At 43.6% G+C, this 68,642-nt stretch overlaps 2 protein-coding genes and 1 pseudogene across 3 annotated transcripts; 1 reads left to right on the top strand and 2 right to left on the bottom strand.

The window, feature by feature from the left end:
• Positions 1–8,549: 8,549 nt before the first annotated feature.
• Positions 8,550–27,464, bottom strand: chrna11 (cholinergic receptor, nicotinic, alpha 11; the record flags this gene model as incomplete). The annotated part of the gene is made up of 10 exons (XM_084165195.1): positions 8,550–9,281; positions 13,787–13,896; positions 14,239–14,325; positions 16,084–16,278; positions 16,418–16,585; positions 23,912–23,991; positions 24,109–24,218; positions 24,745–24,789; positions 25,001–25,140; positions 27,305–27,464. The coding sequence occupies 10 exons, from the start codon at positions 27,462–27,464 to the stop codon at positions 8,550–8,552; spliced, it is 1,827 nt and encodes a 608-aa protein (XP_084021321.1).
• Positions 27,465–33,644: 6,180 nt separating this feature from the next.
• Positions 33,645–45,185, top strand: LOC311132854 (small conductance calcium-activated potassium channel protein 2-like; annotated as a pseudogene). The gene is made up of 9 exons: positions 33,645–34,493; positions 34,969–35,064; positions 35,433–35,714; positions 36,523–36,644; positions 43,211–43,352; positions 44,003–44,113; positions 44,343–44,470; positions 44,727–44,796; positions 44,959–45,185. The product of its transcript is annotated as a small conductance calcium-activated potassium channel protein 2-like (transcript).
• An 882-nt stretch (positions 45,186–46,067) lies between these two features.
• On the bottom strand, positions 46,068–48,287 carry rps27.1 (ribosomal protein S27 isoform 1). The gene is made up of 4 exons (XM_084165495.1): positions 48,252–48,287; positions 47,392–47,500; positions 47,015–47,125; positions 46,068–46,335 (listed from the first exon to the last, which is right to left on the bottom strand). The coding sequence occupies exons 1-4, from the start codon at positions 48,255–48,257 to the stop codon at positions 46,307–46,309; spliced, it is 255 nt and encodes an 84-aa protein (XP_084021621.1). The 5' UTR covers positions 48,258–48,287; the 3' UTR covers positions 46,068–46,306.
• Between the last annotated feature and the right edge of the window lie 20,355 nt (positions 48,288–68,642).

The raw sequence follows: 68,642 nt of genomic DNA, 5'->3' as shown, positions 1-68,642 counted from the left end.
CCACTCCAGGGCCACGGTCAGTAGCCAAACGGTGTTGAACATTGTGGATAGAAATGTCATAAATAGAGCCGTTATGACTCCTTATTCTACATTTCAGGGAGGGGTGTTTGTTCTACATACTGTGTTTATATCTGAACGTTCCAAAATGTTTTGCCCTGCTGAAAACACCCCAGCATTAAAGGATATCACATGCTTCTTTCCACTTGAGCTAGGCGTTCTAAACGACTAATCTAACATGGAGATGTAAGTGCTGTTTTCTGAGTGTTAGCCTTCTTTGTGTAGGTAAAACATGGATTTCTGTACTTTACGTTTCAGATGAGCAGGGCTTTTGTTCTATGGCAGGTACAGTAGGCAACATTAAAACCTAGATGTGTTCAGCATAACTTGTAAATGATTGCAAAAAATGTCCTTTGGATAAAAATGCACTCTTTCTCTCGATTTGAAAACTTAAAATTATTTCAGCAAATGATTAAAGATGTGGGAAATCATAGTGTAGTGTGCTAGTGCCACTGTTGGTCATTTATTTTGTGTGGGGTATTTGGGGAAGCAAGAGCTAACTTAAATATACATCGAGTCAAGTTATGGAAGTTATGCAGTGCTGCATTTACTCATCAAACTAAAGGCATGAATAAACAACTGATACTGAAACACAAAATGGAAAGTTTTATATCTTGAAATATATGAAGGTTTAATAACCAATTTAAAAAGGAAAAAAAATAACAGGTTTGGAAATGTCATGTAGAGTAAAACATTGTAACATTATTTTAAATAAAATTATATATTGAAGAAAAATGTTTTGAAAATGTTTTGTTTACTGTACTTTTATTCCTGTTCATCCCTAGGGTAAAGACCATCATTGATTGTGGTCACACACACGCACACGCACTTGCATGCTGAATGGTAAATTGGCAATTAGCTCAATTTGTTGTTGGAACGACTCATTACCTCCTACTGTCATTTTGATAAAGTACTCAGGTGGTGCTTATCAATGCATGGATCGTTATTCACCACAGGGACATCACTGATGTCTGGGTTCTGCTCCTGTGAAGTCTTCATTACCCTCCTGGGCAGGGATGGACTGGCCAAAGGTCAATTCTGGAAAATGCCAGATGGGCTGGTCCATCTTTAGCCCAGTAGACCTATCTAAATATATGTATTTTTTGTGGGTCGGTGTGGGGGCCTCAAAGGGATAAAATGGGCCGATATGTTAGAAATGCCCAGGCCGATTTCTGGTCCCAGTCTATCCCTGCTGCTGGGGTGATCAGTAACTTTTCTGACTGTTGATCGCTCTTTCAAAAAGTCAGATTTATCAAACCTGTCAGAATAGTGCCCAAAAACACCTGTAGTAGGGAACACTGACAAAGATTCAAGTTTCGATGGGCACTCCCTGCAAAGGTCTTTATTATAATGTAATTGTGCTGTCAGTCAGTCATACATTACCATGCTTCTGTGATGGCACTATGACTTAAGGCAGCTTGTTAGGCATAGCACAGGTGAAATGGAGTCTTATCTGAGAAAAAAAACTGTTACACAAATTATCCAGAATTGCTCATGTGATCCTTGATCGCTCACTCCCCCTTAGCCTTAACAAATGGCTTATTTGGATTTCTCATTATGGTAGAGGAATTTGGTTTGTTCAGGTAGATTATATAGGGCTCAGGGGCCAATCGAAGATTAGAGCAGTCAGCAGTGCAGCTCTGATCGAGAGGCTGCAGCTGTATGTCAAACCTGGCACCCCAGTGGTAATGGTCCCCAATGAAGTCCCCGCTGAGTCTCAAATGGCACCCTATTCCCTACAAAGGCTGTGTTTACACAGGCAGGCCAATTCTGATCTTTTGACAATAATTGGACAAAAGATCAGAATTGGGTTGCCTGTCTAAACATTTACATTTACATTTTAGTAATTTAGCTGACGCTCTTATCCAGAGCGACTTACAGTTAGTGAGTGCATACATTTTCATACCGGCCCCCTGTGGGAATCGAACCCACAACCCTGGCGTTGCAAGCGCCATGCTCTACCAACTGAGCCAAACACAGCCATTTTGCACTACTTTTGACCAGAGCCCAAATGGGCCCTTGTAAAAAGTAGTGTACTATATAGGGAATTACGTAGTTAACATTTACCTAACAGTACATTTTAGGTTGTCAGTGATAAATAGTGCTGAGCGATTAGTGCTTTTTGAGGTCGTTATAATCAATTTTTTTTTTTTTATATTTACAGATTACGGTTTCAATTTGTATTTATTTTATTAAATGCACTATGCATCATGTGGGTTGAATGCTGTAACACAGAATACAACTATTAATACAGGTCCCATGATGGTAGTGACTTTTAATTAAATATTTTAGTTGTGTATATTATCATCTAATTTCTATAGACCTGCTGCCTATATCTGACAAAATTACTATTTTAGTAGTTCTTCAAAGTAAATAATGCATACTTTTATGACTGCTGAATACCAACAATCAATCACTTAGATAATGTATTTTCAGCTAGAGATACCTCACGAAGCAACTGCTCACTATCCCTCTGGATCTGGATGGCGCATTCTTCTCCCTTTTATGTAGTAGACGCAAAAGAAACAAGTTGGCGCGCAATGGATTATGGTCAGTGTAGTTAATTACCACGTTTTCTGCGCTAAACTATATAGAATATTGGCCTGTTGGAAACTACAACTCCCTACAACATCGCACAGTTTGGGCTTGATCTGATTTATCTCTAGAGAAGTCTGAGCTACAATTTAATTCAACCCACATGCACTTTGAACTCTGACCAACCTAGCTGTTCCAGGTGACTCTCCAAGTCAATTTCTAACTAAAAATTGATGTTCCGGACTTACTCAATAAAGACACAGTATAAAAGTAAACTGACCCATGTTTCAGTCTGCCTCAGAAACTGTCCAACCTTGATTTACGGCCAGACTAGAGTCCCCTCATTGGCCCACTAAACACCCACGACCAGCTGGCCACTTAACCTTGTGACCGCAGAGGTTTGGGACAGCTTAATGACGGTCAGCACGGTGAGTGAATGTGGCTTGGCAGGCTTAGTCTAAATCCTGAATGGCACCCTGTTCCCTATATGATGCACCACTTTTGACCAGAGCCATATGGGCCTAAATAGGGTGTAGGGTACCATTTGGGACGCATCTTTAATCAAGGCTGGCGATGCGTCCCCAGGTGGGACCGGGCAGGTACGGGCATCAATCACGGTCCGGAGCAGGTCTCCCCCTCTCTGCCTCTCGCTCTTTCTCTTCTCTCTCTCTCTCTGCTTCACGTCAGCTCTATCGACCAGCGCTCCCGGCTGGCCGGTAATTAAAAGGCATTGATCGGCCGCACATCAGGAATATGAGAGCAAACGGTAGGGGTGGGGGGTTCTGAGAGGGCGTATTGTTTTATAAGGATGTTGACCTACAAGCCTTGTGGTTTCAGTGTGTGTAATGGATGTTTGTGTGCTATGTAAATGGTGTGTGTGCAGTATTAACAGATGTGTGTGTGTGTGACTGGTCTTTTATGTAAGTATGTCTGCTGCAGGCATGTGTTTGAGGTCTCAATTCGAGCTGTAGGTTTTCATTCCGCCTGTGCTCTGCAGTAATGTGCCTTTTAATGCAAAATTGCAGTGCCCATTCACACATACTCAAACAGTCTGAGGGGTAATGTTTCCAGGCGGGTACTCTTCAATTGGCCATCTGGAGAGATGTCTCTCACCGCAGAGAGTGCATTGGCTCCACACTCGCTCATTAACTGAGAGAGAGAGAAAACAACCGATTGATTCGAAGCATACACATGCACGCACGCATTCCTCTGCACACACAAACAACAGCACGGACACACACTCTCCCCTTATCTACTCTCTTCTTTTTCCATCTGAGTGAACCCAGTACATTTGAGATCTCCAAGTGCCAACGCTGCACATTTGCTAACCCCAGGGCCTCGGAAAGAGAGAAAGAGAGAGAGGATTGAAAAAGAGAGAATTACCCAGTCAGACAGCCTGCAATACAAGAACAGCCTCTATAAGTATAGCCCCTCCATCCGTCTGACACACTGATTGAGTAACACTGAAGCTCAAACACTGACCACACACACTGAGAGAGAGGGAGATGTAAGAAAGAAAAGTAGATATATACTGAACAAAAATATAAACGCAACATGTAAAGTGTTGGTCCCATGTTTCATGAGCTGAAATAAAAGATCCCAGAAATGTTCCATATGCAAATGTTGTGCACATATTTGTTTACATCCCTGTTAGTGATCATTTCTCTTTTCCCAAGATAATCCATCTACCTGACAGGTGTGGAATATCAAGAAGCTGATTAAACAGCATGATCATTACACAGGTGCACCTTGTGCTGGGGCCACTCTAAAATGTGCAGTTTTGTCAAACAACATGCCACAGATTCCTCAAGTTTTGAGGGAGCGTGCAATTGGCATCCTGATAGCAGGAATGTCCACCAGAGCTGTTGCCAGATAATTTAATGTTCATTTCTCTACCATAAGCCACCTCCAACGTCATTTAGAGAATTTGGCAGTACGTCCAACCGGTCTCACAACCGCAGACCACGTGTAACCACGCCAGCCAGGACCTCCACATCCCGCTTCTTCACCTGCGGGATCACCTGAGACCAGCCACCCGGATATGTCTGTATTAAAGCCCTTTTGTGGGGAAAAACTCATTCTGATTGGCTGGGCCTGGCTCCCCAGTGGCTGCGCCTCTGCCCAGGCATGTGAAATCCATAGATTAGGGCCTAATGAATTTATTTAAATTGACTGATTTCCTTATATGAACTGTAACTCAGTAAAATCGTAGACATTTTGTTGGATGTTGTGTTTATATTTTTGTTCAGTATAATTTCCTGCAATTCTATGTATTTTTGCCATGGATAATGCTGTTGTTTTGCTCAAACCATAATAAAATGAATACTGCTAAATTAATTGCTTTTGGAATGTTCAATTCTCGCTGACTGTATAGCTTTTATTTTGGTGATTGTTAGTTCTCAAAGATTATATTATAAAAAAATATATAGGTCCATTATCTTTTTACATACTTTATATCTGGTTTTAGTCGTTTAAGTTTACACTATTTGGAATTAGGCGACCAGAAAAAAATACACTTAGGTGGTCCACCCTGTAATATTTTGCATTGTGGTGTATTGCAGTATTTCCCAACCCTGGTCCTCGAGTACCCCCAACAGTACACAGTTTCGTTGTAGCCCTTAACAAACACACCTCATTCAACTCATTGAGGGCTTGATGATTAGTTGACAAGTTGAATCAGGTGTGCTTGTTCTGGGTTACAATAAAACAGTCGTGCTGTTGGGGGTACTCAAGGACCAGGGTTGGGAAACACTGGTGCATTGTGTGACTGAGTTATGCTTTGTCGAGCCGCTATCCCCTGGTCCTCTCTCATAAATCCAGTGAATTACCGAGCATGGCCTCTCTCTCCTCCATTAACCCCCCTCCTCCTTCCCTTCCCTCTCTTCCTGAACGCGTGATCAATTAAAACCCTGGCGCGCGCTGCGTGTCAGCACTTTCTCTGCCCCTCTGTCATTTTTCTCTTATGTACACTACCATTCAAAAGTTTGGGGTCACTTAGAAATGTCCTTGTTTTCGAAAGAAAAGCAATTTTTTTGTCCATTAAAATAACATCAAATTGATCAGAAATACAGTGTAGACATTGTTGATGCTGTAAATGGCTATTGTAGCTGGAAAACGGCTGATTTTTCATGGAATATCTACATAGGCGTACAGAGGCCCATTATCAGCAACCATCAGTCCTGTGTTTCAATGGAACGTTGTGTTTGCTAATCCAGGTTTGTCATTTTAAAAGGCTATTTGATCATTAGAAAACCCTTTTGCAATTATGTTAGCACAGCTGAAAACTGTTGTGCTGATTAAAGAAGTAAAAAAACTGGCCTTCTTGAGACTAGTTGAGTATCTGGAGCATCAGCAATTGTGGGTTCAATTACAGGCTCAAAATGGCCAGAAACAAATAACTTTCTTCTGAAACTCGTCAGTCTATTCTTGTTCTGAGAAATGAAGGCTATCCCATTCGAGAAATTGCCAAGAAACTGAAGATCTCGTACAACGCGGTGTACTACTCCCTTCACAGAACAGTGCAAACTTGCTCTAACCAGAATAAAAAGAGGAGTGGGAGGCCCCGGTGCACAACTGAGCAAGAGGACAAATACATTAGTGTCTAGGTTTAGAAACAGACGCCTCATAGGTCCTCAACTGGCAGCTTCATTAAATAGTACCCGCAAAACACCAGTCTCAACGTCAACAGTGAAGAGGCGACTCCGGGATGCTGACCTTCTAGGCAGAGTTGCAAAGAAAAAGCCATATCTCAGACTGGCCAATAAAAAGAAAAGATTCAGATGGGCAAAAGAACACAGACACTGGACAGAGGAAGATTGGAAAAAAGTGTTATGGACAGACGAATCAAGGTTTGAGGTGTTCGGATCACAAAGAAGAACATTTGTGAGACGCAGACCAAATGAAAAGATGCTGGAGGAGTGCTTGATGCCATCTGTCAAACATGGTGGAGGCAATGTGATGGTCTGGGGGTGCTTTGGTGGTGGTAAAGTGGAAGATTTGTACAGGGTAAAAGGGATCTTGAAGCAGGAAGGCTATCACTCCATTTTGCAACACCATGCCATACCCTGTGGACGGCGCTTAATTGGAGCCAATTTCCTCCTACAACAGGACAATGACCCAAAGCACAGCTCCAAACTATGCAAGAACTATTTAGGGAAGAAGCAGTCAGCTGGTATTCTGTCTATAATGGAGTGGCCAGCACAGTCACCGGATCTCATCCCTATTGAGCTGTTGTGGGAGCAGCTTGACCGTATGGTACGTAAGAAGAAGTGCCCATCAAGCCAATCCAACTTGTGGGAGATGCTTCAGGAAGCATGGGGTGAAATCTCTTCAGATAACCTCAACAAATTGACAACTAGAATGCCAAAGGTCTGGAAGGCTGTAATTGCTGCAAATTGAGGATTCTTTGACAGACACAATTATTATTTCAATAAAAAATCATTATTTCTAACCCTAGACAATGAGAGAGAGAGTCTCTGTGGTCTTTTAAAATCAATTATCCATAAATTCTCAACCATATTGTAGAATATAAAAATGACAATAGTGTTATTCCAATCAAGTCATTTGTGTGTTCATCTTGAGGTTTGAGGCTCACTCTTTCCTTCACGTTCCTCACATACAGTATATTATAGGAAAATCCACTCAAACTATATTTTGGTATTGTTTTCATGAGTCTGTTGACACAATGTTTTGCATGTCAGCAGTCAAGTTTTCAACATATTGGACTTTCAAGAAGCAAAGTGTCACTTGCATCATCATGATGATGTGACTGTTTCTTGAAAATCATATATCTTGAAAACTTGACTGCTGACATGCAAAACATTTTGAGAATGTGTCAACAGTAGACTAATGAAAAAAATAAATAATCCTTTAAGCTTTCACTTTGGAGCCAATGAGATCAGCCTTCTCTATTAGGACCTGCCAAATTCTATTAGGTGACTGTTTGATGGGTCATTATTGGATCAACCCTCCACTGTAACACAATTACTGGCAATTACACTGATGATTACGCACTAATGCAGTTGCCCAATCACAAGCAGTGCTGCACTCTGAAGGAGATAATCTGGAGATTGGTAGACACTGGCAACCCACTGACAGACAGGGCCTGGGGAAGAAAATGGGACTTAATTTAGTGCTTCAACCGATCGAAAAATACCCGATGTTATTTAAGGCCTTTCAATTTGATGCCCATGAGACAGAATGAAAGATGAGATTATTTTCATTCCTCTCATCTGATGTGTTCTTCTGTTTATCTCAGAGATCTAAGTGTTCCCTTTAACACAGCCCAGTTCAGTTTGTTGGACCCGCCCTCCTTCGCTGTCATCAGAGAATACCTCTGTCTGTTCACACACACACTCATTCCTTGTTGTCTCTCCTTGTAAAAGTCAGTCTCTCCCCCTTCCTCCCAGTCCCCCGTTTCAGTAAATGATGCAGTCTTTCTTTGCCTTTTCTGGGACTTGAGGGTGAAGGGTTATCTTCTCTCTGCCGGTAAATCAGACAACCCTATCTATCTGTCTCTTCCTCTGTCTCTCTTTATCTCTCTCCCTCTGTAAGGACTGCAATCTTCTCAATCTCAGGTTGAATTATCCCATACTCCACTTTTCTTCTTGCCCTTCCTGCTCACCTTGACTTCTTATAGGTCTTTGAGAAAGCCTTATAGTTCAATATAATTTACTTCACCCTCTACAGTCCTTGAACCATGCCTTTTTGGATTCTTTTTTAAACTCATCCCTGTTCCATTTCATCAGAGGTCATTGATAGAGAGACTTCAATAGACCATCTTGAGATGTACTATAGGCATCTCCAAAGAACCCCCCTCATCTTGACAGGAGGGTCTGTTGTCCCTGACAATAGCCCTCTTGGACTGAGCCCCAAATAATTCCACATCCTGCTCTTTCTCTCCTACTTCTCTTCTCCCTCTTTCTCTCTCCTCCTCCTCTGCTCCGTCCTCTTCTTCCTCAGAAGAAGTCCTTGGAGGCGGCCTCCACAAAGTTGGGAGCGGACATGAGGATGGCGATGGTGCAGATGATGTTGAACACACTGAAGGCCACCAGGCAAAGCCGGTCGATGACTGCTGCCGCAAACTTCCACTGGTCAGCCACGCTCTCCGTCTCATCCTGCTCACGGAAGCGGTCTGCCATGTAACGCACTTCCTCCAGAATAGCCTGGAGCTGGGGGTCGCCTATACCCCCTGCCGAGTACTGTCCTCCGCCCCCCATTCCGAAGCCCCCGCCACTGGAAACGGTGCTAGGGCAGCCCACGGTGTCCGCATTGGGGGTGGGGGGTGGCGGAGGGCTGCAGAATGGAGGGGGCAGATTGGGAGGGGGGCTGCCTGCTACTCGAGGAGGCCCGGCCGAGATGCTGTAACTCTGGATGTGATCTGGGAGCAGTGGGGGTTCGTCCAGGTTCTGGAAGCCGATGTAGAGCAGGTTTCCATTGTTGTTGGCGCTGGACTGGGCGTGAAGGTGGGGGTGACCCGCGTGCAGGGGGCCAGCCTGGAGAGGGGCCAGGTTCTGGGGGTGGAGCGGGTGGAGTGTGGGGTCTGGAGGGTTAGGGATGCTACCACTTTGGGAGCTTGAGGAGCAGCGCCGTAGGTGGGGGGCACAGGGTGGTCGCTCTGGGTCATCACTCTCCCCTGGGCGCTTCATACGTAGGAACCATGCTACCCACTGCAGTAGGACCACATTAACCTGAAAGGAAGAGAAAGAGAGAAGTGAGAATCAATCAGAGAAGGATGTTATAATATATACTGAGTGTACAAAACATTAAGAACAGCTGCTCTTTCCATGACAGACTGACCAGGTAAAAGCTATGATCCCTTATTGATGTCACTTGTTAAATCCACTTCAATCAGTGTCGATGAAGGGGAGGAGACAGGTTAAAGAAGGATTTAAGCCTTGAGACAATTGAGAAATGTATTATGTATGTGTGCCATTCAGAGGGTGAATGGGCAAGACAAAAGATTTTAAGTGCCTTTGAACGGGGTATGGTAGTAGGTGCCAGGCGTACGGGTTTGTGGCAAGAACTGTAACGGTGCGTTTTTTCCTGCTCAAGGGGGGGGGGGGGGGTTCAACTCAATATTAGGAAGGTGTTCTTAATGTTTTGTACACTCAGTGTAGATACATAGCAAGGGAGGTTAACACATCTAGTGAGGAATAGACCTACAGCTTAAAAGGGAAGTGCACTTGAAAATACACTAGGTGGAAAACCTTTCAGCTGGTAAAAGCTTGACACACAGTGGGTGGTGTGTGCGGATGCTGGTACATTCAACTTGACCTTTTGTATTCAACACGACTTTCATGAGCACAAGAATTAGAAAATTGCCGAAGGCAGGAAACCTTTTGGGGGATATAAAGCTTAATTTAAATTCTAACCACGGAATTAAAGTTAGACACAGGCATTTGTCTCCCCCTTAGGTATCTTTTATCCCTTTTATATATAGACAAAAACCATACCGTATTCTTTATACCGTCTTTTCTTTATATCTGAAAGGGGTAGGGGGTAAAAAACGCGGTACATTAAAATCCGCCAAGAGATAATTTCACTAGTAATTTCTCCTCACATGTAAATCATTTGAAGATGTTATCTTAAAAGATTCTGCCTACGGCTCTGTAAAAACCGAGCCATTCACCAAGTCCCGGCTTTGGGACGACGCTCACTTTGGTGAACCGATCACAAAACTTCAAAGTAATACTTTGACATGTATTCTCTCCATTCGCTTGCTCTTCATCACTTGATAATTTCACTCGTAATTTCTCCTCACATGTAAATCATTTGAAGATGTTTTCTAGCAAGCTATCAATGTGCATAATCTAACAAGCGGAGAGAGGCTAGGAAAAAAAAGAGGAAATGCCGATCTGCGTTCTGAATGAGTTACAGCAGATCATCTGCCCACTGCAAGTTTTGAGGACACAAACACAGACACACTCAAGTCCACTGCTTCTGGTCTGCGCTGCTACCTTGGTTTAACTATCTAAAGTTATCTACATTTTATTAATGATTAAATTGGCTACATTTATTTAAATTGACAATTCTGTGAACTGTCTTGTGCAAGTTTTAAATTGACACAGTACCTGTTAGCGAAGGTGTCAGAGATGACGTGCAGGAGCTTGCAGAGATTTGTAGTCTTGCATGATGTCTACAGTGCATTCGGAAAGTATTCAGACCCCTCGACTTTTTCCACATTTTGTTACGTTACAGCCTTATTCTAAAATGGATTAAATCGTTTTTTCCCCCTCATGAATCTACACACACAATAACCCATAATGACATGTCAAACGCACGTTTTTAGACATTTTAGCAAATGTATTAAACATTTAAATTAAATATCACATTTACATAAGTATTCAGACCCTTTACTCAGTACTTTGTTGAAGCACCTTTGGCAGCGATTACAGCCTCAAGTCTTCTTGGGTATGACGCTACAAGCTTGGCACACCTGTATTTCGGGAGTTTCTCCTATTCTTCTCTGCAGATCCTCTCATGCTCTGTCAGGTTGGATGGGGAGCGTCGCTGCACAGCTATTTTCAGGTCTCTCCAGGCTCTGTCGCAGCCGGCCGCGACCGGGAGACTCATGGGCGGCGCACAATTGGCCCAGCGTCGTCCAGGGTAGGGGAGGGAATGGCCGGCAGGGATGTAGCTCAGTTGATAGAGCATGGTGTTTGCAACGCCAGGGTTGTGGGTTCGTTTCCCAGGGGGGGGCAGTATAAAAAATATATATATGTATTCACTAACTGTAAGTCGCTCTGGATAAGAGCGTCTGCTAAATGACTAAAATGTATGTAAATGTAAATGTTCGATCAGGTTCAAGTCTGGGCTCTGGCTGGGCCACTCAAGGACATTCAGAGACATGTCCCGAAGCCACTCCTGCATTGTCTTGGCTGTGTGCTTAGGGTTGTTGTCCTATTGGAAGGTGAACCATCGCCCCAGTCTGAGGTTCTGAGCGCTCTGGAGCAGGTTTTCATCAAGGATCTCTCTGTACTTTGCTACGTTCATCTTTCCCTCGATCCTGACTAGTCTCTCAGTCCCTGCCGCTGAAAAACATCCCCACAGCATGATGCTGCCACCACCATGCTTCATCGTAGGGATGGTGCCAGGTTTCCTCCAGACATGAAGATTGTCATTCAGGCAAAATAGTTCAATTTTTGTTTCATCAGACCAGAGAATCTTGTTTCTCATGTTCTGAGAGTGCTGTTTTCACTTTGTCATTGTGGGGTATTGATGAGGAAACATTTTTATTTTAATCAATTTTAGAATAAGGCTGTAACGTAACAAAATGTGGAAGAAGTCAAGGGGTCTGAATATTTCCGAATGCACTGTACTAAATGCTAAATAGCATTTTCGAATTTGAGAGTAAATAGAGCAGAATATATTGATAAAAGTCAACTTGTCCGAGAGAGACTTACATGATTATCAAAACGTCACGCCAGGGTAAGCCTACATGAAACACAGCCCTTAATTTAAGTGTTTCTAAAATTCCCTATTGGAAAAATGAATGGTGGAAAAACGATTGGAACTATTTCGCAGTTTGACCATTAGGCTTTATGGGTATTGTGACACCTCCATCGTGGGGCGCTATAGTGTCTGTTGTTGTTGTGTGCAATTATGAACGTTGCCAGTTCGATGCCCTTCTCTGAACCCCAATCATTTACATTGCTAATTGGCCAGCTGACTACCCAAAGTGGGCCATTTATCAGTGGGAAGACCTTGCAGATTGCACCAATCTATAAAGCATCTGCAACCCATCCACTCTCCTTCACCAAAACCCATTCTCTGAGTTGATGATATCAATTAATCTGTAAATGCCATACCGCCAAACAGGGGAAGCTGAGAAATGCATTTGGAAAAGCTTCAAGGTATTGCACAAGGTGAGAGACTAGGGTAAGGCTAGAAACTGAGTAAGTCAAACACAAGCCTACAGACCCAATGTATTGTTGGGTCCAACAGAAAGGTATGGTACAGTTGATGCGAACTTGGACAGACTGTGAAGGAGTGAGGAGATATAGTGATTGTTAGTATAAGCGGTTTAGAAGGACAAATACAGAGGGATGTGAGAGATTGGAGGATGAAAAGATGGAGAAAATTCTAGAAAGAGACGTTGAAACAATAACCTAGGACAGTTGAAGTGAAGGGCAGATAAAGAGGGTAGCAATTAAGGTATCAAAGGTAGCGTGGCAACAAGTATTGCATGAGTCATTTTTGAATTGCAGTGGCATTTGCGTCTCTCGCCTTTGGAACCATAAAAAAAACACTTTAAAATGACAAATAGTTACACATCATACAGTGAGGGAAAAAAGTATTTGATCCCCTGCTGATTTTGTACGTTTGCCCACTGACAAAGAAATGATCAGTCTATAATTTTAATGGTAGGTTGATTTGAACAGTGAGAGACAGAATAACAACAACAAAATCCAGAAAAACGCATGTCAGAAATGTTATAAATTGATTTGCATTTTAATGAGGGAAATAAGTATTCAAAATTAGTATTCAAAATGTTGAACTAAAATGATTAATCATATCACTTTGGTCAATACTTTTTTAAGGGTTAATGACCTTAGATTTGAGCATCTGTGGCCTCCATTTAAGAAAATCTTAAATTACCTCAAATTTGTCATTGGTGTTACGTCATTGTTGTTACTACTCCTACTGGTGGTAAAATGTTATCATAGTAGTACAAATTATTTAAAGTCATTAAGCTACCATATTAGTTGATTTACAATGGGAAGATGTACCCAAATACATTTGAAATAAAATACAAAATCTAGAAATATTATTCCAAAATGCCAAGTGTTTTGCCAGTTGCAGCAAAGAGGAAATGGCTATACCAAAGGAGGGTGGCAAACCAAGAGGGTTGGCTTGTTAGCATTAGCCATAACGGGAAAAACTGTTGCATTGTGATATACCAGGAGACCAGCCACGGAGGGGTTGGTGGGTGAGCGCATAGAGCTGTTTTTCTATGGGAAATGTTAATAGTTAGTAATGACTGGTGGTAGACTAGCGGTTAATAGCGTTGAGCCAGTAACCGAAAGGTCTCTGGTTCGAATCCCCGAGCCGACTAGGTAAAAAAATATGTCTGTGCCCGTGAGCAAGGCACTTAACCCTAATTGCTCCTGTAAGTTGTTCTGGATAAGAGCGTCTGCTAAAATGTCAAATGTAACTGTCTAGCTGGAGTGGACAGTATGAGCTCTGGCCTTACCCATTTGGGCATCTGTCCTCCGTTTGGGTCGTGGTGATGATACTGCAGCACCACCGTTGTAGCTATGACTGACATCCCAACAATGATCATAGTACTGGCAAAGTACTGTCCTGAAAGGTCGGCAAAAAAGCAGGAAAGAGAGAAAACAATTAGAGTAGAGAGAGGAAGCCATTTGTAATAACAATAATGCTTGCTGATCATGACTTGGCATTTTTCTTGGGCTTTAGTGGACTGGATTTGTGTTTTAGTAGCCATCTGTCTAGCTGCAGGGAGCTCACCGTACATAATTTCCAGCAGCGAATCTCTACGATTTATTTAGCCAATTACATTTAAGGACAACCAGATGGTTAGATCACCAGGGCCTGACCAACATTTGAGGCAATTATTTCAAGCACACACAAGCGCATACACACATTCTACACTCTAACACACACATAAGAACACACACACACCTATCAGAGGGATGGAGTCTGAAGTGGCTGGCATGATCTCTGCCACCAGCAACATGAAGACAGTGAGCGAGAGCAGCACAGTGATACCTGAAAAGAGAGAGGAAGATATTGAAAATGTATAAAACAGTGAGTGGATGCTGAGCACGATCTCCATTCTAACTGACTAGGCACTTGGGTTTTGAAATGTGTGTGTTACTCAGTACAACTACATTTATAACACACACAACTCCCCACACATCACACATTTATTAACATCAGTGCCTCAGTTTTGATCCCGGACAAGCCTACAGAAATCCACATTTGTAAAGATAAACTTTCTTATAGGCATCTCGTTTGGCAAATACTTTATGGTCTTTACCAGTCAAGCCAACGGTTATTGATTTCAATTGAATATGATTCGATTTGGTTCGATCTGATGCAAATTGCAAAGTGTGGCAGCGTAATGTACCCAAAGTGAAATTACTTTTGTACATTCCTCTTCTTCAATTGCCCTTAGTAGAGCATTACTTCTAACCCACCCTATATTAGCAATCCATCTACCCCGGCTGTCTCTGCCCCCCCGACCCCCTCCCATCTCCATCTTCATTCATCAGATCTAATCTTCATCTCCTCCCATTACTTCTGTCCCACTTTTTTTTTTTTTACCCAAGTGCTTTCTTGGCATAACTGGTACTGTCCAGAAGCAAGCCGATAAACCAAACATCTGTCAAGTGAGTCAGCCCTGTTCGCTCAATAGATAAAACAAATGTTCCTTCAAGGGTCATGAGGAAATTTGAAATTCACTTTTAAGAATGTCACAGTAAGAAATGGACAGTGGCGTTCATTTAAGCCATATGCTCATCTTGGCTAACCTGGTTGATACCAAACTCCAAGTCCTCCTTACTTAATTGTCTGGGGAGGCTCCTTTGATGTTGTCGGCACAATTAATGCATTTCAAATGGCACCCTGTTCCCCATATATTGCACTACTTTTGACCAGAGCCCTGTGAGCCCTGGTCAAAAGTAGTACACTATAAAGGGAATAAGGTGCCATTTGGGACGCAGATAGTGCCTCTAATGAAGGTTGCTGTGCTTTTACACTGGTTGGTTCCCCTCTACGTCTCTCTCGCTGAAACACCCCACACACAAATAGGCCGCGAGCGCTGCCCCCTTGCTTTACAACTGTTTGTTTTCAAATCCAAACAGCAAGAGTTTTCAACGCCCCTCTGGTAATTTTTTGGGGTGATAACCAATCAGTGCCAAGGCACAAAACTGGGCGCATTTCTACCCTTAACATGAGACTCGATGAGAGTATATAAAAAACAGCCTCTCCACACTACGATGGGTATTGGGTACATAGCTTTTGTTGTACAACATAACCTGGTATCAGCCAGGCTGTATCTTGGCACTTAATTCCTTAAAACCTGTTCATCAAGCATGGTGTCAAGCTGAATTCATGGAAGGCTGTGTGTAAGCTCTCTCCCTAATCAATTCCTGGGCTTAATTACATCAATAGGTTAATTGGCTGTGGTGTGTGTAATACAATGCAGTGTAATGCATCCTCAAATTAGGTTAAAATGTTTTACATCCCCAAATTTCTTCTAGGTCTTCTTTGTTTTCCACCACTTTTTAGTTTTTCTAGAATCAATCTACTCTCCATCCCCTGTCATCTTTTCTTCCCTGTCACCATTATTCCCCTCCCATCCTCTTCTTATTCCTCCCTATACTCTCCTATGCCTTTCCACTTCTCCTCCTCTCCATGCTACTGTCCTCCATCCTCTCATCCTCTCCTCTCTAGGTTCCTTCTAGAAAAAGAAGGTTATTCTATTCTATCACTCTTGGATCATGTTCTCTCCTCTCTGCTCACCCAGAGAGATCTTCTCTCCAGAGTCGGCAGGCAGTAAGAAGATAAGCAGGGTCATGGAGGACAGCAGCACACAGGGGATGAGCAAGTTTAGAGCGTAGTAGAGAGTACGCCGGCGGATGGTCACAACGAACGTCACATCAGGGTAGGGCTCCTTACAGCAGTCATAGAACACCTCGCTACGAGTGCCTGGCACTCCTTGAGAGAGTGAGTGAGAGAGAAAAACAAAAGGAGAGAAGAAAGAGGAAGGAATTTTTATAAAAGTTTTAGTTGAGTTGACAAGGTAGTTGAGCAATTGATAACAGAAATGTAGGAGTGTGATTCCAACCCCACTCACCCACTAGGTCCCACTCCCCGTTGGACATGTACCCGGATATGTCGGCATCATTCATTTGTAGGTCCATCAGCCAGCCATCGTACGTCCATGAGCCAAACTTCATCTCACACTTTTGGATGTCGAAGGGGAACCAACGTACGTCCACGTTACATGTGCTCATGAAAATCCCTGACATACAGGGAAAGAGATTGATAAAAAGGGAGGCAAAGAGTGAAGTACAAGAGATATAGACACCCACCTGTGCACGGGGGGGATTTGAAGAGAGAATGAGACACATTTGACTTGTTGTCCACATACACACTCTAAGAAAATATGTACTTTGCACATACAGTGCATTCGGAAAGTATTCAGACCCCTTCACTTTTTCCACATTTTGTTACGTTACAGCCCTTTTCTGTAATTGATCAAATATTTGTTTTTTTCTCATCAATCTACACACAACACCCCATAATGACAAAGCGAAAACAGGTTTTTAGAAATTTTAGCTAGTTTATTAAAAGTAAAAAACAAATACCTTATTTACATAAGAATTCAGACCCTTTGCTATGAGACTCGAAATTTAGCTCAGGTTAATCCTGTTTCCATTGATCATCCTTGAGATGTTTCTACAACTTGTTTGGAGTCCACCTGTAGTAATTTCAATTGATTGGATATGATTTGGAAAGGCACACACCTGTCTATATAAAGTCCCACGGTTGACAGTGCAGTGTCGAGGCACAGATCTGGGGAAGGGTACGAAAAAATTTCTGCAGCATTGAAGGTCCCCAAGAACACAGTGGCCTCCATCAGGGAGGTGACCAAGAACCCAATGGTCACTCTGATAGAGCTCCAGAGTTCCTCTGTGGAGATGGGAGAACCTTCCAGAAGGACAACCATCTCTGCAGCACTCCACCAATCAGGCCTTTATGGTAGAGTGGCCAGACGGAATCCACTCCTCGGTAAAAAGGCACATGATAGCCCGCTTGGAGTTTGCCAAAAGGCACCTAAAGGACTCTCAAACCATGAGAAACAAGATTTTGGCCTGAATGCCATGTCTGGAAGAAAACTGGCACCATCCCTACGGTGAAGCATGGTGGTGGCAGCATCATGCTTTGGGGATGTTTTTCAGCGGCAGGGACTGGGAGACTAGTCAGGATCGAGGGAAAGATGAACGTAGCAAAGTACAGAGAGATCCTTGATGAAAACCTGCTCCAGAGCACTCAGGACCTCAGACTGGGGTGAAGGTTCACCTTCCAACAGGACAACGACCCTAAGCACACAGCCAAGACAAGTCTCTGAATGTCCTTGAGTGACCCAGCCAGAGCCCGGACTTGAACCCGATCGAAAATCTCTGGCGAGAACTGAAAATAGCTGTGCAGCAACGCTCCCCATCCAATCTGAAAGAGCTTGAGAGGATCTGCATAGAAGAACGGGAGAAACTCGAGACTGTAATCGCTGCCAAAGGTGCTTCAACAAAGTACTGAGTAAAGGGTCTGAATACTTATATAAATGTGATATTTCCGTTTTTTATTTTTAATAAATTTGCAAACATTTCTAAAAACCTGTTTTTGCTTTGTCATTATGGAGTATTGTGTCTAGATTGAGGGGGGGGAAAACAATTTTAATATATTTTAGAATAAGGCAGTAACGTAACAAAATGTGGAAAAAGTCAAGGGGTCTGAATACTTTCCGAATGCACTGTATCTTCTTGTTCTGGCACCTATCTTTAAGCACTCTGGAGGAGGGGTCAGTACACAGAAAAACAGTTCAAGAGTGAATGGCTACATCTCAATTATCTGTCCTTCCTTCCAAAGTGTGCACTTGTTCACTTCACTGATTTGAAAGGAAATGACTGGTGTAAATTCCTTATTTTCTGTCCGCTGCCTCCACCAATCCAATACTTTAAGATTTGTGTGAAGTAGTGAGGAGGAGAATCTCAATTGCACACTCCTCGGGTCCTCTCTCCTCTCCGCCTTCTCAAAACCCATTGGAGGAGAAGGTCAGATGGGAGGGACCTCTGGCTTTCTCATCCAGTGGGTTTTGAAAAGGAGGTGAGGAGAGAGGACGCGAGGAGTATGCAATTGAGATTCTCCCAATGAGTACACTTCAGGAGAAAGGAGATATAGTGCCATATAGAGAGTGACATTGATCTCTACTCTGCAGACAACTGATCAACCTTTTCATTATACAGAAACACACAGACACAGAGATGACACACAAAGTACTACATTATTAGTGCACACAGGGGGAAACACACACACACACACACACACACACAGAGATGACACACAAAGTACTACACGACTTATGCACACAGAGATCGCTGGCAAACTTAAGCAAAGCAATTACTGAAATGAACAAATTAACCCTATTGAGTTTTCCAGTAGAGCACACAACCAAAATGCCATAGTAGTCTTCCAAACAGCACTAAAAAACATTAATTATGAGTCAGAAGACATGCAAATGAGGCCTTAAAAAAACAAAAGGGCTGAAAAGCAATTTGAATGGATTAGCTGATTTTCCACTATGCAACCAGAAGTTAACGATCAAACCAATACTAAATTAAATCCAGTATTGATTATAAAACTTAGTCATCACATAAACATAAAATGTCTAATGCAAGATTTAAAATGGAGTTTCATTCTATCGTTTTTTGGGGAATCACACATAATGGCATCTCCAGAGTAGAGATCAGTGTCACTCTATATGGCACTCTCTGGGTGCGTCCCAATATATCCCCTTTCTCCTGAAATGTACAGTACTCATTGGGAGAATCTCAATTGCATACTTTGCTTGGTTTGGCAACTGTTCAGCATCCGACCGCATCACCGCTTGGTACGGCAACTGCTCAGCATCCAACCGCAAGGCGCTACAGAGGGTAGTGCGTACAGCCCAGTACATCACTGGGGCCAAGCTTCCTGCCATCCAGGACCTCTATACCAGGCGGTGTCAGAGGAAGGCTAAAGAAATGGTCAAAGACTCCAGCCACCCAAGTCATAGACTGTTCTCTCTGCTACCGTACGGAAAGCTGTACCGGAGCACCAAGTCTAGGTCCAAAAGGCCCCTAATAGCTTCTAGCCTCAAGCCATAAGACATCTAAACAGTAAATCAATTGGCTACCCGGACTATTTACATTGACCCCCTTTTTATGCTGTTGCTACTCTCTGTTTATTATCTATGCATATTCACTTTACCCCTACCTACATGTACATAATACCTCAACTACCTCAACTAACCTGTACCCCCGCACATTGATTCGATCTGGTACCCCCTGTATATAGCTTTGTTATTTATTGTGTTATTTTTTTAGCAAATATTTTTTACTTTCAAATAAACTGCATTGTTGGTTAAGGGCTTGTAAGTAAGCATTTCACGGTAAGGTCTACACTTGTTGTATTCGGCGCATGTGACAAATACAATTTGATTTGATTTATAGTCTCCCGCTGAGCCGGAAAGGCATGTGGTCATGAAATTGTAAACAATGAACAGTCCAAAATACAACTTACAACTCTCAAACTCATGCAATTTCCTTACAACTGCACCTCTTTGCTCTGCGGCAAGGGCTTTGTAGTAACTCATTATTTTCTCTAGCTACATTTACCTCCATTTGCAATTCACTGCTCTCCTGCAGCTCTGTAACAGATCCTCTAAGCTAACAATTAGGTTACTCTAAAAGCTGATCCGACAAGCAACATTCCTTGACACAAAATGCCCTCAAACTGCAACTTATCTCAAGATTCTTTACTTCTAAAAATATATCTTAAAACTCTGGAGAATCCCTTGAAAAACAACCTCTGCACAGGAAACAAGATGGATCACTCCAGCCTTCAAAAACCTATTTCCTTCCTTTCCCTTAGTGTTTGTCCCAAACGGCACCCTATTTCCTATATAGTGCACTTTTGGGCTCTGGTCAAAAGTAGTGCACTATGTAGGGCAGGGGTAGCCAACCCTGTTCCTGGAGTACTGCAGGATTTTGTTCCAACTAGGCACCACACCTGACCAAATGAGCTAATTGATCAGTTCAATGGTTGCCTAAATTCAACACACCTGGTCTTCCCAATCGGTTAAATCCAAAACATGAAGTGCCTGCAGGACCAGGGTTGCCTACCCCTGATGTAAGATATAGGGTGCCATTTGGGACACCATCCTAGACACCATCCCACCAAAACACCATGCATCACATCTGAGCTATAAAAACTATTCCCAAACATTACCAACCACCCACACCTATTTCTTCCCTTTTCCTTTAAACACCATCCCACCAAAACACAATGTGTCACATCTGAGCTATACAGTGAGGGAAAAAAGTATTTGATCCCCTGCTGATTTTGTACGTTTGCCCACTGACAAAGAAATGATCAGTCTATAATTTTAATGGTAGGTTTATTTGAACAGTGAGAGACAGAATAACAACAACAAAATCCAGAAAAACGCATGTTATAAATTGATTTGCATTTTAATGAGGGAAATAAGTATTTGACCCCTCTGCAAAACATGACTTAGTACTTGGTGGCAAAACCCTTGTTGGCAATCACAGAGGTCAGACGTTTCTTGTAGTTGGCCACCAGGTTTGCACATATCTCAGGAGGGATTTTGTCCCACTCCTCTTTGCAGATCTTCTCCAAGTCATTAAGGTTTCGAACCTACAGCTCCCTCCACAGATTTTCTATGGGATTAAGGTCTGGAGACTGGCTAGGCCACTCCAGGACCTTAATGTGCTTCTTCTTGAGCCACTCCTTTGTTGCCTTGGCCGTGTGTTTTGGGTCATTTTCATGCTGGAATACCCATCCACGAGGGAAGAAGGTTCTCACCCAAGATTTGACGGTACATGGCCCCATCCATCGTCCCTTTGATGCGGTGAAGTTGTCCTGTCCCCTTAGCAGAAAAACACCCCCAAAGCATAATGTTTCCACCTCCATGTTTGACGGTGGGGATGGTGTTCTTGGGGTCATAGGCAGCATTCCTCCTCCTCCAAACACGGCGAGTTGAGTTGATGCCAAAGTGCTCCATTTTGGTCTCATCTGACCACCACTTTCACCCAGTTCTCCTCTGAATCATTCAGATGTTCATTAGCAAACTTCAGACGGGCATGTATATGTGCTTTCTTGAGCAGGGGGACCTTGCGGGCGCTGCAGGATTTCAGTCCTTCACGGCGTAGTGTGTTACCAATTGTTTTCTTGGTGACTATGGTCCCAGCTGCCTTGAGATCATTGACAAGATCCTCCCGTGTAGTTCTGGGCTGATTCCTCACCGTTCTCATGATCATTGCAACTCCACGAGGTGAGATCTTGCATGGAGCCCCAGGTCGAGGGAGATTGACAGTTATTTTGTGTTTCTTCCATTTGCGAATAATCGTACCAACTGTTGTCACCTTCTCACCAAGCTGCTTGGCGATGGTCTTGTAGCCCATTCCAGCCTTGTGAAAGTCTACAATATTGTCCCTGACATCCTTGGAGAGCTCTTTGGTCTTGGCCATGGTGGAGAGTTTGGAATCTGATTGATTGATTGCTTCTGCGGACAGGTGTCTTTTATACAGGTAACAAGCTGAGAGTAGGAGCATTAAGAGTGTGCTCCTAATCTCAGCTCGTTTCCTGTATAAAAGACACCTGGGAGCCAGAAATCTTTCTGATTGAGAGGGGATCAAATACTTATTTCCCTCATTAAAATGCAAATCAATTTATAACATTTTTGACATGCGTCTTTCTGGATTTTTTTGTTGTTATTCTGTCTCTCACTGTTCAAATAAACCTACCATTAAAATTATAGACTGATAATTTCTTTGTCAGTGGGCAAACGTACAACATCAGCAGGGGATCAAATACTTTTTTCCCTCACTGTATATATATATATATATATATATATATATATATACAGTGGGGGAAAAAAGTATTTAGTCAGCCACCAATTGTGCAAGTTCTCCCACTTAAAAAGATGAGAGAGGCCTGTAATTTTCATCATAGGTACACGTCAACTTTGACAGACAAATTGAGGAAAAAAAATCCAGAAAATCACATTGTAGGATTTTTAATGAATTTATTTGCAAATTATGGTGGAAAATAAGTATTTGGTCACCTACAAACAAGCAAGATTTCTGGCTCTCACAGACCTGTAACTTCTTCTTTAAGAGGCTCCTCTGTCCTCCACTCGTTACCTGTATTAATGGCACCTGTTTGAACTTGTTATCAGTATAAAAGACACCTGTCCACAACCTCAAACAGTCACACTCCAAACTCCACTATGGCCAAGACCAAAGAGCTGTCAAAGGACACCAGAAACAAAATTGTAGACCTGCACCAGGCTGGGAAGACTGAATCTGCAATAGGTAAGCAGCTTGGTTTGAAGAAATCAACTGTGGGAGCAATTATTAGGAAATGGAAGACATACAAGACCACTGATAATCTCCCTCGATCTGGGGCTCCACGCAAGATCTCACCCCGTGGGGTCAAAATGATCACAAGAACGGTGAGCAAAAATCCCAGAACCACACGGGGGGACCTAGTGAATGACCTGCAGAGAGCTGGGACCAAAGTAACAAAGCCTACCATCAGTAACACACTACGCTCAAATCCTGCAGTGCCAGACGTGTCCCCCTGCTTAAGCCAGTACATGTCCAGGCCCGTCTGAAGCTTGCTAGAGTGCATTTGGATGATCCAGAAGAGGATTGGGAGAATGTCATATGGTCAGATGAAACCAAAATATAACTTTTTGGTAAAAACTCAACTCGTTGTGTTTGGAGGACAAAGAATGCTGAGTTGCATCCAAAGAACACCATACCTACTGTGAAGCATGGGGGTGGAAACATCATGCTTTGGGGCTGTTTTTCTGCAAAGGGACCAGGACGACTGATCCGTGTAAAGGAAAGAATGAATGGGGCCATGTATCGTGAGATTTTGAGTGAAAACCTCCTTCCATCAGCAAGGGCATTGAAGATGAAACGTGGCTGGGTCTTTCAGCATGACAATGATCCCAAACACACCACCCGGGCAACAAAGGAGTGGCTTCGTAAGAAGCATTTCAAGGTCCTGGAGTGGCCTAGCCAGTCTCCAGATCTCAACCCCATAGAAAATCTTTGGAGGGAGTTGAAAGTCCGTGTTGCCCAGCGACAGCCCCAAAACATCACTGCTCTAGAGGAGATCTGCATGGAGGAATGGGCCAAAATACCAGCAACAGTGTGTGAAAACCTTGTGAAGACTTACAGAAAACGTTTGACCTGTGTCATTGCCAACAAAGGGTATATAACAAAGTATAGAGAAACTTTTGTTATTGACCAAATACTTATTTTCCACCATAATTTGCATATAAATTCATAAAAAATCCTACAATGTGATTTTCTGGATTTTCTTTTCTCATTTTGTCTGTCATAGTTGACGTGTACCTATGATGAAAATTACAGGCCTCTCTCATCTTTTTAAGTGGGAGAACTTGCACAATTGGTGGCTGACTAAATACTTTTTTTCCCCACTGTATATATATATATATATATATATACAGAGTGAGAAAGAGAAAGGGACTCACCTGGAGGGAGATACTCTGCAAAGCCACTGGAGTTGACCAGCACATTGGTCTTGAAGGCAGAGTCAAAGTCATCGTCTGCACTGAGAAAGGAGAAAGGAAAGGGTGGATCGAACTCTGGACAGTAGTGTTTTAAAAGCAGAAAAGACATGCATGTAAATGTGAGGCATGACAACGTGATATGACTATAGGTGTATTACCTGTTATAGAGGAGGATGTCTGGCGTCCACACCTGGTCAGTTGTGAACCGAAGGTTTTTCACTCCAGGGTATTTAGACTGGTTCCACTGAAGATAATGATCAAACCAGCTCTGGAAGACAGACTCAAACTGGATATATTGGACAAGGCAATTGAATTCAACGTGAACTGAATATACACTGAGTGTACAAAACATTAAGGACACCTTCCTAATATTGAGTTGCACCCCCCCACTTTTTCCCTCAGAACAACCTAAATTCATCAGGGCATGGACTCTACAAGGGCACCTACTACCATACCCCATTCAAAGGTACTTAAATATTTTGTCTTGCTCATTCACCCTCTGAATGGCACACATACACAATCCATTTCTCAATTGTCTCAAGGCTTAAAAATCCATCTTTAACCTGTCTCCTCCCCTTTATCTACGCTGATTGAAGTGGGTTTAACAAGTGACATCAATAAGGGATCATAGCTTTCACCTGGATTCATGTGGTCAGTCTGTCATGGGAAGAGCAAGTGTCCTTAATGTTTTGTACACTCAGTGTATAACTGAGAAGGTCCCCTGAGAGCGATACAATACATTCACTCTCACTTCGACAGCTGTATACTCTTACTTGAAGCTGTGCTGTGCTTACCATCCGAAGCCAGATGTTAGTGGTGAGGACCTGATTCTTCTCATCCTGTAAGATGTGAATCTTTTTAAGTAAATTCTTATTCTGACGACCTACTGTATATTGAGAGACCTGACTCAAAATAATTGTTTTTTTTAGGTGCAGTGGAATATTTACTTTTACAGATCAGGCAGGCGGCACAGGTATAGACGAAGGCACCAACAGATAGGTAGGCAAACAGATAAAATAACGTAAATGGAATCTGAACATTGAACCCTACCACATCCATGATCTGCATCAGACTGATAGTGAAGAAGACGGTGAGGGAGTGTGAATCGTTGCCCACCGGCCTCTCCATACGATTGTAGTCCTTCAATAGGTTCTTCAACAGGGTCCTCTGGTGAGGGCCCTGCACCGACACTGAGAGAAGAACGGAGGAGAGGGAGATGGAAGAAAAGGAGAGCAGGAGATTTCAGAAGAGAGGCGATAGAAACATTAGGTATCAAAAAAACATTTTAAAGTTTGAATGGCATTTCTAGCTTAGCGACCAGAATTTTTCCCATTCAAGTCAATGGCTCCTAAAATGCATTTAAATGTATGCAAATATGGTTGTAGTGTGAAAAGTCTCATTAGTATCAACGTTTTTTTCAAGCAACAGTACCAGGACCAGTCTGCATGCTATAAAGTTGTTTTGGTGTTGGTAGCTTTAACGGTTCAGGAGCAGTGGTGTATCCAAATACTTCCTATTCAAGCCTATGGAGCTTTTATGCATATTTGAAACAGTTATTGTTCAAAAAGTGTAAATTGTATCAAAAGCTGTTGACAAGCACACCATTCCAGACTGGTCAGCAAATTTTAAAGTTTAAACAATGTTTCTAGCTTAAACGGTTTAAGACTAGTTACGGTCCAAACTTCTCCCATGTTAACCTATGGCCATTGAAATGCATTGGAATTTATGCAAATGTTGTTGTAGTGTGAAAAGTATCAGTAGTATCAACAAGTTTCTTTCAAGCACAGTCAGCTTGCACGTTTTAAAGTTGTTTTGGTGTTGGTAGCTTTTATGAGAGCGGAAGGAGAATAATAATAAGTATGAATAGTTTCTAAAGTTGTGCTTTGCTTTCAGCAAGAACACCTAATTAATGAATAATCAAGCAGTTTTGTAAGTGTAAAATCCCTGAAGCACTACAAATTTAAACAAGAATGCAGTGTGAATCATTAAATAAGGCATGGTAAGGATTTGTTTCAAGAAAGTGTTGTGACTCATTTAGAAATGTAGAATTTTACTGACAATTATATCTTGGATGTGTTTCTATTTTGTTACTCAAATTAGGAGGACGAGCTGAAAGTAATGGCGGGAATGGAATTAATGGAATGGTATCAAACACATCAAGCATGGTTTCCATCAGGTTGATACCATTCCATTTACTCCATTCCAGCCATTATTATGAATCGTCCTCCCCTCAGCAGCCTCCTGTGCTTTCAACTACTGTAGGACCACCATCTTGCACTGCCTTAGAACTTTCGTAATGATACATTACTGTTGTGCATGCTTCTAACTAAAGTCTGTGGGTTTTTAATATTTTTGATGTCGACTTAGCATCTTTTGTCAGCTTCTAGATATTGTGTATGGTTTTGGCAGCTGTATTTGCTTTTAGCTTTTAACCTCATAGGCCCATAACTGTAGCTGTTATGTTGCCCGATATGTGTTTAACTGTTGTGTGTCATTTGGTGTACAAACAGACGTTAAGAGCGCTTTCAGTGGTCTGTGTACTTCTAGCTGTTGCTGTTATCCTTTACCACTGTGTGTCAATAGCCCAAGGAGAATCAGGTTTCACTGGGAAATTAACAAGAATCTCTACAAAAGGTTACGGTCTGGAAATTATTCACGATTTTGCATTGAGAGGAAAGTTCACTATCTCTTTACCTAGTCCCATGGCAAGCAGCCTCTGATATACTGTAGTAATACCTTTCCTTTCCCTTAGCAACATATCTCTTCTGCTGCTTACAGCGTATCTACTCTCTCTGCTACAGAAACATGTCCATAACAGCATAACAAGGAAGCAAGATCGAACCAGATCTATAATGGTGTTCAATTGAAATGACACCATTCAATTGATGTGAACACCATTAACAATTGTCTGTTCCCTGCTGGTTCAATCCCATAGATACTGCACTCTCTGTCCACAGAGATTTTGAGGAAATAGAGGGTTATGATTGCAGCATAAAATTCTTCCCTTGTAAAGCATTTATCCCCATCTCTCTCAATTTATAAACTGACTCTCTTTCTTTTTATGTCGTTCCCCACAATAGACAACATGTATTTTACATTGAGCACCACATCACATCAGGCTCTGATTAACAGATGTAGACTACTGTATTAACTATGCACACAGGTAGGCATGTACACACAGACAAACATAAAACAAGAGCACAAACACTGAGAGAACGCAAAAATACACATACACATGCACTTCTCATTCATCCTCTACTCTTTTCCAGTGATCTTTTCCTAGTCTTTCCATCTGGCTTTGTAACTCTAATCTTTCAATGTAGTCAGAGAGAGTAAATAGAGAGGCAGACCTACCCTGGACCAAAGCAGAGAATCCACAGAGAACCAGAACCACAAAGCACCACATTTCTAATGGATAGGGATCAGAGAAGAGTGCAGCTGAGATGGGGATAAGAGGAGAAGAGGCACAGACAGGAAGATTGGATTCAGAGGCTGGAATTTCCCTGATTCGCATCCACAGAGTATCAGAAGAAATGAAGAAGTGAATCAGAGAGAGAAGGACAGAGAGATGGGTGGCAGGCAGTGAGGTACGGAGCCTAAGTTGGTACACGCCGTCGGGAAAAATGCAGTGAATGAGTGGAGGAAAAAAACAACTGATTCTAGACAAGCCAGCCGCCCCCCCCCCTTTTCTCTGTTGCTCTCTCTCTCCTTATCCCCCCTCCCTTACCGTGTCCCTCTGCTTCCCTGGGAGGTGGAGTCTAGAAGGAAAGCGTGAGAGGAAATAAGGGATGTGGAAGAGGGAAAAAAGAGAGGAAGGGGGAGCCTATATCTGCCTCAACTGACCTTTTTGAGAAAAATAGTCCCACCTGATTGATTTGTGTCAACATCTTCATTGACAATATTACAGAATATTTGTATCTATTCCATTAATTTCGTGTGTGTACCAATATGCCTCTTGGGTCCAATCTCCAGATTTGTCTGTGCTGCAGTGTGATATACACAGTCTGCTGGAGCAGAGAGCTGATGGAGAGGAGAACTAGTCTGTGTGTGAGTGAGCGAGGTGATAGATAGGTGAGTGATTTGGCTGGGTTGTGTGTGGTGTGGTGGGGAAGTAGCTCCGTCAATGAGGGGGGAGTTGAATCAGCAGGAGGGATGGATTTGTCTAATTGAGAAAGTGCTGGGCTCTGCATGGGGGCCCAGGAATGTGCATAGTTAGACTCCACTCATCATTCGTCCTCATGAAGTGCTGATGCAGGGAAGAGGAGAGAAACAGAGAGAGAAAGAAAGAGGGAGAAAGGGACGGACTGTATAATAGAATACCCTATTACTTCTGCTGCCCTTCGCTATCCACGGCTTATGGGGGGTTGTCAGGCATCCCGTGTGCCCTAGAGGCACAGATTCACGCATGGGTGCACACAATGAAGAATGGCCCGTAGAATTGGGGGAAGAAAGCATTGGTATCGGTGAAGTAAAGAAAACTGCACCAAGCATGAAACAACATGGATATACAGGTAGCTGCCAAAGTAAAGGAAGCACCAACATAAAGTGTATTAATAGGGCGTTGGGCCATGACGAGCCACCAGAACAGCTTCAATGTGCCTTGACATAGATTCTACAAGTGTCTTGAACCATACGACACCATTCTTCCACAAGAAATTCTATAATATGGTGTTTTGTTGATGGTGGTGGAAAACGCTGTTTCAGGCACCCCTCCAGAATCTCCTGTAAGTGTTCAATTGGATTGAGATCTGGTGACTGAGACACACACACCCTTTAAACCCCCTATGCTCTTTTAAGACCCCTCTTTCAAAGTTACTGAGATCTCTTCTTCTAGCCATGGTCTCCAAAATAATGGGCAACAGGGCATTTTTATACATGACCCTAAGCATGATGGGATGTTTTAATTTAAATTGCTTAATTAACTCAGGAACCACACCTGTGTGGAAGCACCTGCTTTCCTTGTATCCCTCATTTACTCAAGTATTTCCTTTATTTTGGCAGTTACTTGTATGGTGCACAACTGTAATAGGCCATGTGAGAAGATTCCTGTTGAATCTACATACCTCCATAATTTCAATATATACAGAATGAACTAAAGTCTGATTAAAATATGGTGTCAAATACGGTGCCTGTCCTATTGTGCACTATTATTGTGCCAAAATCAAAACCATGACGCCTCATAAAAATATGCTTGTCAGCCACTAGGGTGTGTGTGACATCTGGTGGTTAATACAAGAACTACATTCAGGGTAAAGATAACTATTTCTGACCAACCTGTGATGAGGGGAGGAGGAGGGTAATGATGAGGAGGAGACGATCAAGAGAATGATAAAGAATATGAAAACAATGAGGAGTGGCTTTTGTAAAACAATTGCTCATGAAAAATAACAATTAATAGGGAAGCTGAATAAATAAAATAATTTTCATGATGAAGAACACGTGGATGCTGCTGGTGATGATTTCTCTAGGGAAGAATAGTTAATCCCATTGATTACTGAGTGCTACCTGGCCTCTCACAATGGAACCATGGTTTGGTCCCAAATTGCAACCCAATCCCTATGTAGTGCACTACTTTTGACCAGGGCCCATACGGCTCTGGTCAAAAGTACTGCACAATATAGGGAATAGGGTGCCGTTTGGGACGCACACCATTAGTCATTGTGCTGTGTGTTTTTAAATACTCTCTTGATTGGATTAGGGCGTTATACTCTGCTGACGACTCCCACTTAATAGGGTATTATCAACAACAAGTATATTATCATATACAGTGAGGGAAAAATTTATTTGATCCCCTGCTGGTTTTGTACGTTTGCCCACTGACAAAGAAATGATCAGTCTATCATTTTAATGGTAGGTTTATTTGAACAGTGAGAGACAGAATAACAACAAAAAAATCCAGAAAAACGCATGTCAAAAATGTTATAAATTGATTTGCATTTTAATGAGGGAAATAAGTATTTGACCCCCTCTCAATCAGAAAGATTTCTGGCTCCCAGGTGTCATTTATACAGGAAATGAGCTGAGATTAGGAGCACACGCTTAAAGGGAGTGCTCCTAATCTCAGTTTGTGACCTGTATAAAAGACACCTGTCCACAGAAGCAATCAATCAATCAGATTCCAAACTCTCCACCATGGCCAAGACCAAAGAGCTCTCCAAGGATGTCAGGGACAAGATTGTAGACCTACACAAGGCTGGAATGGGCTACAAGACCATCGCCAAGCAGCTTGGTGAAAAGGTGACAACAGTTGGTGCGATTATTCGCAAATGGAAGAAACACAAAAGAACTGTCAATCTCCCTCGGCCTGGGGCTCCATGCAAGATCTCACCTCGTGGAGTTGCAATGATCATGAGAACGATGAGGAATCAGCCCAGAACTACATGGGAGGATCTTGTCAATGATCTCAAGGCAGCTCGGACCATAGTCACAAAGAAAACAATTGGTAATACACTACGCCGTGAAGGACTGAAATCCTGCGGCACCCGCAAGGTCCCCCTGCTCAAGAAAGCACATATACATGCCCGTCTGAAGTTTGCCAATGAACATCTGAATGATTCAGAAGAGAACTGGGTGAAAGTGTTGTGGTCAGATGAGACCAAAATTGAGCTCTTTGGCATCAACTCAACTCGCCGTGTTTGGAGGAGGAGGAATGCTGCCTATGACCCCAAGAACACCATCCCCACCGTCAAACATAGAGGTGGAAACATTATGCTTTGGGGGTGTTTTTCTGCTAAGGGGACAGGGCAACTTCACCGCATCAAAGGGACGATGGACGGGGCCATGTACCGTCAAATCTTGGGTGAGAACCTCCTTCCCTCAGTCAGGGCATTGAAAATTGGTCGTGGATGGGTATTCCAGCATGACAATGACCCAAAACACACGGCCAAGGCAACAAAGGAGTGGCTCAAGAAGAAGCACATTAAGGTCCTGGAGTGGCCTTGCCAGTCTCCAGACCTTAATCCCATAGAAAATCTGTGGAGGGAGCTGAAGGTTCGAGTTGCCAAACGTCAGCCTCGAAACCTTAATGACTTGGAGAAGATCAGCAAAGAGGAGTGGGACAAAATCCCTCCTGAGATGTGTGCAAACCTGGTGGCCAACTACAAGAAACGTCTGACCTCTGTGATTGCCAACAAGGGTTTTGCCACCAAGTACTAAGTCATGTTTTGCAGAGGGGTCAAATACTTATTTCCCTCATTATAATGCAAATCAATTTATAACATTTTTGACATGCGTTTTTCTGGATTTTGTTGTTGTTATTCTGTCTCTCACTGTTCAAATAAACCTACCATTAAAATTATAGACTGATCATTTCTTTGTCAGTGGGCAAACGTACAAAATCAGCAGGGGATCAAATACTTTTTTCCCTCACTGTATCTGCGGCCTTGACTTCTCACTTTTCAAAGTAGCCTTTTCCTGATGGATTATCTTTTGACGAATGCCTTTCACCTGTCTCATTGCATCCTTCTAGTAGGCTACTATCTAGATTTGAGTGGTCCTTGTTCTAATGGTTCTTATCTTCACTAAGGATGATTCTAATACATGAGGTTGAGTCTGTCTCTTTGGTGTGCCTGTTGGATTCCTGTTCTATATATAGACAGCATAGTGGAGCAATGGGAAGTAAACTGTAGTGTTTTGGGGGTTCAGCTCTTAGTCCCAGATTGCGTGCCCGGCTGTGTACCCTTGAACAAAGTACTTACCCTAATGAATCTATTTTACACCCAGCTGTATAACTGCAATATGGGTTAGATGATTAGACCTCTGTGTACAGCTCTCTCTCTTGCTCTCTCTCTCGTGACAGCATAGTGGAGCGATGGGAAGTGAACTGTAGTGTTTTTGGGGTTCAGCTCTCAGTCCCAGATTGTGTACCTCGGCTGTGTAGCCTTGAACAGAGACTACTTACCTTAACTAATCTATTTTACACCCAGCTGTATAACTGCAATACAGGCTAGATGATTAGACCTCTTTGTATAGCTCTCTCTCTTCTCTCGCTCCCTCTCTCCCTCTCCTCCCTCTCTCTCTCTCTCTCTCTCTCTCTCTCTCTCTCTCTCTCTCTCTCTCTCTCTCTCTCATGACAGCATAGTGGAGCGATGGGAAGTGAACTGTAGTGTTTTTGGGGTTCAGATCATAGTCCCAGATGATGTACCCCGGCTGTGTACCCTTGAACAGAGTACTTACCCTATTTTATCTATTTTACACCTAGCTGTATAACTGCAATACAGGCTAGATGATTAGACCTCTCTGAGTATGTGTTGTATTTTGATTATAGACAATTCCTGTCTTTATCCTCCTCTCTCCACCCCTCCTTGACTTCCTTTGTTAACTGGAGCCCCATCTGTCACATATTAATAGATAGAGTTAAATGATGGTGAATGTCATTGTTATGACTTTAATTCCAAAACCATTTCCCTCTCCACATTGTCAGGCTAAAGGGTGACATATTTCATAAGCCCATAAGTATCAGATCTCTTGACTCTCAAACCAATTTGATTAATCTGTCATAATTCTATAATCTCCTCCCCTGCATTGATACACAGGACCATCACGCACTCTCTTAGATTAAATGGGAAATGATCCAAATTGCCAGCTTGGCGAGCTCCCATTACTATAATAAAAATAAAAATAAAACCCAATAAAATAGTAATCCTTATCACTCAATAAAACAAAATGTCAACTATTCTTACCTTATTCAACACACACACACACACACACACACACACAAACACACAAAAGGAGAAAGAGGAGAAAGAACTATCAAACTTGATTTAAAAATTCTGTCAGATGACAAATACTTTGCCATGCAACCGGGACAACTGAAACTGTGGATCTTACAGTCAGTCATAAGCCCAGCTTAAATAAAGATGTCATGATGGACATAACTTAATACTGGAAAATAATTAAATAAAGGAGTCATAATACAATTGATATCCATGGACATATGGTTCATATGCTGCTATATGGATTATAGTTCATAACCTTTACTTATGTCTGTGGGAGGGGAGCTGGATTGATAGAATGTTATTTCTGAGAGACTAAAGAAACTGAATATATTTTTGTAGTTTTGTCACCTAATTATCGTTAGGTAATATCCAGGATCTTTTTAACTGATGCTTCATTTCATTTGTGTTGACTTTGAGGATATTGACTAAAGGACAATTTAAGGAAGTTAAAAGGAACAGGGACATTTAAGACTTCTTATCCAACAACGGTGGAATTGAAAATACGTGGAGAGGTAAGACTGCGCAGAATCAACTAGGTTTTAATAGTAATTTGGCAAGAAGATTGATGATTGACATGGTAAGATTACCAGGTACTGCAATAACTTGAATAATTCTACAGTGTTTCTAGATAAGTTTTTCCAACAGGTTTCCATTGTCTTATCATATTATCTTGGATGGAAACCCCATAGGGAAATGTCAATATAATGTCAACTATTATCACAGAGGAAGATTTGAGTTCATGTTTATATGTGAACTGTGAATAGTATGAATGTCTTCTGTGAATCTCTTAGCATTCCGCAGGCATATCAACTTCCCCTCAGATTTATTTTACAATAGAGTTTGTGTTTTTTTATGCTTCCCTCGCATACATTTGTACTGTTTTCACTCCAAATGGCTGCATTCTCTCACTTTTTTATCTTTCCAAACCCCATAAAATCTTTCAAACGTAATAACTCAACACCTGTAACAATCCCTAGATGGAGCCCTCTCCCTCTATGAACTTGACAATGCAGAATGAGGAGGAGGATCAACGTCCCCTCCTTCCATCAAAAGTGGTCCCTCTCCCACCTGCTTTTGGCAACCAGTGCGGAAGGAACCACTCATGTCAAAGAGGGGGAGATCACTCAGTGTTGCTCGATGGAACCCAGTCATCACCCGCCCTCTCATATTACAACGGCTGCCAATATGTCTCACCCTCATCCCACTCATCACCCCGAAGGGGAGACAATAAGGAAAAGGTTAGGGGGAAGGAGGTGCACAAGGAAAAGAGAGGCAAGAAGACAGCAGAGAATAAACAGAATGCTGGGCACAAGGATTGGATTTGGGGTAGTAAAACAAAAAGTTCAAGCCCACAGAGGCGCCAGCAGGACATTAAATCCACTCAGTCACCCTACAACAGAGTCTGTATGTCTCATATGGATTTAAGGGATACAGAAAGTGGGCCACCCAGTAAAGGAGGTCGAAGGCTAGAGGCCACATCAATGGAGATGCAGGTCCGCCAGAGTCTACCCGAGATTATCATTACAACCAAAGACGACTACCAGCCACAGGCCCCCAATCAAACATCCAGCTCGGACAAGAATCACACCAAGTCTGAGGCCAAGGGCACCTATGGTGGAGGTGAGGAGAGCAGTGGTGCAGAGCACAAGGATGGTCCCCATGACTGCCCTCACAAGAAGACCCAGAGCATCGGTCGTAGGCTGGTCCGCCGAAGGGCGCTGTTTGAGAGGAGGCAGAGGCTGAATGACTGTGCGCTCGCTGTGGGCATGTTTGGAGTGGTGGTCATGGTCACCGAGACAGAGCTCTCCTGGAGCATCTACAGTAAGGTCAGCACTGGGGACCAGATCTGGGTTCCAATGCTTAATTTGTATTTATTTTTGTATATACTTTGAGCATTTGCTTGAGTCTGCCTGGAGTGCCAGATGGGAGGGGTATTTTCTATAGGTTTATTAAGCCAGGCAAGTTCAACCAGGCACAGATCAAGTTTTTTAAATGCTGGGGACACCTGGGTAATTAGTGAGAAATAATTAGTTCTTACTCAGATAAATGTATTTGAAGGCCTTCCGTGTTTGTTGCTGAAGATGGCATATTTGAATTAAGGTTACTGTGGCCAGGATGCAATGCGCCTTTTAAAGGAAATGTTCCCGGAGATGTTCGCGGAGATCGTATCAATCGGAAATTACCTTTAAATGTCAAGCGCGCTACAATGCGCCTAGGATTGAATCCCAGCTGTATGTTAAAAGAAATTGAAGGGTACTGTATGTTAAGATGAGTGTGTCCACTACATGTGTTCCCCCACAGAGCTCCATATACTCCATGGCTATGAAGTCTGTTATCAGCCTATCCTCTCTTACCCTGCTGGGCCTGATCATTGTCTACCACATCTGTGAGGTGCAGGTAATTCACTTGTCTGACTACTTACTAAACTGCCCATATCTCACTATCTTAAACGAGCTATGATCCCTCGGGTTAGATTATTTTAAGTCATTCTACTCTAAAATCGTTTTTGTTATATGCCAGACTATAGTATAGTAGAGGTTCTATTGCTAACGGGTAAAGTAGATGGTGACAGAGGGCAACCTTGTCTGGTACCTCTCGTTATACCATTTATTACACTTTGACTACACTCTCAGTGACACTGTACTACATTTACATTTTAGTCATTTAGCAGACGCTCTTACAGTTAATGAGTGCATACATTTTCCATACTACATCTATGCTCTAACTCAGACATGGCTTTGTACCTATACTCACATCACTGTTAGCTCTACATCCACGATAACGGAGCAGAGGACTGGCGAATCGCCATGACAATGGAGCGGGTGACCCTGATCGCCCTGGAGCTGTTTGTAGCGGCGGTGCACCCGTTCCCAGTGGGTCTCCCATTGTCATGGAAAGCCATGTCCCCCACGCTGTCAGAGTCGGAGCTCGAGATCGTGCTGGCTCTGCCCATGTTCCTGCGACTCTACCTCCTGGGTCGTGCCTTGATGCTGCACAGCCGACTCTACACAGACACCGCCTCTCGCAGCATTGGCGCCCTCAACAAGGTCAGAGGTCCACATTGGTCACCATGCAAGTGATGCAACCTCTCCCTCAAATCTTAGGTTACTTGCTTTAATGGACTTGTACATACTCAGGTTGTACAATAGCCAAAATGGATTTGACTTGAAGTTCAGTAGTAAGTACCTTCTCCTTCAAGTCGATACGATGCTAAAGCTGCCCATTGGATTCCACAACACTTCCAGCAGCTACTCACCTCAACGCTAGGTGTTGCAATTTCATTGGAATCCAATGGGCTGCTTTAGCATTGGCTAGCTGAGCATGCTGACGAAAAAGGAAATGTAATAACAACCAGCAGTATTTAAATCTTCTCAATATGGGATAATTAGAAGTACAGCTACACCTTCCATCCTTGGATTGAGATGATGTACGTTTTCAAGCCATATCCCAAATTTGTCACCGTGGGGCAAACATATTGGCATAGCATTGTTTCGACTTGAATGAGAAGGTACTTACTACTGATGTCGAGAGTTTGTATGCACAAAAATGTTTACACAACCATTGTGCGGTGTCTTCACAATGCTTTTGTAATTATTGTGTTTTTTTTTTTACAACTTCAGTTTGTTGAGGACACTACTATGACAGTGACACTACATTCTGCTTTGTCCCCGCCTACCTCTCCCACTCTCTGCTGTGGTTTCCTGAGTTTCTACCAAATCCTCCCTCTGTAATTCCTTCCCTTGTTATTGCTTTTTTAACACTGATCAAACTGATGACCTTGAACTTCCCGCTTGGCTTTGCAAACCTCTCTCCATTCTTACTGTGGATATGAATATTATTATTACTTGTATCCAGATCCACTTCAACAGCCGTTTTGTGGTCAAAACCCTGATGACCATCTACCCTGGCACTGTGTTGATGATCTTCAGCGTCTCTCTGTGGCTAGTCGCTGCATGGGGCCTACATGTCTGTGAGAGGTGAGTGACTAAGAAGGGAAAGGAGGAGAGTGAGGAAGGAAGGCGGGAAATAGGCAATATACTTTTGCCGGGATTCATTCAGTGGTGTTAATGTTGTCAACAAAAACAGTGACTAAAATATTAGTAAAACACCTATTTATCAGTGGCAATTAATGAGACTATAACTGACTAAATAGACCCAGAACTTTTTTTTACTAAACAAAAAATATGTTTTTATTTCATTTGACAAAATTATCTCTGTGACTAAAATCGGACTACTAAGTGGACTGGACAAGAGTTTTTGGAGAGATTGACAGCTTTTCAGTGATAAGCACAATTAATATTAGCAGCACAAATGCACAGCGCAATTCTGTTTAGCAGTGGGAAGGACGCGTCCGGCAAACACAGCCTGCAGTCGTGGTCAAAAGTTTTGAGAATGACATAAGTATTGGTCTTCACAAAGTTTGCTGCTTCAGTGTTTTTAGATATTTTTGTCAGATGTTACTATGGTATACTGAAGTATAATTACAAGCATTCCATAAGTGTCAAAGGCTTTTATTGACAATTACATTAAGTTTATGCAAAGAGTCAATATTTGCAGTGTTGACCCTTCTTTTTCAAGACCTCTGCAATCTGCCCTGGCATACTGTCAGTTAACTTCTGGGCCACATCCTGACTGATGGCAGCCCATTCTTGCATTATCAATGCTTGGAGTTTGTCAGAATTTGTGGGTTTTTGTTTGTCCACCCGCCTCTTGAGGATTGACCACAAGTTCTCAATGGGATTAAGGTCTGGGGAGTTTCCTGGCCATGGACCCAACATTTCGATGTTTTGTTCCCCGAGCAACTTAGTTATCACTTTTGCCTTATGGCAAGGTGCTCCATCATGCTGGAAAAGGCATTGTTCGTCACCAAACTGTTCTTGGAGGATGGTTGGGAGAAGTTGCTCTCGGAGGATGTGTTGGTACCATTCTTTATTCATGGCTGTGTTCTTAGGCAAAATTGTGAGTGAGCCCACTCCCTTGGCTGAGAAGCAACCACACACATGAATGGTCTCAGGATGCTTTACTGTTGGCATGAAACAGGACTGATGGTAGCGCTCAACTTGTCTTCTCCGGACAAGCTTTTTTCCAGATGCCCCAAACAATTGGAAAGGGGATTCATCAGAGAATGACTTTACCCCAGTCCTCAGCAGTCCAATCCCTGTACCTTTTGCAGAATATCAGTCTGTCCCTGATGTTTTTCTTGGAGAGAAGTGGCTTCCTCGCTGCCCTTCTTGACACCAGGCCATCCTCCAAAAGTCTTTGCCTCACTGTGCGTGCAGATGCACTCACACCTGCCTGCTGCCATTCCTGAGCAAGCTCTGCACTGGTGGTGCCCCGATCCCGCAGCTGAATCAACGTTAGGAGACGGTCCTGGCGCTTGCTGGACTTTCTTGGGCGCCCTGAAGCCTTCTTCACAACAATTGAACCTCTCTCCTTGAAGTTCTTGATGATCCGATAAATGGTTGATTTAGGTGCAATCTTACTAGCAGCAATATCCTTGCCTGTGAAGACCTTTTTGTGCAAAGCAATGATGACGGCACGTGTTTCCTTGCAGGTAACCATGGTTAACAGAGGAAGAACAATGATTTCAAGCACCACCCTCCTTTTAAAGCTTCCAGTCTGTTATTCTAACTCAATCAGCATGACAGAGTGATCTCCAGCCTTGTCCTCGTGAACACTCTCACATGTGTTAACAAGAGAATCACTGACATTATGTCAGCTGGTCCTTTTTTGGCAGGGCTGAAATGCAGTGGAAATGTTTTTTGGGGGATTAAGTTCATTTTCATGGCAAAGAGGGACTTTGCAATTAATTGCAATTCATCTGATCACTCTTCATAACATTCTGGAGTATATGCAAATTGCCATCATAAAAACTGAGGCAGCAGACCTTGTGAAAATTAATATTTGTGTCATTCTCAAAACTTTTGACCACGACTGTACATCAGTTGGTGAGCTGCGGTGAAGCAAGGGATGAGTGTGGGCAGACAGGCTCGGTACCTGCTCGGCCTCCGATAAGCTTCACTAACCAACCTGGTCTCAGAGCATTTTGTATTATTCTGTACATAAATCCGAGACACTCCATATAGTATGATATGTTACATTTCCTATCTATGTATGAATTTGTGGATGTCCATCACCCATTTCGTAAGCTATCTTACGAATTACAATGCATATTATATGTTACCAATTTGCAAAATGTATAATATGTTACCAATTTGCAAAATGCACAATATGTGACGAATTGCCAAAACGTATGATATGTTATGAATTATAGATAGGTGGCTAACATTAGCTGTTAGCTGGGTTTAGGGGTAAGGGTTAAATTTAGGAGTTAGGTTAAAGTGTTAGGGGAAGGGCTAACCAAAAGGGTTAGGGGAAGGATTAGCTAACATGTTACGTAGTTGAAAGTAGCTGAAAAGTAGTAAGTCGTTCAAAAGTTGCTAATTAGCTAAAATGCTAAAGTTTTCCGTGATGAGATTCAAACTCGCAACCTTTGGGTTGCAAGACGCTTGCGTTATACGCCTACCCATCCACTCCAACCAACCATTCTCCTTTCGTTTTTACCTTAAGTAACCATCTGTCTTATGTAACCATACCAAGTGTAACATATCATACTAATTTGAGTGTTCTGGGATTACATTTACTATGTGACGTCTAGTGTATGAGACCAGGCTGTGTCACAGGGAGAATCATGCTTGTGCATGCATGTATATATTATAGGTAATTGTATTAGTTGATTTAGTAGTTGTAGCAGTAGTTTTTATTAGTTGTAAAACAACTTTTTTATGCTGTCATTTTTATTATTTATTATTATTTCATTGTTATTATTATTAGACAGTAGTTGCCATATTATTCTTGTTAGGGAGTGAACGTTATTTATAATAAGGGTTACGTGGAGGAAGTCGGATTTCTCTGAAATGAAATTGGATGGCCCTCCCTTCAGTAAAATACTGGATAATTAACTAAACAAGTTACCCTCCACTATACCCAAAATAATAATTAAAACAAAGTGGATAGCAGAGAACATTTATACCCTTTACCCTTACTTCTAGGAAAGACCAGAGCCTTAGATGTGCAGTTTTAGAAACTGTTCTTTGTTCAGTACGCATTACATGGCAACGCCGAAATTTTGATAGCGCACAGGGCTGCGGCCCAGAAGATTTCGGGTTCACGGACCACGGTGGACAAAAGTAGGAGTGGAAAGATCTCCTTTATAGTAAAAGCATTGCATGAATCTATCATTATATTTGCAGGTACGAGAAAAAAGAATGCCTTTTACAAAAATGTCATACAATTCTACGTCATTTTACATATTAGCTTAATCTTTTTTAATACCACACAAATTACCGAAATAACGGGCTTATGTGGTTTATGTGTTCATCTTATCATATTTATCCGATGCCAAATCAGTGTGTATTGTTTGCAACGAAACTGTCCCTGTTTGCAAATAATTAAATCTGAGACCTCATTAGAAAATGAATAGCTTAATCAATTGATAGTGACAGAATTAGATTACTTCCCAAGCAAAGTACACTTTTTGTCTCCTCTGAATGTCAAAGAAACAAAACAATTATATATACCCATATGCATCCGAGTCACGTCTTTCCCGGGTATTTTACAGCTTGTTTGTACCATAAAGCATCGTGGACCAAAGCGCTGTTATAGATGACTTTATATAATCGGATCCGTTTTATTTTCTTCAAAATCTTAAGTTTACAAGTGCTTTTTGCCATTTTCTTACCCCCTCAATTCGAGTCTTGGTTTTAACTTCACAGCCCTTCACATGTAAAGAGTGTATGGTGGGTGGAGGAACTGACCAACAAATCTATGGATATAACGTTAGCAGCCTATAGCCCAATTTCGTCTGTCAAACAACCTCTTATTTCTTAAATAGGAAGAAATAGGCTCCAACACAAAGCCCTCTTGTTAGTAAAGTCTACTTAAAATGAAGACGGTTGAAATGAATTATGCTTACATCTTTGCACTCTCCTTCTCAAACTGAACAGAACATAGGCTATATGCTAGTTCGTGTGCAATAAATTATTTTCTGAACAAGCCTTTGACTCTCCTCCTGACCTGCCACCTTATACCTACACAGCACAGCCATTGGTTACGCAGCACACAAGTTGTTGATCAGCAAGAGCAGAGCAGGCCGGGGCTCTGGGTTGGAATGTCCATTACAGTGTGTAATGCAGCCTATTTGTATTTACACAATCCCAGCAGCTATCTTAGAAATATAACTGCTCTGTGCTTCTCCGAGCATGCACTTCGTAGTATATAGGCTATGGATCATTTGATTGAGACCACACACATAGCCAATAGGCGCACTTGATATTGCGCGCCCAGCGGAGAATCCGAGATGAGGGACGGCATCGGGCACACATCGATATACAGTGCATTCAGAAAGTATTCAGACCCCTTGACTTTAGGTTACAGCCTTATTCTAAAATGGATGAAATTACAAAGGTCCTTATCAATCTACACACAATACCCCATAATGACAAAGCGAAAACAGGTTTTTACAAAGGTTAGCAAATGTATTACAAATAAAAAACAGAAATACCTTATTTACATTAGTATTCGAACCCTTTGCTATGAGACTCGAAATTGAGCTCACGTGCATCCTGTTTCCATTGATCATCCTTGAGATATTTCTACAACTTGATTGGAGTCCACCTGTGGTAAATTCAATTGATTGGAAATCATTTGGAAAGGCACACACCTGTCTATATAAGGTCCCACAGTTGACAGTGCATGTTAGAGCAAAAAACAAGCCATGAGGTCAAAGGAATTGTCCATAGAGCTCCGAGACAGGATTGTGTCGAGGCACAGATCTGGGGAAGGGTACTAAAAAATGTCTGCAGCATTGAAGGTCCCCAAGAACACAGTGGCCTCCATCATTCTTAAATGGAAGAAGTTTGGAACCACTAAGACTCTTCCTAGAGCTGGCCCCCGGCCAAACTGAGCAATCGGGGAGAAGGGCCTCGGTCAGGGAGGTGACAAAGAACCCAATGGTCACTCTGACAGAGCTCCAGAGTTCCTCTGTGAAGATGGGAGAACCTTCCAGAAGGACAACCATCTCTGCAGCACTCCACCAATCTGTATGGTAGAGTGGCCAGACGGAAGCCACTCCTCAGTAAAAGGCACATGACCGCCCGCTTGGAGTTTGCCAAAAGGCACCTAAAGGACTCTCAGACCATGAAAAACAAGATTCTCTGGTCTGATGAAACCGAGATTGATTCTTTGGCCTGAATGCCAAGCGTCACGTCTGGAGGAAACCAGGCACCGCTCATTACCTGGCCAATACCATCCCTACGGTGAAGCATGGTGGTGGCAGCATCATGCTGTGGGGATGGTTTTCAGCAGCAGGGATTAGTCAGGATCGAGGATCATCTGCTGAATGATGTAAATGTAAATGAGGGAAAGATGAACGGAGCAAAGTACAGACAGATCCTTGATGAAAACCTGCTCCAGAGCGCTCAGGACCTCAGACTGGAGTGAAGGTTCACCTTCCAACTGGACAACGACCCTAAGCACACAGCCAAGACAATGCAGGAGTGGCTTCGGGACAAGTCTCTGAATGTCCTTGAGTGGCCTAGACTTGAACCCAATCTAACATCTCTGGAGAGACCTGAAAATGGCTGTGCAGCGATGCTCCCCATCCAACCTGACAGAGCTTGAGAGGATCTGCAGAGAAGAATGGGAGAAACTTCCCAAATACAGGTGTCCCAAGCTTGTAGCATCATACCCAAGACGACTCAAGGCTGTAATCGCTGACAAAGGTGCTTCAACAAAGTACTGAGTAAAGGGTCTGAATACATATGTAAATGTAATATTTCTGTTTTTTATTTTTAATAAAGGTGCAAAAAAATGTTTTCATCAATTTTAGACTGTAACGTAACAAAATGTGGAAAAAGTGAAGGGGTCTGAATACTTTCCGAATACACTGTATGTTTACTATAGGTTAATGACTCAAATGTGACTCAAATTAAAGGGCATTTAATTGACTAAAATGGCCCACTGTTTTTGTCATTTTGACAATAACTAGACTAAATCATTATTTAAATGACAAAAATGTGACTAAGACAATGATATTTTTGTCAAAATGACTAAGACTAGATTACATTTTAAAAAAGGGCCAAAATGAACACTGATTCAAAGGCGTGTTGCGCACTACACTACAGATAATGCGCCTTTTAAAGGTAATTTATGCAGACATCCGCAGCATTTATGCAATCTCTGCAATCTCTGCAAATGAATGCAATCTCTCCAAATGTCGGGGAAATGGCCTTTAAAAGATGCATTGTCGGTAGTGCAGTGCGCCGTGCTGTGACTTGCCTTCGAATTAATCCCGGCCTTGGTGACTATATGACTTGGACCAACCTGTGCTGTGACTGATATCAGATGGGCCGTCAGTCATATAAAAAATACAGTGAAATATCACACTCCTAGACTAAAACTAGTTTATTTGTTAAATGTTAATATGTTAAGAGTGGACGAGACAGAGGAAAAGCTGAACCATCATCCCTCCCCTGTCCTCTAGACACCACAACTATAAGGACCTGAGCAGTAACTACATGGAGGCCCTGTGGATGGTCTCAGTCACCTTCTTGTCCATTGGTTACGGGGATGTTGTTCCCCACACCTACTGTGGCCGCAGCATCTGTCTACTCACTGGCATCATGGTAAGCAGTTTCAGCAAAATAGGAAAAGCACCCGCACAGCTGAGTTGGCTTGTTGCAGGTGCGTGGGAATAATTAGATGAAATCTTTAAAGAAAAGAGAAGGGGGTAGGAATCATTGTAATTATGGTCATTAGCATACTGTCTTCTTTTCCTTAAAGGCCCAATGCAGCCATTTTTATCTCAATATCAAATCATTTCTGGGTAACAATTAAGTACTGTACTGTGATTGTTCTCAATTAAAATGGTGAAAAAGAAACAAAAATAACTTCCTAGCAAGACCAATATCTCAAGCAAGAATTTAGCTAGGACTGTCTGGGAGTGGTCTGAGTGGGGAGGGGAAAACTGAAAACTGGCTGTTATTGGCAGAGAGGTTTGGAACTCTCTTTCTTATTCTTATCTAATTTACCGCCTGGTGATGTCAACAGGCAGGCCAAAACTCCATCCCACCAAAACAGGCTGACATTTCAGGCGGTCTTTTCAAATAGCTCTTACACTAAAAGGGCATTATCATCATTTTTACAGTATTATTCCTAGTGTGGAAATAAAACACAGGAAAATCTAGTTTTTGACTGCACTGGGCCTTTAATCTTTTTTGTTTTGTTTATTTCTCTCTCTGTCATACACACATGCACAAACGCACACACACACAAGGGGGCTGGTTGCACAGTGCTGGTGGTTGCCGTGGTTGCCAGGAAACTGGAGCTGACCAGGGCAGAGAAACACGTCCACAACTTCATGATGGACTCCCACTTTACAAAAGGGGTAAAACTCACCTGACTTAACATGTGAATGTATTCAATAGTGGTCTTTGGAACCTTGACTTAACATGTGATGTGAGACATTCACTGTTGGCTTGTAGAGTTGTATGAATCATGGGTTGTATCCCAAATGGCACTCTATTCCCTATATAGTGCACCAGTAATAGGGTGCCATTTGGGACGCAGCCATTGAAAACTGAGTGTTGGACGATAAAACAATTGTTATTTTCCAGATAAAAATTGCTGCAGCAAATGTACTAAGAGAGACTTGGATGATCTACAAACACACCAAACTGACTAGGGAGAGAGACCACTGCAGAGTACGCATGCACCAGAGGAAGCTGCTGCTTGCAATCCACCGGTAAGGCACCAATCAGAACACACTTCCCCAAGTAACCCACCAATCAGCTTAGATATTCCCCTCTGAAATATCAATGAGGTTACACATTACACCACATGCACAGGGGTGTTAGAACTCTAGAACTTGTGAAAGCGCCAACTGTAATACAGAAATGGTCATTCTCTGTTCATCATTAATTATATTTTCAATTTGTTGTACCTGTCCTGTGATTGTTATATCTGAATGTTAGAAATCTTCCTCTGTGTGTTCACCCCAGGCTGCGTGATGTGAAGATGGAGAGGAGGAAGTTGGCTGACCAGGCCAACTCGCTGGTGGATCTCTGCAAGGTGAGAGACAGGCACGGTTACCCATTAGGTTCACCTACTACTGTTGCAACAACCAAATATGACCAATATTCTAGAGACGGGAGCCATCAGCGATCTTCTAAATGTGATCTCATTGCCCCCTCTCATTCTCAGACTACTCTTCTGCACCTCTTTCCCATGTAGATGCAGAATCTGATGTATGACGTGCTGTCAGAGGTGAGTGGATGCCGAGGGGACCTGGAAACACACATAAACAGTCTGCAGCAGAATGTGGAGGAGCTGAGAGAAGGCTTTAGGACCCTGATGCCCCTCCTCTCTAGCACCCTCGCCACACAAAACTCTTCCATCCGCCACCTGCTCAGGGAGAGGGAGGAGCAGGCAGTGACACGGAGCATGGGAGGGCAGGATAGGTAAGATAGCAAGACAGATGGGAGGAGGTATGCGATGTGTGTTGTTACAGGGAGAGGTAGAAAGAAATTGATGGGGAAAAGTTGGGATCAGGATAAAGATAGGATTTAGATGATCTTCAAAAGATACTTTATAGGAATAACTATTCAAAGTGTACGTAAAGAATGTGTCAAAGCAATAAGGGATGGATTTGATCAAATAAAACTAGAATTACAATGAGCCAACACCCAGACTATATGCAGTACTGATAAGTGACCCATACTGGCCCAAAAACCTTGGTGATACTAGTCTTGATTATAACATTCTCTGAATCACAATTGAACAAAAAAGTATTGTTAGCCAGCATGTGCACTGAATGTTGTAAATTGTACATTTCCCTGCGTTTCGTAACTAATGTATTTTGTAATTTCACACTGCTAGGTAGATTGGCATGGTAGTATTTGGTGGAGTCCAGTAATATCCAAATATCTGGTTTTTATTGAATTGTATGATTTACAGTAACCATTAATAAATTAAGTTACATTCTTGTCATGTGTCAAATAGTTAATTGCATATGATGACATTGTTCCTTTATGTATTTTCATGAAAAAACGAGCGCTCACTTTCTTGTAACAGGCTATGAAAACAGATGCCAGTGGTCGAGTTCCTGCCCAACTAGATGCGCAGGTGTTGCGTGCCACGTCATCCACTGTGCAGTCGGGCATCAGATTGCTATATCATGTGTTCAGCCGATATCTTAAACACCGATCCCGGCGTTGTAAGGTCTGGCATACATCTGCAATGAATTCAGGCAGGAATTTGACCAGTAACTTTACAGTAGAACAGCCTTTCAATGGCATCATAGGCAAATATGGAAAAGGGAACAAAAGTACAAACCACCCCAATTCTTTAGCCAAAACCATCTTTTATTAAGAGACTGGGTTGGAGGGTTCAGTTACAGCAACAAATAGGACTATCACATAGAATGAGTAATCCAATCTGGTGTCCAGACGTCGTGAGCACTTCTAGATCAATCCGTTGTTTCTTGGATGCAGTGACTGCTGTGTCGAGGCTGGAATTGCTGAAATCAACCTGTCCAACCCCTCCTCTCCCTTACATCTCTACCAGGGCATCGGGAGTACAACTAATGCTGCTTCCTCCTGAATGAGCACCCTGATGGAGAGAGAAAATGACAGTCAGGCCACTGAGACAAAGAGGTCATTACCGCTACACACGACCACTGATCGCACTACAATCTGAATGAGGAGAGAGTAGCAGGACACAGTGTTCATTCGGTTGCATATTTACAGCATCTAGTGCTAAACAGTCTAAATGGCACGAAAGCTTTCACTGCCAAAACAATAATTTCAAATCTGCCAAAGCCATAGTAAGGTTCTGCAATGTTGGAATCCAGTGTACTGCAACTCCTAAATAATAAGTAGCACCATAACTTGCATCTTGTTCTCAGCCTTCGAAAGGAGAGAGCCAGTGATCTAGCCCAACCCTTCCGCAAACTGACGTTTATCATCTGGCACTGGAATGAAAGAACCACCATGGGGGTGGCAGTCCAGTCACTTGACAGTGCAGCCAGGTCATTTGATAAAGATTTGAGCCATTAATGTTTACAGTGAATGTGACAAGTCTGTCTGAATTAATCTGTGCCAATCAGACAGTAAAATTACTAGTCCGTTAACATAGTAACTGACAACAGGACCAAATACATCAATAAATATTGACATGCTGTACTTAAAACTATTGTTTTTCCATAGACATTAAATTATTAGAGACTATCCACTCTCCAACATGAGTTGGAAAACCCCGGGGGGGGGGGCAGAATACTGAGACTACTGACCCTCTGTGAGACGTGCTTTGCCGCCAGTGGGCTGACACAGAACTGTGGAGCAACCCACACACAGTACGACCGTCTGGGCGTGGCTGAACACAGTTGTAATCTTGTAGCATCCTGAGGGAAACAGAAACATACAACCATTAACACAGCCCATCTGAAGACCAGCATCATTAGTGCTTGGGGTATATTCCCTAGTGCACACAGTAGCAAAGAAACTAATAAAACAAGCATTTCTTATTGGACAAATTCTGGTAGGTCCCGCCCCATTTGCATCCTAATAAATACAATGTTAGGGCAGGACTCATTAAGCTACTGCATTCAGATAGACATGGTGGCACTTCAAACATGAGTCCAATGAAGGAAAGAGCGGGGGGATCTACCTGGGCACTTAACATCCATGAAATAGGAGTTAGGGCTCTGGACGAGACGCTTCTTCTTGTGGCTCCTCTTCTCCTCCTCAGGGGATGGGTGTAACAAGTCTTTTGCGAGCTGCAGAAGAGTGGACAAACAAGACTGCTTAGAACATTACATTTAGTTTGAGTAGTTAGGACAACTATTTACAAGTGACAGACAGTGCATTTAACATTAGTCAATTAGCAGACCCCCTTATCCAGAGAAAACTAGTGGATGATACCGAGATGTAGCTATGTCAGATACACAATCCACAAGGAGTGTTGGCTCACAGCCAGTTGAATTACATACAAATGGTATCACATATCACTCACTCAAACCTAGTTGAAATTGACATTAAAATAGGAAAATTGCTGCGGGTGATATTGCCAAGGAATTGTAATGAATTTGCGATCCAAAACCTCATAGCTACCACCTTGAACTCTTGCTGACTGGATTAGGTAACGTCAACGCTGACCATTGTTCGAGGCAATATAATAATTACTTTTCACTTAGGATTTGAGCAGTAACTGGCACTACACGATCTACTAGTACACACGTCGATAGTATAGTTAACAATGGTCGCTATTGCGCGTATATAGTCAGACAATGTTCAATTTTCAGGTTACTCTTTCTCCATGTTTGCGATATGTAGGCCGCCATCTTGTATCACAATGCGTGCATATGTGAAATATTGTGATAGCAACACCTCGGCACTGAATGGGCCGACAGAGCTAAAACACACAACACTCAGTACTCGCATTTATTATGCATTGACTGACTCCAGTATTGGCATCTAAAGCCCCATATGAACGGTAAAATTGTGATTATGTCAGGCTCCGATACTCACTGGCATGTTGGCGAGGAAATAGCCGCTGCCGGAAAGGAGGCATTGCCGGAAACAGAGGGTTCATATTGACACTGGTTTTGTGCACGGGCAGGAAGTGAGTGAATTAGAGGAGGTTGGTGGACATATTTGTAAGGTCAAAACACATTGATTAATTGCACCAGTATTCAATTAGGTAGATATTTAGCCAACAGATGTATTGTCTTTTATCAGACTTCTCTAGCGATGTCATATCCCCAGACCCATGGATGACAGAACACATCACAATTCATAGGCTACCTATAACATTCACAATAATGATTGTGAGCAGAGCAATACACAGTATATATATATATATATGTTTTTATTTCACCTTTATTTAACCAGGTAAGCTAGTTGAGAACAAGTTCTCATTTACAACTGCGACCTGGCCAAGATAAAGCAAAGCAGTGCGATAAAAACAACAACACAGAGTTACATACGGGGTAAAACAAAACATAAAGTCAAAAATACAACAGAAAATATATATACAGTGTGTGCAAATGTAGCAAGTTATGGAGGTAAGGCAATAAATAGGCTATAGTGCAAATAGAGAGAGTTAGGCCAGGTTTTAGAATGGCCACCATGTTAGCGCCCATATAGAACTTTATTCTTGAAATGTTGGTAATGTAAGAATACAGTGTGCCACAGACAGTTCCCTATGAAATGAACCGCTGTAAACAAGCAAAAAAGAGCAGTGAAGTTAACAGACATTTTTATTGATTAGCATTCGGAATCATGTACACTACCAGTCAAAAGTTTGGACACACCTACTCATTCCAGGGTTTTTCTTTATTTTTACTATTTTCTACATTGTAGAATAATAGTGAATACATCAAAACGATGAAATAACACATATGGAATCATGTAGTAACCAAAAAAGTGTTAAACAAATCAAAATATATTTTATATTCTTCAAATAGCCACCCTTTGCCTTGATGACAGCTTTGCACACTCTTGGCATTCTCTCAACCAGCTTCATGAGGTAGTCACCTGGAATGCATTTCAATTAACAGGTGTACATTTACATTTTAGTCATTTAGCAGACGCTATTATCCAGAGCGACTTACAGTTAGTGAGTGCATACATTATTTTATTTTTTTTTATACTGGCCCCCCGTGGGAATCGAACCCACAACCCTGGCTTTGCAAACGCCATGCTCTACCAACTGAGCTACATCCCTGCCGGCCAATCCCTCCCCTACCCTGGGCCAATTGTGCGCCGCCCCATGGGTCTCCCGGTCGCGGCCGGCTACAACAGAGCCTGGATTCAAACCAGGATCTCTAGTGGCACAGCTAGCACTGCAATGCAGTGCCTTAGACCACTGCGCCACTCGGGACACCTTCTTAAAAGTTAATTTGTGGAATTTCTTTACTTCTTAATGCGTTTGAGCCAATCAGTTGTGTTGTGACAAGGTAGGGGGAGATATCCCTATTTGCTTAAAGACCAAGTCCATATTATGACAGGAACAGCTCAAATAAGCAAAGAGAAACGACAGTCCATCATTACTTTAAGACATGAAAGTCAGTCAATACAAAACATTTCAAGAACTTTGAACGTTTCTTCAAGTGCAGTCGCAAAAACCATGAAGCGGTATGATGAAACTGGCCATGAGGACCACCACAGGAAAGGTAGACCCAGAGTTACCTCTGCTGCAGTGGATAAGTTCATTAGAGTTACCAGCCTCAGAAATTGCAGCCCAAATAAATGCTTTACAGAGTTCAAGTAATGGACACATCTCAACATCAACTGTTCAGAGGGGACTGTGTGAATCAGGCCTTCATGGTCGAATTGCTGCAAAGAAACCACTACTAAAGGACACCAATAAGAAGAAGAGACCTGCTTGGGCCAAGAAAAATGAGCAATGGACATTAGACCGGTGGAAATTTGTCCTTTGGTCTAGAGTGCAAATTTGAGATTTCTGGATCCAACCGCCGTGTCTTTGTGAGTGGGTGAACGGATTATCTCCGCATGTGTATTTCCCACCGTAAAGCATGGAGGAGGAGGTGTTAGGGTGTGGGGGTGCATTGCTGGTGACACTGTCTGTGATTTATTTAGAATTCGAGGCACACTTAAACAGCATGGCTACCACAGCATTCTGCAGCGATAAGCCATCCCATCTGGTTTGGGCTTAGTGGGTGGCCTCAGCCTTTTTTGCAGAGTTAATTTTTTTAACCATAAATGGCAGCTTGTTTTGGGTGGAACTGTTATAAGGCTTTGCCTTTTGAGTATGTTTTTGAGTTGTCATGTGTTTTTTTACATCACTTAGTTTGGCGTAGAAATCATGCCTGTGTATCATCTCCAATAAACGGCTTCAACCAGTCTTTGAATTCAGGGTTTGATTCCCACTCCTTTCTGTATTTTTGAGTGTACAGTTTAGACTGAGACATGATGAGCTAGCCAGCTAGATGTTTATCTTATGTCACAGAGAGGCACACACACAGTGGACGAGGTGAGTAAGTGACTGAGGCTGTGTGAGTCAAATGCAGTGATTTATTTTTGTGCAGTAATTTATTTTAGACAAAGAACATTTTACATTTACATCCCACCCTGAATGTAGAGTCTCCAAAAGTCTCCAATAACACCAGAAAAAGTCGCTAGATTTGTCGCTAGTCGATTTTTTGAAAATGTGTCGCTAGAGGGGTCTGAATACTCGCAAAATATATATATATTTTGCCCAGCTCTCAGACTGTATGTCTGTCTGTCTGTCGGTCAGCCTATCTGTCTAGGAGGTCCAGATGTGGTGGTGGCCACTGGAGGGCAACTTCACTGGAGCACATATAGGCAGAAGTCTTTGGGAACGAGATTAGCTAGCTAGCTACCTTGTTTCACAACCAAGTCAGAGAACATAGAGGATGAGCCTTAGGTAAGTGTTCTTTTTTCCTTGTAATTTCACATTTGGAAGGTGCATTGAAACAATTAGCTAGCATGATTATATCATTTCTAACACAGCCAACTAGCTCAACCTGGTCTCAGTACATTTCGTATTATTCTGTACGTTAATCTGAGACACTCCATTTAGTATGATATGTTACATTTCGTATGGTATGTATTAATTTGTGGATGTCCATCACCCATTTTGTATGATATGTTACGAATTACAATGCGTATTATATGTTATGAATTTACTAAATGTACAATATGTTAGGAATTTGCTAAACGTATGATCTGTTAAGAATTCTAGGTAGGTGGCTAATGTTAGCTAGCTCGCTAATGTTAACTAGGCTAGGGGTTAAGGTTAGGGTTACGTTTAGGAGTTAGGTTAAAGGTTAGGGTTAGGTGAAGGGTTAGCTAAAAGGGTTTAGGGTTAGGGGAAGGGTTAGCTAACATGCTAAGTAGTTGCAAAGTAGCTAAAAAGTAGTAAGTAGTTGAAAAGTTGCTAAAGTTGTCCGTGATAAGATTCTAACTCGCAACCTTTGGTTGCTAGATGTTGTGGTAGAAATATTTAACTCAAAAGTATCTCTAAAAAAAACGGAGCTTGTGAATTCAGAATATACTTTATTATAGCGCAACAAAGCCGAGCTGATCCATGGAGCAACTGCCTGCCCTGACTCTGAGCTCTCCTTTTCACAGAATCAATGCATAGTCATGTTTATACGACCTACACAGTTACTCCCTTATATGTACATGATTAACATCTTTCAGTGCCATGCCACCACCATCTTCCAAAGTCCAAGTGCCACACATTGTTTCCTTACAAGGGCTACGTGCGCTTCTCTAGGTGGGGCCTCTGTCTCTTATCCTATTATATTGGTGGCGTGACTCAGACACTTTCTTAAAAAATTATATACATTAAAGAACAGTTACACACTGCATTGACTATATTCACTATTCAGGCATGCATATGGATTACAAAGTATCAATCATGTTTACTATGTTTTACCTTGATCATTTCTCAACATTTGTATTAGAAAATTATCTATATATTCCCCCCTTTGGGACTTTTAAAGTCCCAATAAAACAAAAGTTGACATAAAATGAATGTAAGCATGTGCATATACTTATTCTTAGCCTTGCCATCTGTGGTTACATTTTATAAGAATATATTCAGACCAATTTATCTTCCTCATTGTCTGACCATCACGATGAGGACGAGGAGCCCAGTCAGGTACTGGGTACAAGTCCGGAAGGTTTCCCTCTAAGCTAACCTCCAATTGTTGCTGTTGAGCTTTGTAAGCATGACAGGCCCATCCACCCCAGGGACAACACCATACAGACATTCAGGATTCCCAAATGGGCAGTCCATTGGTCCTCCTTTAATATTACAGGGCTTTCCATATTCATTAACATACTGTCCTGGAGCTCCCTGAACAGGGTGTATTTCTTTGGTTGAATTATTAACAATTGTCTGTACAGTCATTTGATTTACTGTGGTTTGGATAAAAAGTGACTTCAACAGAGGTAGTATACAGCAAAAAACCATTCCCATTACTACAAGTGCTGTGCCTATCATGATCGCTATTTTTGTAAACATTGCTCCCCACTTTCCCAAAGTTAAGTCCTTCCAATCCCAAGTGTGAGCATCATGCCCAGCATTGTCCTTAACTTCTTTTCGTAGTCCTTTGAGCGTAGTCAATGCTTCAGTGAATGAACCATCCGGGGCAGTATTATTGGGAATGAAGGTACAACATTCATCCCCAAACATAACACAAACTCCACCTTTTTCTGCCAACAGCCAGTTTAAAGCCTGCCTATTCTGCCATGTCATTCTACTTGTAGCCTGTACTTGCTCTCCCAGAGCTGTTAACGCAGAGTCTGTGTAATTAATAAACCTCTGTTGATTATAGTAAATATAATTGATCCATTCTAGGTTTTTTTGGGTGATATCCAGACGAATATTGATTCAAATCCTGCTTTAATTTAATCTCTTGCCTTATATTCATTTGGAATTCCTCTAGGCTGACCAATTGATTCCAAATATACATTGGGGTCATGTTCATACGCTCTTTTTACCCTTTTATTATTCTGTGCATCCTGGTTTGTTGTTTTTACTACCTCCCATTCTGATATACAGTGGGGGAAAAAAGTATTTAGTCAGCCACCAATTGTGCAAGTTCTCCCACTTAAAAAGATGAGAGAGGCCTGTAATTTTCATCATAGGTACACGTCAACTATGACAGACAAATTGAGAATTTTTTTCTCCAGAAAATCACATTGTAGGATTTTTTTATGAATTTATTTGCAAATTATGGTGGAAAATAAGTATTTGCTCACCTACAAACAAGCAAGATTTCTGGCTCTCACAGACCTGTAACTTCTTCTTTAAGAGGCTCCTCTGTCCTCCACTCGTTACCTGTATTAATGGCACCTGTTTGAACTTGTTATCAGTATAAAAGACACCTGTCCACAACCTCAAACAGTCACACTCCAAACTCCACTATGGCCAAGACCAAAGAGCTGTCAAAGGACACCAGAAACAAAATTGTAGACCTGCACCAGGCTGGGAAGACTGAATCTGCAATAGGTAAGCAGCTTGGTTTGAAGAAATCAACTGTGGGAGCAATTATTAGGAAATGGAAGACATACAAGACCACTGATAATCTCCCTCGATCTGGGGCTCCACGCAAGATCTCACCCCGTGGGGTCAAAATGATCACAAGAACGGTGAGCAAAAATCCCAGAACCACACGGGGGGACCTAGTGAATGACCTGCAGAGAGCTGGGACCAAAGTAACAAAGCCTACCATCAGTAACACACTACGCCGCCAGGGACTCAAATCATGCAGTGCAAGACGTGTCCCCCTGCTTAAGCCAGTACATGTCCAGGCCCATCTGAAGTTTGCTAGAGTGCATTTGGATGATCCAGAAGAGGATTGGGAGAATGTCATATGGTCAGATGAAACCAAAATAGAACTTTTTGGTAAAAACTCAACTTGTCGTGTTTGGAGGACAAAGAATGCTGAGTTGCATCCAAAGAACACCATACCTACTGTGAAGCATGGGGGTGGAAACATCATGCTTTGGGGCTGTTTTTCTGCAAAGGGACCAGGACGACTGATCCGTGTAAAGCAAAGAATGAATGGGGCCATGTATCGTGATATTTTGAGTGAAAACCTCCTTCCATCAGGAAGGGCATTGAAGATGAAACGTGGCTGGGTCTTTCAGCATGACAATGATCCCAAACACACCGCCCGGGCAATGAAGGAGTGGCTTCGTAAGAAGCATTTCAAGGTCCTGGAGTGGCCTAGCCAGTCTCCAGATCTCAACCCCATAGAAAATCTTTGGAGGGAGTTGAAAGTCTGTGTTGCCCAGCGACAGCCCCAAAACATCACTGCTCTAGAGGAGATCTACATGGAGGAATGGGCCAAAATACCAGCAACAGTGTGTGAAAACCTTGTGAAGACTTACAGAAAACGTTTGACCTGTGTCATTGCCAACAAAGGGTATATAACAAAGTATTGAGAAACTTTTGTTATTGACCAAATACTTATTTTCCACCATAATTTGCAAATAAATTCATTACAAATCCTACAATGTGATTTTCTGGATTTTTTTTCCTCATTTTGTCTGTCATAGTTGACGTGTACCTATGATGAAAATTACAGGCCTCTCTCATCTTTTTAAGTGGGAGAACTTGCACAATTGGTGGCTGACTAAATACTTTTTTTCCCCACTGTAACTACTTCCTGAAGCATTTGTACTCTAGCACATATTCCCATCCATTCTCTAGGCAAAGTGGCTCTAATTCTTTGTTCTCCACATACCCAAAATAAATCTGTCACTGCCACCGATTGCTCCTCATAAGGAGAGATCAGTGGCAGTGATAGTGTCTGCGTCTTGCATTCCCCAGAGTCACCAGGCCCTCCATTAGTACACTTTCCCATACATTTTCCCAAATCATGTTCCCCGTTTGTTTTGTTGTAGCATTCATACTTCTGCTCATAATCTATTCGATATTTCTCTGGTGTTTCCATTTTTCTTGGTTCTATTCTGACATCTAATTTTTTACACCACTCCCCCCATCCTGCTTGATTATAGTATTTGTGATGATCGGGACTTCCTAAGAAGGATAAGCATTTTGCAGGGCAATAGGGTCTCTCTGATCTTTTGAGGTGACAGAATTTTAGTTTAAAGTCAGCACGGTCCCTGTGGCTATGTGGACTTGGTATTACTATGGGGAGGGGGCACATACTAGACAATTTGTTTTCTTATTAATTATTTTAGCTGAATACTGTGCCCATTTGTACCAATCATTTTGTAATGCTCCCTCCCATAGTCTCCTTAGTTTTGTTGGTGCTTTCATTATTTCCGGTATTACTGCTGTGGCTGAGCTAGATTGTTTATTTTCCTGGTTTCCCCAATTAGTCAAAGACTCCCATACATTTAGAAAGAACCCAGTTGATTCTGTTGTTTCTAATTCTGTCTTTATTGGTTTAGTTGTTACAACAATTGACGGTCCTTGGGTGATTGCCATAGTTGCATTAGCTGTCCCTATCGCTCCTTCCTGTCTAGATAGACGCGTGTGAATAGGAGTAATATCAATCGTTGTTATATTATTCCCTTCTGACCGTTTAGTGCTAACTTTTTCCAAAACGTATTTTGCATCGTTTTCTTGTGTCAATTCCTCTAAGGTAATTTCCCAAGTGGTGTCTCCTTTGTTTTACAGCCATATTCATCCCAGATTGCTTCTCCTATTGTTCAGGATTAGCCCACCCACAGAGTGATAGTTCTGGCAGAGGTTTGATCCTCCGTATTGAAAAGGATCTTTGAGTTTCTGCAACTGTCATTACCTGGGCTGGAATAGAAATACTAGTTTGAGCTGTTTCCAATGGTACCTACTTTTTTCATCTGCTTTTTATTCTATATTCAGGGGCTCGTTCCTTAAGTACTGGTGAGATCATAAGATGTTTGCTTTGTTTTATATCCATTATTTTTGCATGTTTATTCCCTACAAGTTTTCCATTTTTATTTATTTTTGGCTTAACTTCCACACAAAGATTTTTTAGGCATTTTATTTTAAACAGTGCATATCCTTCTATCTGACATCTGCCTAGTCTAGGCCAGCCTGTGTACAATATTTGATCTCTGTTCACAACAGATACTCTTCCTGGTTCAGTAAGGCTATCTCTAGAATACTGTATAGTTGTGGGCAGACTCACTACCATCTTTCCTAGGTTAACTGCTATTAGTGTTAGAGCAATTCCACAGCTCTTCAGTTGTTGGGGACCATAAGAGGGCAGAGAAGTCAATCGTGAGGAAGTCACTTTCCTCAATGGCAGGGGAGTCACTTTCTTCAATGGCAGGGAAGTCACTCTCCCCTCCATCTCCTGTTGTCCCTCCATTGCCTGGGTGATCGCTTGTGCTTGCGGCATCTGCCATAGCAGGTATCCTATCAGCAGTATTCCCCACATCATCAGGCCCCATCTCCTGACTCTCCGGATTTTCAGGAGGGAGTGCCTGCTGGCCTTCGATGTAGGTGCTGAGGCTCGTGCTTGCTTCTTCTTCCTCTTGGACTCCGCCTTGTGTCTCGACATCCTCAGCTTCCTCATGGCTCGCCGGTGGAAGGCCGGTTCCCTTCGAGACCCTGGTGCAGTGATTCAGATGGTACCACGTTGTACTTCCTTCCACCTGTATTGCTGTGGGCGTCGCTCAGATCACTGTGTATGATCCTTCTCTCCTGGGCTCGTTCCACTTTCTGCAGAACACTCGGATGTAGACTTGGTCTCCTGAGATCACCGGTCCTGGCTCCTCTGGTCTGGGTTCCGGTTCTCGCCTTTTTTCCTGGAGATAGATCACTTTATGTATAGCAGTTAGTTGTCTTACATATGCTTTAAGCTCCATCTCTAATTGTTCCAATGAGGGTCCTTTGTAGGGCCCTCTCAGAACTGGCACTGGCATGGGTCGACCCGTAAGCATTTAATGCGGGGTTAGGTGCGTATTTCTGTTAGTTTGCATGCGATAGCTCATTAAAGCTAGTGGTAGTGCATCCACCCAATTGAGCTTTACACTGGTACAGATTTTATTCAATTTAGCCTTGAGGGTTCCATTTATTCTCTCAACCATTCCTTGCGACTGCAGGTGATATACACAACCCAGTCTCTGCTTAATCTTTAACTGCTGTAGTACTTGCTTCACCGTTTTCTGAATAAATCCTGATCCATTGTCTGAACTGATTTCTGTCGGTATTCCAAATCTGGGTATTACTTCTCTGGTTAGAAATGTGATTACTGTCCCTGATCCTACGTCTGCTGATGGTACCACCTCTACCCATCTGCTAAATCTATCTATGATCACTAGCATGTATCTTTTGCCATTCACCTTTTTTTAAATCATATCTACATAGTCCATGACTAGGTGTCGAAATGGTCCCTCTGGGACTGGTATGTGACCTATAGGCGTGGTTATTCCTTTTCGTACATTGTTTTGTGCACACACCTCACATTTTGTTAATGCCTCATCCACTGTTGCCTATAGGTATGGTGACCAATATCCCTGTTTTTTTATTTTCCTTATCACCTCCCCCTAGTGCAATGGTCAAAACCATGCGCATCAGTTATCATTAGATTAAGCAACACAATGGGTGCTACTATGGTTCCTTCATGAGACCTCCATAGTCCTGTTGCATCTTTGGTGGCCCCCCTTTGGTGCCACATTGTCTGTTCGTAAGGTCCTGCCCTTTCCTGCATCCTAATTATGTCATCTGGTTGTGGTATAGATTAAATAATGACCATTGGTGCCGTTAACACTGGGATGGTGCATTTAGATGCTTTTTTGGCAGCTTTATCAGCCGCATTGTTTCCTTGGATTACAAGCCCATTTCCTTTCTTATGCGCCTGACACTTTATTATCGCCAGTTTTGTGGGGTACATTAATGGCGTCATTAATTTTACAATCTGCTCGTGGTGTTGATTGGGTGTACCATCACTTTTCCTAAATCCTCATTGTTTCCAGACTGCCCCAAATAAATGACATATCCCATGTGCATATGCTGAATCAGTGTAGATGTTAACTGTCTTTCTTCTTCCTAGAATGCAGGCCGCAGTGAGTGCTTTTAGTTCGGCTAACTGGGCTGAGCATGGCTGCGGACAGTATTCTGCTATCACTTCTTTAAACTCCTTTCCTTGTTTTTGTACTACTGCATAGCCTGCATGATTTCCCATATGATCTTTATAACAGGACCCATCCACAAAATATTTTTCTATGTACTCTTCCCCCACATTAAGCAACGGGGTTGACTCTAGGTCTGGTCTAAGTCTGGTAAACGTCAAGGAGTCTGCTACACAGTCATGTGCCTGTCCCTCAAATTCCAAAGGAATTCTCTCAGCTGGATTTACTGTACTGCACCGTTTAATGGAAACGTCTGGATAGGTCAGTAGAGTGATGTATTCTAAAGTTCTGGCATTGGTAAGAACACACTTTCCTTTCTCTATCAGCTCCACTATTTTATGGTGTGTGTGTATTGTTACTGGATATCCCATGGTAATGGTGGATGCCTTCTCATATGCATATTGTAACGCAGCTAAGCCTTGATAGCAGAGTGGGTATCCCTGGGCAACAGAGTCCAATTTAGTACTATAATACGCAATGGGCTGTTTTTGTCTTCCACTGCATGTTTCTTGCATAAGTACCGCCGTCGCATACCTATCACATCTGTTTGCCACATACAACATGAATGGTTTTGTATAATCTGGGGCTGCTAGATCCGGAGCGGACTGCATCTCTTTTTTCATTGTTTCAAATGCAATTAGGGCATCACTGTTCCATTCAAGACTTGCTCTAAGGTCTAGCTGTCCTGCTTCTTTCATGATTTCTCGCAGAGGAGCTGTTTTAACCGCATACTCCTCTATCCAGTCTGAGCTGAATCCAGTCATCCCTAAGAACGTCATCATCTGAGCAACTGTTTGAGGAAGCGGCGCTTTGCTAATTCCTTCTAGTTGTCCTGGCGCTATTGCCTTTGTTCCATGCGCAATTGTTCGTCCTAGGTATTCAACTTGGGATTGGCAGTACTGAAGTTTTGTTTTTGACACATTGTGTCCTCCTTCTGCCAATCGCTTTAAAGCCTTCATAGAATCAGCATGGCATTGTTCCAAGGAGGGGGCACAGATCAACAGATCATCCACATACTGAATCAACGTTCCTTCAAGTATCAGATCTTCCAGGTCTGCAATTAGCACCTGATTGAACACATGAGGAGAGTGCTTAAATCCCTGTGGCGTGCGGGTATATGTGTACTGTTTACCTCAATACGTAAATGCAAACAAATGTCTGCATTCTTCCGCCAGGGGCACACTAAAAAATGCTCCACATAGATCAATTACTGTAAAGTACTTGGCTTCTGGGGGAACGTTGGTCAATAGCGTGTGAGGATTTGGAACTTCAGCAGGCCAGTCTTGTACTATGTCATTTATGGCCCTTAAATCATGGACTAGCCTCCACTTCTTCCCATCTGCTTTAAGAACCGGCAACAGAGGTATGTTACATCAACTTTGTGTTTCTATCAGCACTCCTGCTTTTATCAGTCCCTCGATTGTCATGCTGATACCCTCCTCTGCTTCAGGTTTCATATGGTATTGAGCCTTCCAAGGGGGCTTGGCATCTGGTTTTGTCTTGACGCATACAGGACTTGCTGATTTTACCAATCCAACATCTGTATGTGGTATGTTTCTCTCCATTTCCTGTTTTTGCTGATTCTCTGGTTTTGTTACTTCCCCTAGCTGTATTAGCTGTTGGGCTGTAACTTCCACCTCCCTTGGGTCTCCAGTCATTACTGTGGTAGTTAATATCTTAATGAGAGCTTTATCTTTTGAGTGATAAATCAGCTGGTTTTCTGTTTTGTTCCATTGACTTGTTTTTGCTCACTTCATCATGGGGCCCAAATCCTTGGCCTCCATTCCCTTGTTTACTAGTAAAGTAATGTGTGGAGCAGCACCAGAAACATTATACCATTTTGCCACAAAGTCTGAGCCGTCCCTGTCTGTTACCTCCATTGCTGCTCCCTGTTTTCCTATGACTATGTACTGAGACATAATTGGTACTGATTTCCCATTTGTGTTTAACAACCACAGCTGTTCTAAAAGATCATCACGATAGTGATCGTATTGCATTGTGCAATGATATTCTGATTTTCCTCTATCTGCTTCTGGTATCTGAGCCTGAATAAACCTACCCCACTTCTTGACTGTCTTTTCTACTTCTGTCTCAATGCCCCCTAACCAATATACATTTGCTGTGCCCTGTGTCATTACCATTTGTAAGTTTAACCTGCTTTATCTATAATTACCCCTTCAGAGGAACACCGAATTTGTATACCCATTTTGCATAGGGCATCTCTTCCTAATAAGTTGACAGGGGTGTGTTCTGATACGAGTATAGGGAGGATTGCGGATTTGTCATCCGCTGTCAGGTGAACTGGAGCTGTCATTGGAATTAACTGCGTTTGTCCTGAGAATCCTACAGTTTTGGCGTATTTACCAGACATGGGGAGGTGAGAGGCATAATTTGGACTTACACGAGTGTAAGTGGCTCCAGTATCTATCATCATGGGTGTGCCTCTATTTTCTATTTGAACCTGCAGCATAGATTCTTGATCAGCTCGCGTAGTTTACACTGGAAACTGACCCTCCCCTGTAGGATTCTCTGGGCACCCCTAGTACCCCTGATTAGGCCCTGCCCATGGGTTCACAGGACCTTGGAATTGTTTCTGATTTTGTTGCCAGCCGCCAGTTTGTTTCCAATTACTTTGGTTTCTGTTCCCCTGTTGTTGCCAGGGGTTTGTGGGGCAGTTTCGTCTGGTATGCCCTGGCTGTTGGCATCCCCAGCAGGTTCCAGGTGGCCCTTGTGGGCCCCGATTTCCTCCTTTTTGATTGTTTTACAGAGGTTTTTGTTGTCTATTGTTATTATTCCATTGCTGGGGTTGTTGTGCATACACATTCACTACTGGTGGTGTGGGTTGCACTTGGGCCTGTGGCGCAGGAAGCAGTTGTGGCCCTCCGGAGGAGACTGCAGCCACCATTCCTGTCTCAGCCATAGGTGCTGTTACTGGAGCCTGGATTTTCTTCTTCCCTCTGCTTGTCAGTTCTTCCAGCTGGAGTTGAGTCATCTTTCTTTGAATGTCTCTCCCCTGTTCCATGTGTCTTTGTTCATCCTTCCTGTGTTTTTCTACAGCATGTATCACATGGTCACATAATTCTTTATGTGATTTTGAGGTTAGTCCTACCACATCCTCCAGCCTGCTTTTCACCGGCTGGGGCATGGCCTCTATCACTGAGTTTCAGAACAAAGTTGTCATCAGTGGGTCCCCTTCTGGGTCTTGTTCTGTTTCCAGTCTCCATCGTTTCATCTGTTCGTGTAGATAAGCAGCTGGATTCTCCATTTCCCCCAGTGTTCCCCCTTTTAGTGACTTGGGATCAATTCTCGCCGGATATTCCAGTCTCAGGGCTCGCCAGACTTCAGGGCGGTGTGAGTCAAATTCCATCCCGTCTCCTTGCGGGTCACTCATTTCTCTCCCCAGGTCACTGTTCCTCAGTACATCCTTCATTTTTGCCTTTCCTACCACCCTTGCCAACAGTGCCTTCAGATCCCCCACAGCCAGCAGTTTCCCCATGGTTTGCTCCTCAAAGGTTCTTATCCATTTTCCTGCCCCATCATGCAAATCTGGCAGGCGGGTAACCAATCCTTCCAGGTCCTGCGATCCTGTCACGATCGTCAGATATAGAGGACCAAGGCGCAGCGTGGAAGGTGAACATACTTATTTATTAAATGATACACGAACAAAACAACAAATCGATACGTGACGTCCACAGGTGCAAAACACAAACCAACACGGAACAAGATCCCACAAACACTGTGGGAAAACCACCTGACTAAATATGGTTCCCAATCAGAGACAACCAGCAACAGCTGATACTCGTTGCCTCTGATTGAGAACCACTCTGGCCAACATAGATATACAACAACTAGACTAGACACAACGAGCACAAAACATAAACTCTACACACCCTGGCACAACTTAAAAGAGTCCCTAGAGCCAGGGCGTGACAGTACCCCCCCCTAAAGGCGCGGACTGCGACCGCGCCTAAACATCACCGAACAGGGGAGGGCTGGGTGGGCATTCCTCCTCGGAGGCGGTTCCGGCTCCGGGCTTGACCACCACCCTCTACTAACCCCCCCGTAGTGCCCCTGGTCTGGTCTAGCCCCACTGGCTGGAGCTGGACTGGACTTCGGTGGAGCGGATTGCTCAGGCTCCAGTGTGGAGCAGCTGACCGGTACCTGACCAGGCACCGGTGAAACGGGCACGGGCTGGCATTGCGCACCACAGGTTTGGTGCGGGGAGCAGGAACAGGCCGGACCAGGCTGGCGACGCGCACCATTGGCTTGGTGCGGGGAGCAGGAACAGGCCGGGCCAGGCTGGCGACGCGCACCACTAGCTTGGTGCGGGGAGCAGGAACAGGCCGGACCGGGCTGGCGATGCGCACCGCAGGTTTGGTGCGGGGAGCAGGAACGGGCCGGGCCGGGCTGGCGATGCGCACCATTGGCTTGGTGCGGGGAGCAGGAACAGGCCGGGCCGGGCCGGGCTGGCGACGCGCACCATAGGCTTGGCGCGATGGACAGGAACAGGCCGGACCGTACTGGGAACACACACCACTGGCCTTACACGGGGATCAGGAACGGGCCGGACCGGACTGGCAACACACTTCAGTACCTCTCGCCGTGCCTCTACATTTTCCTTCCCTCTATACACCAATGGCTCCCGTAACCCGGTGGCCTTCTCTCCTCGTCCACCAACTCGCCCCTTATCTGCCTCCAGTGGCCCCGTCGTCCCTGCCATGTGCCCCCCCCTAAAAATGTATTGGGGGTGCCCCTCGCCTGTCCGACGACTGCCCGGTTGGCGCCGCTTCTCCTCTCCTGCCTGGGCACGCTGCTTGGTCCTGTATTGGTGGGATCTTCTGTCACGATCGTCGGATATAGAGGACCAAGGCGCAGCGTGGAAGGTGAACATACTTATTTATTAAATGATACACGAACAAAACAACAAATCGATACGTGACGTCCACAGGTGCAAAACACAAACCAACACGGAACAAGATCCCACAAACACTGTGGGAAAACCACCTGACTAAATATGGTTCCCAATCAGAGACAACCAGCAACAGCTGATACTCGTTGCCTCTGATTGAGAACCACTCTGGCCAACATAGATATACAACAACTAGACTAGACACAACGAGAACAAAACATAAACTCTACACACCCTGGCTCAACTTAAAAGAGTCCCTAGAGCCAGGGCGTGACAGATCCCCATGGAACATAATGTGCCTGGGTACCTTTTATTAAGATTGGATATTGCCCCTCATATTTTTCAGGTTTTTTCAGTGTTCTCCTATTCCACACTCTTTCCTCCCTTACTTCTTGGTTGCAGACTCCCCCCCATATTTCAGCCGTTGCTCTTTCTTCCTCCTCTAGTTCCCTGTCAGTCTGTTGTCTGACCCAGCTCTGTTCTCTCTCCCTTTCTTCCTTTTTCATCAATTTTCTCGTCATTTTGTCTATTCCCCATCGTCTTCTTTCGTCATCTTCATTTTTTCTAAAGCCTCCCTTAACCCTCCATAGCAGTCCAATCTGTTTGGCTTTGTTTCTGCCCTTTGTTTGATTCTTCCTGCTTCTTTCTGGTCCTTTTCTCTCCTTCGGGAAGATGTAAAAGGAGTTATTTCTTCTTCCATTTCTATTTCTCCTTTTATTGATACTACTCGGACACCTGTGGATATTGTCCACCGGCGTATGGCGGAGGTCCCGTGGACCAGTCCACTTTCTTTCTGTTTGTTTTCTCATCATCCTTTCTCAACATGTTTCTGGCTTCTTGTATGTTTTTTAGCAGTCCTTTTCCCTCTATTTTAAACATGTTGAGTACTTCTTTTTCTCTTTCTCTTTTGGCCTTCCTCTTCTTTCCTGTGTCTTTTTATTTTATAGTTTTTTATTAGTGTTTCCATTTCCTCACACACTGTGATGTCAAACGTTCCTCCTTCTGGCCATTTGGTGCCCATCTTCCTGGTGCGTTGTTCCCATTTTTTAGGTGTTTTTATTATTTCTCCCTTGTGTAGGGGATACCTAGCACTCAGGATTTCTACTGCCGTTTTATTCATATTTTATGGCCTGTATTTTTGAACTCCCTAATGCCAGTCCCAAGTTTTAACCCCTTTTTTGGTTTATTTTAATATTCATACTATTTTTGTTCCCTAGTTCCTTTTTGTCTTGTTACTTGCTTTTCTCTTATTGTTAATCTATTCGCGTCCTTGATTGTCCTAGCCAGAACCTAGTTATCGTAAATGTGTGTTCGGTTTTCTCTTATCTTTCCTGATATCCACTTTTCTTTTGTGTGGAACACCTCATGAATCTTCCCTTTACGTATTTGTCCTATTACTCAATCACTTTGTCACGGTTTCGGCCGAGGCTGCCTCTCTTCCTTGCTCGGGCAGGCTTCGGCGGTCGTCGTCTCCGGAGTACTAGCTGCCACCGTTGTATGTTTCGATGTTCGTTTGGTTTTGTCTTGATGTGGTACACCTGTTATCGTTTAGCGTTCATTATTTGTCCTATAAGTTCTCGTTGTGTTTGTCATGTGTTGTGTGTGATTGCGCTACTGTTGGTTGTCTGTGCTTCGTTGTTTTCCTCCTCTGTTTGGGAGGGTTCTCGCACATGTTAGTGCGCATTTTGTTTTACGCCTGTGTGCGTATTTTCTCGCCTCCGGGCGTTTTGGCTCGTGTTATAAGTGATTGTTCACTAAAGTCTTTTGGACTAAGTTTCTGCATCCTGCGCCTGATTCCTGCACCACACCCACCTACAGCACCCGCTGACAGAATCACACACCATAAGGATGGAATCAGCAGGAGCCGCAGCAGCACCTGAGTCTCTGGAGGATCGGGTCCGTGAGCAGAACGATCAGATCCTTCGTATCGGGACCGCCCTTCAGGACGTGATTAACACCCTTCAACGCTGGGAGACCAGAGGGACACCCACAACTCCACCTCCCGTGCCATCACCATCGGCCAGTCAGCCCATTCAAGCTCTGGAACCCAGGGGAATTCGGCTCTCGCTCCCGAGGGCCTATGATGGGACCGCCCTCGGGACACGAGAGCGTGTCCGCCCTCATCTCCTGTCTTACCGGCAAGGCGTTGGAATGGGCCAACGCCGAGTGGAGGAGAATAGACGCCTCCAATGTCACCTACTCTGAGTTCTCCCGCCGCTTCAGGGCTGTGTTTGACCATCCACCTGAGGGGAAAGCGGCGGGGGAGCGTCTGTTCTACCTCCGGCAGGGGAGGAGGAGCGCCCAGGAGTTCGCTTTAGAATTCCGAACTCTAGCGGCGGATGCAGGGTGGAATGAGCGGGCCCTCATCGATCACTACCGCTGTAGTATACGAGAGGACGTCCGTCGGGAGCTGGCCTGCAGGGATACCAGCCTCACTTTCGATCAGTTAGTGGACATGTCCATCAGGCTGGACACCCTGCTGGCTACCCGCGGACGTTCCGAGGGGGGTCCGTCCATTCCATCCTCCAGCACCTCCGAGCCGAGCCCTATGGAGCTCGGGGGTGCTGGCGCTAGAGAGAGGAGGGGTCGGAGCACGAGGGGGGCCGTCCCCTGCACCAACTGTGGCCGTGGAGGACACACCGCGGCTAGGTGCTGGGGAGGGTCTCCTAGGGGAGAAGACGACAGGCTCCGCACTGGGGAGTCCTTCCAGGTGAGTAGGCGCCCCACTTACCCAGAGCTCTCTGTTGCGCACTTCTGTATACCTGTGCGATTTCCACAGGTTGCACCTCATTCCCAGCATAAGGCGCTAGTAGATTCAGGCGCGGCTTGGAATTTTGTTGATAGTAAATTTTGTTTAGAATTAGGGATTCCCCTTCTTCCTGTTGACGTCCCATTCCCCGTTCATGCCCTAGATAGCCGTCCGTTGGGATCGGGCTTGATCAGGGAAGTCACAGCACCACTTAGGATGTGTACGCAGGGGGGTCATGAGGAGATTATCCAGCTATATCTGATCGACTCTCCTGCGTATCCAGTGGTGCTGGGAATGCCCTGGTTGAGTATCCATAATCTGTCTATTTCGTGGCAGGAGAGGGCTCTGATGGAGTGGTCTGCCCAGTGTGTGGGGCGATGTTTAGGTGTTTCCGTGGGGGCTACCTCGGTGGAGAGTCCAAACCAGGTGCCCGCATTGCACATTCCCCCCGAGTATGAGGATTTGGCTATTGTGTTCAGTAAGTCGAGGGCGACGCAATTACCTCCTCATAGGCAGGGAGATTGTGCGATAGACCTCCAGGCAGGAGCTGCGCTCCCACGGAGCCATGTGTATCCTCTGTCTTAAGAGGAGAAGAGAGCTATGGAGACTTACATAGACGAATCTCTGAGACAAGGATACATACGGCCATCCACTTCCCCTGCGTCCTCGAGTTTCTTTTTTGTGAAGAAGAAGGATGGAGGGTTACGCCCGTGCATTGATTACCGTAGTCTCAATCAGATCACGGTGAAGTACAGTTATCCACTTCCTCTGATTGCGACCATGACGGAGTCATTGCACGGGGCGCGTTTTTTCACAAAATTAGATCTCAGGAGCGCTTACAACTTGGTACGCATTAGAGAGGGCGATGAATGGAAGACAGCGTTTAGTACCACCTCGGTCATTACGAGTATCTTGTCATGCCATACGGGTTGATGAACGCTCCTTCAGTTTTCCAATCATTCGTGGATGAGATCTTCAGGGACATGCAGGGGCAGGGGGTGGTCGTGTACATAGATGACATTCTTGTGTACTCGTCTACCCGAGTCGAGCATGTGGCCCTGGTGCGCCGAGTGTTGAGGAGGCTGTTGGAGCACGACCTGTATGTCAAGGCAGAGAAATGTCTGTTTTTCCAGGAGTCGATCTCCTTTTTGGGTTATCAGTTGTCTGCGTCAGGGGTGAAGATGGAGGTTGACCGGGTGTCAGCCGTGCGTAATTGGCAGACTCCAACCACTGTTAAAGAGGTGCAGCAGTTTTTGGGGTTTGCAAATTACTACCGGAGGTTTATCCGGGGTTTTGGACAGGTGGCAGCTCCCATAACGTCTCTTTTGAAGGGGGGTCCGGTGCGTTTGCAGTGGTCAGCCGAGGCGGACAGGGCTTTTGGGAGACTGAAGGACCTGTTTACTTCGGCTCCGGTGCTGGCGCATCCGGATCCCGCTTTACTATTTCAGGTAGAGGTGGACGCGTCAGAGGCCGGTATAGGGGCCGTGCTTTCGCAATGGTCCGGCACGCCACCTAAACTCCGCCCCTGTGCTTTTTATTCCAAAAAGCTCAGTCCGGTGGAGCGAAATTATGACGTAGGGGACAGGGAGCTGTTAGCCGTGGTACAGGCCCTAAAGGTGTGGAGGCATTGGCTTGAGGGGGCTCAACACCCTTTTCTCATTTTGACTGACCACCGTAACCTGGAGTACATCCGGGCAGCTAGGAGACTGAACCCTCGCCAGGCGCGGTGGAACATGTTTTTGGCCCGGTTCGTATTTAAGATCACGTACATCCCTGGGTCACAGAACGGTAAGGCAGACGCACTGTCTCTGCGGTATGACACGGAGGAGAGGTCCGTGGAGCCCACTCCCATACTGCCGGAGTCTTGTCTGGTGGCACCGGTAGTGTGGGAGGTCGATGCTGAGATCGAGCGGGCGTTGCGCACCGACCCTAGTCCTCCTCAATGCCCGGAGGGTCGGACGTACGTCCCGCTCGAGGTTCGGGATCGATTGATATATTGGGCTCACACGTCATCCTCCTCTGGACATCCTGGTATTGGCCGGACAGTGCACTGCCTTAGTGCTAAGTACTGGTGGCCCACGTTAGCCAGGGATGTGAGGGTTTATGTCTCCTCCTGCTCGGTGTGCGCCCAGTGTAAGGCGCGTAGACATCTGCCTAGGGGTAAGTTACAACCCCTGCCCGTTCCACAACGACCATGGTCTCACCTCTCGGTGGACTTCGTCACTGACCTTCCCCCCTCGCAGGGGAATACTACTATACTGGTCGTTGTGGACCAGTTCTCTAAGGCCTGTCGTTTGCTCCCTATGCCGGGCCTTCCTACTGCCCTACAGACCGCCGAAGCTCTATTCACCCACGTTTTCCGGCACTACGGGGTACCCGAGGATATTGTGTCTGAGAGCATTTATGGAGCGTTTGGGGGTCTCGGTGAGCCTTACCTCGGGTTACCATCCTGAGAGTAATGGGCAGGTGGAACGTGTGAACCAGGATGTGGGTAGGTTTCTTAGATCTTACTGCCAGGGCCGGCCGGAGGAGTGGGCACGGTATGTTCCCTGGGCAGAAATGGCCCAGAATTCCCTACGCCACTCCTCAACTAACCTAACCCCTTTCCAATGTGTGTTAGGTTACCAGCCGGTTCTGGCACCATGGCAGCAGTGCCAGATCGAGGCTCCTG

The sequence above is a fragment of the Coregonus lavaretus genome, assembly GCF_964263955.1.
Source record: "Coregonus lavaretus genome assembly, chromosome: 7".
Taxonomy (NCBI): domain Eukaryota; kingdom Metazoa; phylum Chordata; class Actinopteri; order Salmoniformes; family Salmonidae; genus Coregonus; species Coregonus lavaretus.
Note: the sequence above shows the minus strand (reverse complement) of the source record. Positions and strands in the feature narration are given on the sequence as shown.

Coding starts and splice junctions, on each gene's coding strand:
- rps27.1 (XM_084165495.1), bottom strand. Junction 47,126..47,391: donor CATGGATGTTAAGTGCCCAG/GTAGATCCCCCC, acceptor TGTTTCCCTCAG/GATGCTACAAGATTACAACT. Junction 46,336..47,014: donor CAAAGCACGTCTCACAGAGG/GTCAGTAGTCTC, acceptor TCTCTCCATCAG/GGTGCTCATTCAGGAGGAAG.